At 37.4% G+C, this 72,089-nt stretch overlaps 1 long non-coding RNA gene across 1 annotated transcript; it reads right to left on the bottom strand.

Annotated features, from left to right (window-relative positions):
- Positions 1–23,450: 23,450 nt before the first annotated feature.
- LOC114680264 (uncharacterized) lies at positions 23,451–67,454 on the bottom strand. The gene is made up of 4 exons (XR_013396906.1): positions 67,368–67,454; positions 62,161–62,195; positions 46,260–46,394; positions 23,451–24,097 (listed from the first exon to the last, which is right to left on the bottom strand). It is a non-coding gene; the product is annotated as an uncharacterized LOC114680264 (long non-coding RNA).
- Positions 67,455–72,089: the final 4,635 nt, after the last annotated feature.

Raw genomic sequence — 72,089 nt, 5'->3', positions numbered from 1 at the left:
TGGTTACCAAGGGTAAGGAAAGGATGGGGAAGAAAGAAAACAGATGTGAATAGACAATGGCCAATTGAAGGATCTGATGATGATGAAAATATTCTACACATTAACTATTTCAATAATGATGTCTCGATTGGGATACTGTACTACAGTTTTGCATGATGTTATCACTAGGAGAACCTGGATAAAGAATATATGAACTCTCTCTTTATTCTTTCATATAATTGTATGTGAATTTAAAATTACCTCAATATAAAAGAGCTTAATTAGAAAGAAAATCCGACCTAACCAAATTACGAGAACAGAGGTGCTGCTTGGTCTTCTTAGCTTGCCAATTCCATGCTGGGCTTGCCCCTGCATCATGCAGCAAACACTCATCTAGAGCAGCTGTGGATACCCTGGCAGTGTTCATGGCATGACGCTCACACAACTGCCCACAAGGCCTCTCATCCTGTGCATCCTAGACGTACCTGTTTCTGTCCTTATGATGTCTTCTTCTTTGTAATTCCAACTCATTACTTTATACCTACCACTTTAACCCCTTCTCTGCCTTCATACTTTCACTGATTTCCTGGGCATCAGAATGCCCTTTCTGTTACTACCTAAATCTGTCCACTGTGTCTCTCTTGCCATGAGAAGAAAGGGTCTCCAGTGCTCCAATTCATAAGTGGAGCTGGATGTTCTGAGGGAAATTGCAAATCTTTATTTTTTTCATTTTTCTTCAGTATAATCCATAGGTTCAGAAGAAATTGAAATTCTTTAAAAGAGGAGGCATAGAAATGAAACTAACACGAATTAGGTATAGATCACCAAGGCATAGTAACCAAAAATTAGAAAGTGAGGTATCTCCCTCTGGCTCGCTGTGCATTAATCTACCCATGTTTGTGGTCAGAAGCATTTTTGAACAAGACAATGAACTATGCTCTGCACCATATTCAGGCTCCTGAATGTTTCCTTTTTCTCAAATCATTCATAATTTATGTCTATTTAAAACCAAAGCCAAACAAACAATTGACAAACAGAGAGATAATTTTGGACTCTTTCTAATTTTAACTATTAAATGCTGTATTGTTAAAAAGTGCAAGTTTCTCATTTAAAAAGGGGGGGGAAGAAAGCAAAACCAATATTCTCTGTTTCATTAACCTTGAGTCATGAATTCAGATGTTCCCTAAATTAACATCCTTATCTCCTGCTTGATGTGTATCGCCTACCCTGTGGTGCTGAGACGATGGTAAATATCCTGACTTCATTGGCCTTGTTTAAAACAATAAAAATGCACTGAGCAACAGCATCTGTTCTCTGATATATGGCGATACCAACATCGATTCTCACCGGAGAGAGTCGAATGAATATCATTGCTTTCAAGAAGTTTCCTTGCTGGCCTATGTTCTATCAGAGAGAAGAGCCAAGGAAGACACATCTCTTCCTGCCATGATTTACCTCCAGAGTAGATGAATGGCCCAGCTATAGCCTTGCCTTGTTTCAGGCACAGTTCTAGGCTTATAAATAATTTAAAATGAGAATAAAGAGCATGTGTGTGGAAAAAAAAAACAAAAAACAAAAAAAACCCACTAGATTTATCCAATAATGAAGATGGGCAGACAGTAAGCCGACAGATGTAGCAAATAAGTTCTTTATTTTTATACTATGTGTTGTAAACTCTATCAAAGAATAGGCTGGACATCATCTGTCTGCTCTGGGAAAATGCTCACTCTGCACATCTCGGCTGTGCTGAAACATGTTTCCCTGGAAGGAGAATTGGGTTTTCAAGCCCTTCTTGCATAATAACTGATCACAGAGGCAAAGACTATTCTCTCCACTCAGCCAGGCTAGTGTGCCTCATGCTCTGTGCACCAGCCTCAGGTCTTCTCTGGATGGGGACTCACTTCTCCATCCTGTAGAGGATGCAGGCACTGTTCTGAACCTGCTCTCTGGGTGTGTTAGATTCCATAACATTGCAACAAACATATCACTGAATTTACTCTTTAGAGGCAATGGGACAACCAACTCTTATAATATAAACAAAGCAGGGAAGAAATGGTGGTTCCCCTTTAAACAGCATTTCTTGGGGAAAGAGAAAGAAGAAATGCCCTAATATTCAGAGTCATGACTCCTGATTTCTGCTGAAATCAGAAGCACTTTTTAAAATAAGGCAAACAATCACCCTGGACTTTCTTCCATCCCCTCCCTCCAGTCTTCCCCTTCTTGTCTTTAATTGCATAGAATTTCATTTTCTAGTTTTCAAAATTATATTTGTAAAAATTTCAAACCATATTTGGGAAGGTTTACTTTAATTTTTTTCCCCAGCTACCCTTTTCAAACTAAAGAATCTTCATCTTAAAAGACACTAAAATATTAAATACTTTCCCAAATCCAAAAGGGAATGAAATTACACAACATTTCAAAGACACAGCCAGCCTCTGACCATGTTCCACAACAGGGAAACATGTGAGTAGAGTACCAAACAGAAATATTTTAAGAAGAATGCTTGCTGCTAAAATGTCAGCTAAAGCCGTAATTTCTATGTTTATTGACATTAACTTAGGGTGTTCTTTCAGGAAAAAAAAAATCAAACTATCCCACTCTCCTTTGTTGTTCTACATCTGCATTTGGAGCCAGTCAAACTTTGCAAGATACTTCTGATTTCTCTTTGTTACTGTTCCCTTACAACTGCATTCATTGTCCCCATTTTATTCCTAGCTTTCTCTTCACACCCAAGAGGTGACTCATTTCAGTGGTAAATGAACAAGAATATGCCCAAGGTTTGAAAATTTTCAAATGAGAGTGTTAAGTGAATGCAGAAGATTATACTTAAAATACCTGTCACAACTCAGGTGGCATCTGTTTCAAGAGCACAAATAATCCAATATTTTGTCGTCTCATCATTCACGGCTCTTTCAGAGAAAACAGAAAGCAGAACGAGCTACGAGTGAAATCAAATAAACAAATTTTGGTTAGACAAGGGGGACAAACCAGGCTATTTTAAAACCTGAAAATGTAATCACCTTACTTGCTTATGTAAAATGCACATGTTTTGACAAAGTTCTAAAGCCTGCATTTTCTGAATTAACATGGTTATCCAAATACCAGTTGATTTAAAGTGAGAATGATAGTGGTGAGAGTGAAGATGGCATAGCTACTATGCTATATATAAGCTATATGTAAAAAATTACACTTTTACACACACATATAAACTTTTTAAGTGATTAGACAGGACTTCTTTAATACGTATAATTAAAACAACCATATACATTTTGTTAGGGGTCAATGGATGCCTTTGGAGAATTTAAAATATATTAAAAATATAAATAATACAATTTATCTATTTTCTATTTTTTTCTATTTATATAAGCAAAACAAAATAGACATGTACTTCTTCAAGGCTGCCATGCAAGTTGCTGAGATGCATGATTCTATATAATTCCATCACTCCCATACTTATATCAATATTTAGAAATTTGCTCTAGAGAGAGATTGATTTACCATATGTGGTGATAACAACCATTACAAACTCCCAATATTTCACAAACCATGATATAAATTGACTTTACTTCACACTCCTGGATGCCATTAGGCTCCTCCCCTACCAGGGAAATTGTTTCCATGGTAACTGAAAGAGAAAAAGCACAGGGAGGAAAAAAAAAGGCACAAAAAGCTAACAAAATGAGATATCTATGGAATAAACAAAATATGGGAAAGTGTTGGATATCATAACACTTTTATTGCTTCTAGACCCATATACATCTAAAGGTGCTAAGGCCACACTGTCTGACAGATGAGATGTAAAGGAAATTCTTTGCCTGAGGTTGGACTTGTTAAAATGGCCAACAATCAGCAGGGCTGCCTGCTATTTCCCATCGTAGAGGACGCTTTATAAATCAAGCCTGCTGAATCTTTCCATCCACCAACAACTCTGCAGAACCAGTGTGGACGTGGTCAGAATAATTCAGAGTATAGCAGATAGTTGGGTTGGAAGCAGAGTTGTTCACAGGGGCACCGAATCACCCTTCGTAAGGTAGCTGCAGTCCTTGTTTCCACAACACACAGAATTCTCTGGTGGGTGGGTGTCAAGTATTAAAATCCATTCAGATCTGTTGGGGCATTGAGGAAGCTCTCTTGAACGAAACATTAGGTTGCACCTGCTTGTATCTTTTTCCTCATGTTGCTGAAGTAAAATATGCAGCTAACGTAATTTAATTTTTATTAGATTCTGCATATATGTGGCTTTTAGAATGAACTCAGGGGAACGCACATTACTTATAAACATATACTTTTTAATTAATTTTTCTTTGTAATTCAAAGTAGATGTCTAATGCATTCATGGAACGATATGGGCTCCCTCTGGGGGGCAATTTTAATACCTGCAATTCCCTAGCTTGTTAATCAAAGACTTTTTAGCCTTGTAGATAATTTATATCTGCTTAATGTTCAAAAGGTTGAAATTGCAGCTATATGAAAAAAAAAATCCTTACCTCTGACAAAATCAGAAAAGATAAAAACTTCATGGACATTCTACAGAAATGAGAAATGCTAGAAATATTCTTTCTTTCTGAGCTTCGTTCTGTGAAAATATTTTACAGTTTTATGAAGAAAAAAAAAGTAGTTTTTCCAGAAGACACAATGAAATTGCCTGGCTTAAAATGTAGCAACGTCCAGGATTCCCCATCTCAGAACATGCCTATTTCCAGCAGTTTTGTATTTTGAAAGAATGCCTTTTTTGGTTCTTATAAAAATGTTATTGGCCAAAAAATTTCATAGAAGAAATTTAAATGCGAGTGTTTAGCTTAGGTTTTAGTTCATTTCTGTCAGCTCTGAAGCTCTCCTGTTGTGTTTATGCACCACCCTATCATTAAGCTCATTTTCAACTGAACATAGTCAGACCAGGTGATAACAATGGATCCCACTGCACCCACGGGAGTGACTTTACACACAAAACTCTACAGAAGAGGTGCCGTGAATCACAGAAGTAAAGGGAGTGGAAGGCCATGTTCTCTCCATCTGTGTTCCATCTCCATGGTGTGGCACTGGCTCCAACAGGTATGTGCATGGCTATGTGGGCATTTGCACACATACAAGCACATTCACACTTGGACACATACATGCGCACATACCTACATACATATACACACACTGTTTAAAATAGGTACACAGCTACATTTTAACTAAAAGTGGCAGCTCTACAATGGGGATAAGAAAAAGGAATTATGGACTCCCAGAGATGGAGGGAAGATTTGAGAATTTCCAGTCTAATCTTTCACACAGTGGTGGAATTTCCTATAGCAGCACTGAATGGGGGTAATTCAACCTAGAGTTAGAACTCCGGGCATGGGAATCTCACTAGCATATGAGCCAGCCTAGAGCATTATGGGACAACTGAAATTAGAAAGCTCTCCTTTTAACCAATGTCACATTTGCCTTTAAAAAAATTCTACTGTATTGTGCTCTGAAGCCAAAGAGAATAGATTGATTTTCTTTTCCATGAAGCCTGAAAGTCCTCAAATATGTTTGAACACAGTTGTTCTCTTACTTTTGAGAAAAACATTCTCCTTTGCCTCATTTATTCCTCTCATGATAAGACTTCTAGAACCTTATCATCTTGGTTGCCATAGTTAAATCTGATTTGGCATCCAGACTCAATACTGTACTCCAGATATGGTTATAATTTACACAAACGAGAGTACACTGGACTCTGTTTTCCTTTCTTACCACATGATGCTTTTATTGGTGCAATCTAAGATCAGGTGGTCTTATTTTCACAGCCAGGTCATGCTGTCAGCTCACATTGAACTTGTAGTTACCTTAACCCTCCTACATCTTTTTACTGCTTGACTTCTGGCCTTCCCATTCTGCCCTAAGCCAGCTGACTTTCTGAAGCTAACTGCAGACCATTATGGTTATCACTACTACAATTTATCTCAGAGGTTTTAAGCCTTTCTTTTAGCCTGTTCATATCATTTTCAATCTTAGTTCTATTATTTTAGTATTTGCTGTTAATCTTGGATTTTGAATCAGTCACAAAGCTGGATGGGATGTGATTTATGACTCAATATACCTCCTCAGTAAAATTTTACAGAGGCCCTGATGAAGAAATGATCTCTAGGCTGCTTCCAGAGACTTCTTTTGGAGGAACAGAAATACACACTCTCTGGTGCGATTCCACCTAGCTGTGCTATCAGATCTTATTTCTACACTTCACCCATAAAGGGAAACTGTGAAAGAGTTGTATAAATCCCTCTTGCAACTAAGGAATACTCTGATTCTCATTTATTGTTTGATGTGTATATACAAAGAAAGAAAATGTGATTAGTTTGGTGTGACTGATATAGCTTGTGTTGTTTCCAATATTCTTTCTTTTTGTTTACTCCTTAGATTTAATGGGCATTTCTTCTTACTAGTATTTTTCTATGTTACAATTATCTACCTCTGTAGAAATTATTGTCAGAATCTTATCCGGGCTTTTTTCTCCCTCGTTTGAGACTTCTGATAGTGTAAGAAAATCTCCTGCCAAAAGCATTCTTCCTGATCGTCATTAAACACTGCCAGTTCCTTACTGAGAACCCAGGTTTCAGGTTCACCACCTATAGTCTAAAAAGCTAAATTCTGTCTTTTAATACCATCTCTTTGGCCTGCTTAGAAGTCACTACATTCATAGGAATGAACTGATATTATCTACAACCTCAAGTCTTCAAAAATACTTTACTTTTAAATACCAAATTACCTCTTTGTGTAAATCTACAGAATTTGGAAAAAGGCCAATAGATTTGATGACTCTAGATAAGTCCTCTGTCCTTGAGACTGTGGTTTCTGTGATGAAATTTAGTACTTCCAAGAGCTAGGTCAGGACAATGGGTTCTTGGCTGCCTTTCTATCTGTGGTAAGAACTCTCCTCCAGTTGGTCAGGAGCTCAAATGGGATGAAAATACAAGAGAAGGGATAAAGCAGCATGAGGTAAGAGAACCAGAATGATTCTGGGTCCTACTGAGCTGAGAACTTACCAATTTCCCCACAGCCATGCAAGGCCATGGGTGCTAGGCAAAAGATAGCATGACTCCTCCCTGATGCTCAGATAATCCCTCCAGCTCCACATCGCACCCAGCACCTCCTAATTCAGAGCACTTGTCTCTGCTCTGGTGCTCCAATTTCCAATGTGATTCCATGTGCCTTGTCTTGGACCATCTAATTCACCCTCTCACACTGGGGCTTTCTCTATGCTATCGGGTTTAGTGCTAATTCCACTCTTGAAGTTATTTCTTAGATCTGTTATGTAGTATATTCAGGGGATCTTTTGATGCTATGGACATTTTGTGACTCTATGTGTAAGGAATGAAGTGAGAATTAAGGGATGGAGTAATTATTGCTTGCTAAGTATTTGTTTAGATGACCTTTATTTTCAGGACCACAGTATACCCACTGGACCAAAGAGGCTATGTCAAAATGGTTATTTCAAAACCTTTCTCCTGGCTCTCTGTTCAGCTTCTGACCTCAACTCCATTGAAGTGGGACTACCCTGTATCACCGGACACACCTTGCACCCAGGCCTAGCCCCAGGAACCCAGCTCTGAGTTCTGACTCCTGCTTGCTGAGGAGAGGACGTTGAATAATTGCATGAAGCCATTGAGCTAGTTTTACACTATTTGACCACTCCAGTTTCTTTGTTCTTATTATTGAGGGAAGAAAACCAAATTCTTTTTTATGCTGCTCAGTATTCCTTTGCCAGCCCACATAAGAACAGAATCTGGGACAACCAACACATGTTGGAAAGATTTGAGGGAGCATAAGAGCTCAAAAATGGAGCCTGATGATACAAATGTAATAGTGGCTTGATTTTGGGGCACCACAATGTTCCCTAGATTTAGATAGTTATTTTTGTATAAGAGGGCAGTAGCATTCAGGTGGCTAGAAAAGGCGTGGGACACTGCCAGGCATCAGGGGTGAGCCACTGTAAGGGAAGAGGCTGTTCTTGTTGAGGATTGCGGTGAGACTAAGCAATAGGAAATGGGGCAGTAGGAGGATATTTGATTCTGTTCCTGAAGGAAGTTAGAATTTTCTCATGCCCCAATCTTTTTTTTTTTTTCTTTTAGACAGAGTCTCACTCTGTCACCCAGGCTGGAGTGTCGTGGCTCAATCTTGGCTCCCTGCAACCTCCACCTCCCAGATTCAAGCAATTCTTCTGCCTCAGCCACCTGTGTAGCGCCACCACACCCGGCTAATTTTTGTAATTTTAGTAGAGACAGGGTTTCACCATGTTGGTCAGGCTGGTCTTAAAGTCTTAGTGTTGGGATTCCCTCAAACTGCTCAAGACAGTAAAGTGACTATACCTCCCAGGCATATAGTTCTGTGCTTTCATCTACTGCCCTTTGACTCACAAATGTGGGTGTCCAGCCAAGACTCTCCCCAGAGTGACAAGGTGATCAATCTAACTCCCATGGATAACCTCAAAAGTGTCTAAAATTCAACAGACCCAGACTAGGATACTTGATTTACCTTCTTTTCTGAGCCTGCTCCCTATGTCAGTAAATAGGGATTCCCTATATGAGTGAATAGCATCACCATCCATCTACAAGCAAAGTCAAAAACAGTAGTTCTTCCTTCCTCCCACACCCACACCCAATTCAGCAGCAAGTGTTATTAGCACTTCCTCATAAATATTTCCTGTTGGTCTGTAGGATTTCATCACACATGCCGCCTGAAGTTGTCCTACTTATTAATCTGCTCACTTCTTTACTTAGTTATTATCTGTCTCTTCTACATGTAAGTTCTATGAGAACAGAAGCTTATATGTCTATTTCACCATGATGTGTCTTTTGTTTGAAACAGGGTGCTCAGTAAATACCTGATGAATGCATGTCACACTGTGAAAATCACCTCTTCCTTAATTTCTAAATTCTCCTTATTTGAACAAGTTTAACAGTGCTTTCTGAATATCAACAAAATACAGTTTCTGAATATTAAGAAAATACATAAAATCTTAGCTCACAATGACAGTAAAGAGAATTAGTGATTCAAATAAAAATTATCTAGTTACTGAACCTTGTGCACTGACAATCATTGATTTATAATAGGAAAATGTTTCTAGTTAACATTTTCATGAGAAACCGTTAATTTTTAATCTTCTGTAAGACATTATATGAGAGTTCAACTTGATGCAAAGTAAAGTGAGTGGCAAGAGAAATCGACTTCTCCCTTGATAGTCTTACCTCAATACTTACTTATAGATGTCCTTTGAAGGGACATAAAATGTTATATGAAAAATCAATAGGAAACATTAATAAAGTATGATTTATAATCTGGAAGACATGATTTAACTGGGAATGATCTCGAAATCCGTATCTGAACAGTTGTGTGCACAGCTCAAATAAAAATCTATGCATAAATCTATAAGCATATAAATGAAAAACACTCAGTTTGAATGTATACCAAGTTTGTACATACAAATATCAGTCAACAAAAGCTCATTCAGGTAGAATAAGTAGTAGGTAAAAAGCCAAAAGGCTTGGATGCTAGCAAGTTGCTCATCAACCATTAATTAACTTGCCAGGCCTATAAAAACCAATATAATTAAACATTATAATCACCAGAGTTTATTGAGCAATTACTATACACCAGGCACTCCATTAGAAGCACTTTACAAAGTATTAATTCACTTAATTATCAAAACAATCTTATAAGACAGTGCTATATTAAAAAACCTTTTAACTAAAACCTCAAACCAAAAGATTTAAAGTAACAATCATTTATTATTAATTGCGATTTGGGGCTTGCTTGGCAGTTTATCTCTGGTTTCTCCTAGGATCACTAGTGCAACTGCATTCCTCTGGAGGATTCACTGGGATGGGAGGACTAAGATACCTAACTCATATATCTGACATCTGGCTTCTCTTTCAAAAATCTTGGGCTTCATCACAATATGGTGCTTTTAAAGCAAAAGCAGAATCTGCCAGGTCATTCACATAACGTCATTTACAGTGCATTTTATTTGTCAGAACAAGTCACAGGGTTAGCCTGGATTCAAAGAGATTATCCCCTTGGTCAAGAGGATTAGCAAAGTCACATTACAGAGATGAGTATATAGTGGGATGGCAGACTTTGTGCTCATTAGACAATCAACCACAAATATGTATTATTGTTATTTGTATCTTACAGATGAGAAACCTAACCCAGAGAGAGATATGGTGGCTTGCCCAAGGTCACAGCAAGTAAGTAGTGGTGCTGATATTTGAACTCAGGCTCTCTAGCTGTAGAACCACCATACCTTCAAAACAGTATCGGATGAGGTCATGAGACATGACTCCTTTCCATATATTACTTTGAAAATGTTTTTTAAAAAAAGAAAGAAAAAGGGTTTGAGACATGGGATCATTGCTTAAGGAAGGGTGCACAATGGGGTTATACATCAACACTGTTAGGCTGATGTGTTCTGTGGGAGAGGGGCTCGGCAGAGGGCTCTGGCAGGCTGGAGGAGATCCATGGTATTGTTCAGGAGATAAATGAGGGATAGGGTGACTATCTTGGGACTCCCAAGAATAAGCCACTCTCCTATCCTACCTCTGTGTTTCATATTAACACAATAAAGAGGTTAGAGTTGAAGGCCCTTAGGTATTGTCCAACTTGAAGATGGCGTAGTGTTTCATTGTAATGAAGAAATTTTACACACACACACGCACACACACACACACACACACGCATGCGCATTCGCGTTTTTCTTTTCAGATTGAATCAATTCCTGTGTCTATGCAAGTTTAAATCAATAACCTTTTTTTTTAATTTTTATTTTTTAATTTATTTATTATTATTGTACTTTAAGTTGTAGGGTACATGTGCATAACGTGCAGGTTTGTTACATATGTATACTTGTGCCATGTTGGTGTGCTGCACCCATCAACTCATCATTTACATCAGGTATAACTCCCAATGCAATCCCTCCCCCCTCCCCCCTCCCCATGATAGGCCCCTGTGTGTGATGTTCCCCTTCCTGAGTCCGAGTGATCTCATTGATCAGTTCCCACCTATGAGTGAGAACATGCGGTGTTTGGTTTTCTGTTCTTGTGATAGTTTGCTAAGAATGATGGTTTCCAGCTGCATCCATGTCCCTACAAAGGACGCAAACTCATCCTTTTTGATGGCTGCATAGTATACCATGGTGTATATGTGCCACATTTTCTTAATCCAATCTGTGACTGATGGACATTTGGGTTGATTCCAACTCTTTGCTATTGTGAATAGTGCCGCAATAAACATACGTGTGCATGTGTCTTTATAGCAGCATAATTTATAATGCTTTGGGTATATACCCAGTAATGGGATGGCTGGGTCATATGGTACATCTAGTTCTAGATCCTTGAGGAATCGCCATACTGTTTTCCATAATGGTTGAACTAGTTTACAATCCCACCAACAGTGTAAAAGTGTCCCTATTTCTCCACATCCTCTCCAGCACCTGTTGTTTCCTGACTTTTTAATGATCGCCATTCTAACTGGTGTGAGATGGTATCTCATTGTGGTTTTGATTTGCATTTCTCTGATGGCCAGTGATGATGAGCATTTTTTCATGTGTCTGTTGGCTGTATGAATGTCTTCTTTTGAGAAATGTCTGTTCATATCCTTTGCCCACTTTTTGATGGGGTTGTTTGTTTTTTTCTTGTAAATTTGTTTGAGTTCTTTGTAGGTTCTGGATATTAGCCCTTTGTCAGATGAGTAGATTGCAAAAATTTTCTCCCATTCTGTAGGTTGCCTGTTCACTCTGATGGTAGTTTCTTTTGCTGTGCAGAAGCTCTTTAATTTAATGAGATCCCATTTGTCAATTTTGGCTTTTGCTGCCGTTGCTTTTGGTGTTTTAGACATGAAGTCTTTGCCCATGCCTATGTCCTGAATGGTACTACCTAGGTTTTCCTCTAGGATTTTTATGGTATTAGGTCTAACATTTAAGTCTCTAATCCATCTTGAATTAATTTTCGTATAAGGAGTAAGGAAAGGATCCAGTTTCAGCTTTCTACTTATGGCTAGCCAATTTTCCCAGCACCATTTATTGAATAGGGAATCCTTTCCCCATTTCTTGTTTCTCTCAGGTTTGTCAAAGATCAGATGGCTGTAGATGTGTGGTATTATTTCTGAGGACTCTGTTCTGTTCCATTGGTCTATATCTCTGTTTTGGTACCAGTACCATGCTGTTTTGGTTACTGTAGCCTTGTAGTATAGTTTGAAGTCAGGTAGCGTGATGCCTCCAGCTTTGTTCTTTTGACTTAGGATTGTCTTGGAGATGCGGGCTCTTTTTTGGTTCCATATGAACTTTAAAGCAGTTTTTTCCAATTCTGGGAAGAAACTCATTGGTAGCTTGATGGGGATGGCATTGAATCTATAAATTACCTTGGGCAGTATGGCCATTTTCACGATATTGATTCTTCCTATCCATGAGCATGGTATGTTCTTCCATTTGTTTGTGTCCTCTTTGATTTCACTGAGCAGTGGTTTGTAGTTCTCCTTGAAGAGGTCCTTTACATCCCTTGTAAGTTGGATTCCTAGGTATTTTATTCTCTTTGAAGCAATTGTGAATGGAAGTTCATTCCTGATTTGGCTCTCTGTTTGTCTGTTACTGGTGTATAAGAATGCTTGTGATTTTTGCACATTAATTTTGTATCCTGAGACTTTGCTGAAGTTGCTTATCAGCTTAAGGAGATTTTGGGCTGAGACAATGGGGTTTTCTAAATATACAATCATGTCATCTGCAAACAGGGACAGTTTGACTTCTTCTTTTCCTAACTGAATACCCTTGATTTCTTTCTCTTGCCTAATTGCCCTAGCCAGAACTTCCAACACTATGTTGAATAGGAGTGGTGAGAGAGGGCATCCCTGTCTTGTGCCAGTTTTCAAAGGGAATGTTTCCAGTTTTTGCCCATTCAGTATGATATTGGCTGTGGGTTTGCCATAAATAGCTCTTATTATTTTGAGGTACGTTCCATCAATACCGAATTTATTGAGCGTTTTTAACATGAAGGGCTGTTGAATTTTGTCAAAATCCTTTTCTGCATCTATTGAGATAATCATGTGGTTCTTGTCTTTGGTTCTGTTTATATGCTGGATTATGTTTATTGATTTGCGAATGTTGAACCAGCCTTGCATCCCAGGGATGAAGCCCACTTGATCATGGTGGATAAGCTTTTTGATGTGTTGCTGAATCTGGTTTGCCAGTATTTTATTGAGGATTTTTGCATCGATGTTCATCAGGGATATTGGTCTAAAATTCTCTTTTTTTGTTGTGTCTCTGCCAGGCTTTGGTATCAGGATGATGTTGGCCTCATAAAATGAGTTAGGGAGGATTCCCTCTTTTTCTATTGATTGGAATAGTTTCAGAAGGAATGGTACCAACTCCTCCTTGTACCTCTGGTAGAATTCAGCTGTGAATCCATCTGGTCCTGGACTTTTTTTGGTTGGTAGGCTATTAATTATTGCCTCAATTTCAGAGCCTGCTATTGGTCTATTCAGGGATTCAACTTCTTCCTGGTTTAGTCTTGGAAGAGTGTAAGTGTCCAGGAAATTATCCATTTCTTCTAGATTTTCCAGTTTATTTGCGTAGAGGTGTTTATAGTATTCTCTGATGGTAGTTTGTATTTCTGTGGGGCCGGTGGTGATATCCCCTTTTTCATTTTTAATTGCGTCGATTTGATTCTTCTCTCTTTTCTTCTTTATTAGTCTTGCTAGTGGTCTGTCAATTTTGTTGAACTTTTCAAAAAACCAACTCCTGGATTCATTGATTTTTTGGAGAGTTTTTTGTGTCTCTATCTCCTTCAGTTCTGCTCTGATCTTAGTTATTTCTAGCCTTCTGCTAGCTTTTGAATGTGTTTGCTCTTGCTTCTCCAGTTCTTTTAATTGTGATGTTAGAGTGTCAATTTTAGAACTTTCCAGCTTTCTCTTGTGGGCATTTAGTGCTATAAATTTCCCTCTACACACTGCTTTAAATGTGTCCCAGAGATTCTGGTATGTTGTATCTTTGTTCTCATTGGTTTCAAAGAACATCTTTATTTCTGCCTTCATTTTGTTATGTACCCAGTAGTCATTCAGGAGCAGGTTGTTCAGTTTCCATGTAGTTGAGCGGTTTGGATTGAGTTTCTTAGTCCTGAGTACTAGTTTGATTGAACTGTGGTCTGAGAGACAGTTTGTTATAATTTCTGTTCTTGTACATTTGCTGAGGAGTGCTTTACTTCCAATTACGTGGTCGATTTTGGAGTAAGTACGATGTGGTGCTGAGAAGAATGTATATTCTGTTGATTTGGGGTGGAGAGTTCTATAGATGTCTATTAGGTCTGCTTGCTGCAGAGATGAGTTCAATTCCTGGATATCCTTGTTAACTTTCTGTCTCGTTGATCTGTCTAATGTTGACAGTGGAGTGTTGAAGTCTCCCATTATTATTGTATGGGAGTCTAAGTCTCTTTGTACGTCTCTAAGGACTTGCTTGATGAATCTGGGTGCTCCTGTATTGGGTGCATATATATTTAGGATAGTTAGCTCTTCCTGTTGAATTGATCCCTTTACCATTATTTAATGGCCTTCTTTGTCTCTTTTGATCTTTGATGGTTTAAAGTCTGTTTTATCAGAGACTAGTATTGCAACCCCCGCTTTTTTTTGTTCTCCATTTGCTTGGTAAATCTTCCTCCATCCCTTTATTTTGAGCCTATGTATGTCTCTGCGTGTGAGATGGGTCTCATGAATACAGCAGACTGATGGGTCTTGACTCTTTATCCAGTTTGCCAGTCTGTGTCTTTTAATTGGAGCATTTAGTCCACTTACATTTAAGGTTAAGATTGTTATGTGTGAACTTGATCCTGCCATTATGATATTAACTGGTTATTTTGCTCGTTAGTTGATGCAGTTTCTTCCTAGCCTTGATGGTCTTTACATTTTGGCATGTTTTTGCAATGGCTGGTACCAGTTGTTCCTTTCCATGTTTAGTGCTTCCTTCAGGGTCTCTTGTAAGGCAGGCCTAGTGGTGCCAAATCTCTAAGCATTTGCTTATCTGTAAAGGATTTTATTTCTCCTTCACTTATGAAACTTAGTTTGGCTGGATATGAAATTCTGGGTTGAAAATTCTTTTCTTTAAGAATGTTGAATATTGGCCCCCACTCTCTTCTGGCTTGGAGAGTTTCTGCCGAGAGATCTGCTGCTAGTCTGATGGGCTTCCCTTTGTGGGTAACCCGACCTTTCTCTCTGGCTGCCCTTAAGATTTTTTCCTTCATTTCAACTTTGGTGAATCTGGCAATTATGTGTCTTGGAGTTGCTCTTCTCGAGGAGTATCTTTGTGGCGTTCTCTGTATTTCCTGGATTTGAATGTTGGCCTGCCCTACTAGGTTGGGGAAGTTCTCCTGGATGATATCCTGAAGAGTGTTTTCCAACTTGGTTCCATTTTCCCCCTCACTTTCAGGCACCGCAATCAGACGTAGATTTGGTCTTTTTACATAATCCCATACTTCTTGCAGGCTTTGTTCATTTCTTTTTCTTCTTTGTTCTTTTGGTTTCTCTTCTCGCTTCATTTCATTCATTTGATCCTCAATCGCAGATACTCTTTCTTCCAGTTGATCGAGTCGGTTACTGAAGCTTGTGCATTTGTCACGTATTTCTCGTGTCATGGTTTTCATCTCTTTCATTTCGTTTATGACCTTCTCTGCATTAATTACTCTAGCCATCAATTCTTCCACTTTATTTTCAAGATTTTTAGTTTCTTTGCGCTGGGTACGTAATTCCTCCTTTAGCTCTGAGAAATTTGATGGACTGAAGCCTTCTTCTCTCATCTCGTCAAAGTCATTCTCCGTCCAGCTTTGATCCGTTGCTGGCGATGAGCTGCGCTCCTTTGCCAGGGGAGATGCGCTCTTATTTTTTGAATTTCCAGCTTTTCTGCCCTGCTTTTTCCCCATCTTTGTGGTTTTATCTGCCTCTGGTCTTTGATGATGGTGATGTACTGATGGGGTTTTGGTGTAGGTGTCCTTCCTGTTTGATAGTTTTCCTTCTAACAGTCAGGACCCTCAGCTGTAGGTCTGTTGGAGATTGCTTGAGGTCCACTCCAGACCCTGTTTGCCTGGGTATCAGCAGCAGAGGCAGCAGAAGATAGAATATTTCTGAACAGCGAGTGTACCTGTCTGATTCTTGCTTTGGAAGCTTCCTCTCAGGGGTGTACTCCACCCTGTGAGGTGTGGGGTGTCAGACTGCCCCTAGTTGGGGATGTCTCCCAGTTAGGCTACTCAGGGGTCAGGGACCCACTTGAGCAGGGAGTCTGTCCCTTCTCAGATCTCAACCTCTGTGTTGGGAGATCCACTGCTCTCTTCAAAGCTGTCAGACAGAGTCGTTTGCGTCTGCAGAGGTTTCGGCTGTGTTTGTTATTGCCCTGTCCCCAGAGGTGGAGTCTACAGAGACAGGCAGGTTTCCTTGAGCTGCTGTGAGCTCCACCCAGTTCGAGCTTCCCAGCAGCTTTGTTTACCTACTTAAGCCTCAGCAATGGCGGGCGCCCCTCCCCCAGCCTCACTGCTGCCTTGCCGGTAGATCACAGACTGCTGTGCTAGCAACGAGGGAGGCTCCGTGGGTGTGGGACCCTCCCGGCCAGGTGTGGGATATGATCTCCTGGTGTGCCTGTTTGCTTAAAGCACAGTATTGGGGTGGGAGTTACCCGATTTTCCAGGTGTTGTGTGTCTCAGTTCCCCTGGCTAGGAAAAGGGATTCCTTTCCCCCTTGCGCTTCCCAGGTGAGGCAATGCCTAGCCCTGCTTCAGCTCTCGCTGGTCGGGCTGCAGCAGCTGACCAGCACTGATCGTCCGGCACTCCCCAGTGAGATGAACCCAGTACCTCAGTTGAAAATGCAGAAATCACCGGTCTTCTGTGTCGCTCGCGCTGGGAGCTGGAGACTGGAGCTGTTCCTATTCGGCCATCTTGCTCCGCCCTCCATCAATAACCTTTTTCATATATGCTTGCTTCTGCAGAACGAGGTCTGTGACACCTAATGCAGAGTTTCAGTGTGAGGATACATAATTGGAAATGAAAGTAATCACTTGATTTAAGGCATTTTTACTTGTTACATTTATTTCTCATGTCCCACAATGGTGAAATTCTTTATTAAGAATTATAATCGGCCAGGCGCGGTGGCTCAAGCCTGTAATCCCAGCACTTTGGGAGGCCGAGTCGGGCGGATCACGAGGTCAGGAGATCGAGACCATCCTGGCTAACACGGTGAAAACCCGTCTCTACTAAAAAATACAAAAAACTAGCCGGGCGAGGTGGCGGGCGCCTGTAGTCCCAGCTACTCGGGAGGCTGAGGCAGGAGAATGGTGTAAACCCGGGAGGCGGAGCTTGCAGTGAGCCGAGATCTCGCCACTGCACTCCAGCCTGGGTGACAGAGCCAGACTCCGTCTCAAAAAAAAAAAAAAAGGAATTATAATCCACATAGATTTTTGGTATTATACAAGTAAACAGTAAGACACTACCACAATGTATATACTGAGATAACATTTTTGGGGGTGTCTGTTGTTCATAGAACAAACACTAAACTTAAACGTTGTCGTCTTTACATGTGTTCCCTCAGTGGCTTCTCTTTCTCTCCTTCAGGTCACCCTATCCTTCATTTATCTCCTGAACAATACCATGGATCTCCTCCAGCCGGCCAGAGCCCTCTGCAGAACCCCTCTCCCACAGAACACATCAGCCTTAGAGTGTTGATTTACAACCCCATTGTGCACCCTTCCTTAAGCAATGGTCCCATGCTTCGAACCCTTCTTCTTTCTTTTTTTGAAAAACATTTTAAAAGTCATATATAGAAGTTTTTTAAAATTTTACTTTACATGCAGAATATGCAGGTTTGTTACATAGGTATATGTGTGGATGGTGGTTTGCTGCACCTATTGACCTGTCCTCTAAGTTCCCGTCCCTCACCCCCCACTCTGCAATAGCTCCCGGTGTGTGTTTTTCCCCTCACTGTGTCCATGTATTCTCATTTCAAACCCTTTTCCAATATGACCTTGGCTCAGTTAACCATCATTTTGGGGATATAGCTGATAAAGAAACTTATGGCATATTAATTTTCCCAATTTAGGAAAGCCAAAGATTAGGTAATTGAGGGAGAAGATGATATTAGTAAAAGCAAACAAACAAAAACTTCAGAATCAAGAGTAGAATCTGAGTGATATGTGGAATATCATTCAAATATCTTTTACCTTATGAAAAAAAGAGAAAATTAGACCAGGTCAGTAGCTGGCTTTCAGAAACTGGGAATTTGTAGAACAAACAGAAGGAACAGATTTTGAGAAAGGATAACGTGAGAGGCATAAAAGTCCTTGCAACATCCGAGGTCTTTACTTGGTCTATAAGGCCCCACGCAGGCTGACCTGTATCTTGCCTCAGACTCCTTTCTACCATTCTCATGGTGCATGCCAACTCTCTTGGCTTCCTGCTGTGCCTCCAACCCTCACGTTCCACCTCAGAGCCTTTATACTCTTCCTATCTCTGCCTGTAGTGCTCTCTCCCAGACAGTCTCCTCTATTCTGAGTGCACAGTTGGTACCTTCTTAATGATGCCTCCCTGCTCTTCCTGTTTGGTACTAAAACCTGTACCCCTCTGTCCCCAGCACTGCTGATCTACTAGTTCTATACAACCTTCGAGTTTCTTCCATAGCATTTATTACCTTCTCACATATTGTATAATTTCCTAACTTCATTACATGTAGTATTTATTTCCTTACTCTGAAACTTAGGGTGTAAGAGGGCATGAATTTTCATCTATTGTAATAGGCTCCAAAAAAAAATGTTCTCCATTTTTCAACCTTCTCTGTATTAGTCTGCTACATTAGTTTGCCATAACAAAATACCACAGACTGGGTGGCTTAAACAACAAACATTTATTTTCTCACAGCTCTGGAGGCTAAAAGTCCAAGATCAAGGTGCCTGCAGGTTTATTTTCTCCAGAGGCTTCTCTCTTTGAATTGCAGATGGCCAACTTCCTGCTGTGTCCTCAGATGGTCTATTCCTGCAGAGCAGACTGAGACTGCAGCAATGATCTAGCAAAACATGGCACAGCTCGTGACAGAGAGCCTGGCCTCAGCTATCTCCCATTCCTTTTTCACAGGCACACATAGGAAGGTATTTTTAAATTTGCAAAAGCTTATTTTAAAGGGAATAATAGATTAGACTTGTGAATACTTTTGCTTAGGGCTCCAAATCCCTAGCAATAAATCCTTACCGATGAACTATAATCTCCATTAAAAGAGGTCATGGACATAAGCAAAACTCTAGTGCCTACCATGACATCTGGCAAAAGCAGACTATTAATAAATATTTGCAGAATGAATGATTAAATGAATCAAGGGTTACAAAGAAAGGTTGCAAACACTGAGAGACTCTCAAAAATATGCTGGTAGTATCAGAGAAAGGCAGATTCCTTTCTAAATCTCCATTCTCATTACTAGAAAGCAACCAATAATTTCTTTCATTTTTAAAGCATCCGTACAGATGCCCAACCAATATGCTGAACCATCAATTAAAATAAACTGTACAAAATGCCTACTCTGCAAAGTGTGCCTGCCTCTGGCACATGTTCCATTTCAACACTGGAATCACCAAAATAACTAATGTGGCTGTTCAGTTCTAGGGTCAGCAACTTGTTCTCTCAATTTCTAAATCCCAAGGCAAACAGCTTTCAGATGCTAGAATGAAGAAAGCTGAAAAGAAATTGTCAGTTCTTTTGTTGTCTTATTAAGTCTGGTGTATTCTATTTAATCACATCTTCCTCTTGGAGAAATCAACTATTTGAAGAAAAATACATTCCTAGTATCTGAATGCTGTCTTTCAATAACTAGCAAAGATCAAAGAGGGTGTATTTTCTAATCTTTGAACATTAACAATGTCCCTTGTACTGCAAAATGGAATTACTTAGGGCTGTTACGGAGACCCCTGTAGTTTTGAGCATATAAATGAAATGTCTTAATACAGAATATGAAATTAATTGTAACATATTTAATATCCCTCAAATAAATTGAAAAGAACAAGATATTTGGAACTTGGATATTTATTTTAAACATTTTACCAAGTGCACAGGACCTTGTAATGTGTCTGTAATATTTAACAGAGATAAGATATCCTACCCAAGCTCAGCATTTTCTCCTCATGTTTGTAGTTTTTGTTATAAGAAAATTGGACAGTTTTATCACCAGGTGATATTTATTAAGCAGTGTCTGGGAAAGGGGAAAAGACAGTTTACTGCTGGATCAGCATGTGGCCTGCCAAGAAAATAAAAGGACACTCATAGTCAGTGATTTTAATCTGTTGGTCAGTGCCCTGATCAGGATGTCAGCTTTCTTTTAGGAAAATGCAGAGAAAAGGTTCAGAGTACACAGTACTAAAGGGTATAACTTCTGTTTTATGATTTGCAAAGGGTAGGACACTCATTGACTGGTGAATTTATTCTCTATGTTTGAAAGATAGCACTTTGATTTATTACCCGATGAAGATCTTCTCATTTTTGTAATCACCTTAACATTCCAAGAGGATTCCAGTGCATAGCTCATCTTTCCCTTCTTTCTGATGTCCCTTTACTTGTGCGTTTTAATCATAGGATACTTTGCCCAAGAATGCATTTTCAGAAAATTGAGATACACATTCTGTATGGATGAAGGCAACTGTGTCATCTACATTTTCCACGATTCAGCCATGCCCTTTGTTCTTGGACATGATAGAAAATCTGTTTTCACTCTCAATTGGAAAGCCAGCATGGGTTAGACCAGATGGCTGTTGACCTTCAGGCAATAGAGAATGGGAGAGATTCCCAACTGTTCTCATTACTCTGGGCAATGACCTCCTTTGGAGCAACAGCCTCAAGAAGCTGACACCTAGAAAACTTACTTTCTCCTTGAACACTAGACTCTCTGCTGGTTGTTTGTTGAGAAGCTTTAGGTTGCCTAATTGTCGTCGTGTCAATGCCTTGTGCCATTGTTATATGCATTACCCTTTATCCATTGAAGGCAAGCTGCTGGCATTGTAAAAGTCTTGATAAGTAAGTGAAGACATTTAAGTTTAGATGTCTGAGAATGTGATAATTTTTTTTTCAATTTTTATGGTCCTGTGCATGGATCATAGTAGACACTCAATATGTTTGTGGAGGGGGGAGGTGGGGAAGGGTGTTGAGAGTGTGTTTGGTTGATTGAATGCTTAAAAGATAAATGTTCTAAATGTATTATTTGTAAGATAGTTGCAGAAAATGTATTCATACAGAAACATAACACATTGCAAGCATTGTCTCACTTTCTTTTCCAATGGTGCTAGTGACTTTTGCTAGACCAAGAATTTAGAACTACGTAACTAGTGAGTACAAGAGATAGGACTTGATTAAGTTTCTCTGTCCAATTCTTATGCTCAAATGTTTAACTTACAATGTCCCTACTACTTCCTCTTTTGTTACCATGGGGAAATGACTGACTAGAGTTAAATTTACATCCCCAAATCGTGGAATAATGTCTCTGTAAAATTTCTTCAAAAGCCCAACCCTACTCATTCTTTTTTTTTTTTTTTTTTTTTTTTTTTTGAGACAGAGTCTCACTCTGTCACCCAGGCTGGAGTTGCATACTTTAAAGAAATAAATGGCTACATGTGACTTTCATCAGTATACTGGCTACAAAGAATTGAAAGAACTGATGAATGCTTGACAGAGATTAGAATAAGAATATTTTTCTCTTCTATTTCTATCAGGTTGCCTTTTCGATCTGATCTGATCTGACATCTCCCCCCAGGACGTCTGAGTGTGCAGGGTTATCAGTCCTCTGTCTTGCTCCTATCATCTAGTCCAAGAAAAACTGGCATCTTGCTGGGCTGGGTCTCTAGCTCTCTGGCCTGCATATATTAAATGAATAAAACTGAAAGAATTAGGTCACTGGAGCAAGTGTATCCACTTATTGGGCCACAGATGAAGAGAAATCTCAAATGTGCCCTTCATTATAGAATGTATCTGAATCCAGTGTTATATCATATATTGGTTGAAATGCAGACAGAGCAGCCCTTTTCACCCACACAGTCATACAAATATAGCTTCTTGGAAAACTTACATTCACACACAAGGTGGCAGTAAGTAGAATTTTTTTAATGTTGATCTTAAAACAATCCATTTCCTTATACATTAGTGCCATAATTCTGTCACCTGGATCAGCAAAAGTAATGATTCTTCAGGAGGCAGAGCAAAATGAGATTAACCTTCCTGATGAAGAGAGAAAAAAAAAATCCCACAATCCCAGGTCTCAGTGGACAGAGGGACTGACGGAGTATCTTGTGGCTCACTGGGCACATTTGTGCTGGTCCACTGGAGGGTAAGCTCCAAGTTAGAATGAGTAAAAATATCCATTTAGGTCTTATCCTTATTGTTAGCTCCTCCGTAGCAAAACCTCTGCAGGAAGCAAACACCTTTCTTCCTTGTGCTGTGTCTTATTTCCCTGGCACTGCTCATCCGTCTGGGTATATCAGTTAACAAGTACTGACCAATTTAAAAAGGATTTTTGTTTATATAACTACACACTCAAAAGACAACCACTATATGTTTCAAAGTCCCCAGTTTTTTATCCTTAAAAAAGTGAAATTGGGCACAACGTTATTTACTGGGTACTTTTGAAAAGACCAGATAATAGCTCTTCAATATATCCTGCATTAAGCAGCATCAAAATGATGCATGAAAATAGTATCTGACAATGACTCGGTAAGTGTATGTGTGTGTGTGTGTGTGTGTGTGTGTGTGTGTGTTCATGGTTATAGCATGTTAATGTATCTGCCTATAGTTTAGACTTCATTCACAAAATTGTTCTGATCTGCTTAGGGATATTTTTACTAGAATTTATATTTATTATTTGGCACAAACCTATTCATTTCATAGTCATCACTTTAAAACTAACACAATTGATATGAAACCATGTTGAATTTTGAAGGAAATTAACCAATCAATAATCAGATTTTTTAAAAAAAAACCCATTTTTGAAAAAGTGTGTATCTTGTTGCATTGCTAAGAAAACACCTCACAATACTTTTTTTCCTTTACTGAATAGCAAAGTTGTTTACAATGATGGCTTGCAGGGAAGACAAATACCCTCTTCCCTCTTCTGGCTATAATCCCATCAAAATTTCATTTGGCTAAGGGAAATAATAATAGATTTCAAGAGCCAACTCTTCCCTATTGGTTTTGGCTGGTTAGAATTTTGAGAAGAATTTTGAGGCTCCATCCAGACAAGGAGGAAAAGTGTTGTTATCAATTAGTGATGTTGTCTTTGAGAGCACAAGTAGGGAATTAAGTCACATATGCCATATAGTTGGCATCTGTGCTTTAAGACTTTTCTTAAAGATAATCACTTTTATTGAGTTGAATCATTTGAAAAAAATAGTTGTATATAGTGAGTGATATAAATGGTTTACATTTATTGAATATCATGTTTTAAAGATTTAAATTTTCTATACAGCACAAAATAGAAGACATGGCAGAAATTTCATCAGTTTAATAAGTAACTTTCGTATTGCCTTTTCCAGGTTACAGAGCACACTTTAAGACATAATCTCATATATGCTCCAACAAGCCTATGAATAAAGTATTGTATTTTCCCTATTTATATACACTTGGTCTAAGACAGAAAAAAATGCAATATTTTATCCAAAATTACACCCAGGATAAAAATGCATGCCTCACAAAAGTAGCAGAGTAAAGTTGTTGAAAACTCAAGGAATCTTAAAAGAGTTATATTCTCTAATCATAAAGGATCTAAAACAAGTCTGAGAGGATGCCTTTTGGACATCCCAGTGAACGGTTGTTACATAATTGTTCTACTATATGATCCAACCAAATCAAACAGCTTATAGTTCCACAGTAAAATAAAACAACACAAAACTATAATTTTTGACAATCTGTCCCTTTGCTCTGAAATTTCCCCTCCCCACTTTTACTATCTGGCTAGCTTCTACATATAATTCAAGACAATTCAGGACTTTTGACTGCATTACTTCTTCTTTCCCACAACTGGAATCCATTTCATCTTCTATACATTGATCAACCAGGAATCTTCTACCACAACCTCACACCAGGAAGCTTTGATTTCTGCCCATCTTCTTAGCGTTCTCCTGGGAGGAAAAAATTGAGTTTTATATTTTGTTAGATTACCAGAACATCAATGGGCCATATGGAATCACCATGCTTTAAAATACCCAAAGATATGCTTGATGTAGTTTTCTTTATCTCTCTTGAAAATTCCCATTTTCTCACCTCCATGTGGTAAGTGGTACTTAGAAGGACCACTTCTAAGTTGCTACTGGGGGCCAAACAGGCAAGCTTTCTCATCCACTCCATGGAGGTGGATGGCTTATTAGATACAAAGATTTTGCTTTTCCCCTCACTCTTTCTCTGCTTCCAGAGATTGGCTCTAAAATTCAGAATATGGAGTCAAGAGAATGTCTTTACTTGGAGTCTTCACTTAAATCTTTAGGCACAAGAAACACTCCCTAATCCAAGTTTAGTGGAAACTCTTTATTAATATATTAGCTGAAAAAGTCACCTTGACACTTATTCCACTAGTGTGGCTTGTGGTAGTAATTCATCTAGGAAAGATTATTGACATGGAAGGCGGTGGTCACTCTGGATTCCCTGGCTATAATAGCATCCAATAACTACAAATCCCCAAGATCGTAATACTCCTTAGATAGATTTCTATAATTGTATTTACCAATTAATTGGAATAAAGTAAAACTTGCAACTAAAAACTCACTAACTTACCACATCCTTTTTCTTCAGTTTTTCTTAACTTTTCAAGATGTTACTTGATGTGATTCATTTGGTTATTTGATGTAGTAATCTCCTTCATGTTACCCCATTAACATAATTTAAAGTCATATTGAAGTTTTTGAGCCAATTCACTGAAATGTATAAATATACTTCCCCTGTAATTTTGAGACAATGAGGGGATCATCACATGTTTAGTGGGAAGGTCACTATATGCAACTGTTAGCTCCTCTCATACGTTCTGTTTTACTGCTGTTATTATCATGATATGCAGTAAAACGGTGGTGCTGTGGGAAAGCCAAAGAGCTAAGATATCGATTCAGCTCCATCATTATTTCTTTTCCTTCTATTACATTTCTTCAGAATTCATCTTTCTTTGCAAAACATATAAACTAGACCAGATAGGATTCACCTCACCTTTACCCTGCTTGTTTGTAGATAATTTTTAAATGACTAGAAAAGCAAAGAAAGATATTGTAAAGGAAATATCAAGATTGAAAACATCTAAGTGTCTGTGCTAATATGTGGCAAATATAGTTCACTATAGGTAAATGCAAAATAATGAGCTTTCCAGTAAAGAACATAACATTAGAAACATCTGTCTAATGGAAAGGTGCTGTGGCATTCTGATTAGAAACACATTTGAGAAGTTGCTACAAAATTGTATCCATTTAGCCTTTAGACGATGCAGAATTGCAGAGAAAGAGGGAGTTAAATTACTAAAAACAAAGTATTGTAAATCAAAGGTAGAATTATGCAAACAAAGTATGCACTTGCTCTTAGAAAATACAAAGCGTGGGTCACTTTGTTTTTAAATCAAGATATCAAAATTACTGGAAATGGGCCACTTGATGGGTCCAAACTGACTAGAAATTTCAAAACAAGTTATACGAAATTAGGAGATACACTAATTTATAGAAATAGTAAAGTAAGTCCATTGGAAACAAATGAAAAGTAAAGAGATTCAATGTTACAGTATTGGGAAAAGGGGAAAAAAGTGTAAAACTTCACAAAGTTACATAAATGTGAATGTGTTTTTAAAATTCCTTAAAGCAAGATAATCAGTAAAATAAGAATACAGTTAAATACTATCCAAGCCAGGATTACAGAATCCTGAATGGAACAAATCAGAGTGTAGCACGAAATTCAATGGATCCAAATTAACTATTAGTTTTTCAGCTTTTGAAATGACACTGATATATTTTCAGTTAATCCATAGATAAGGTGAGCTGCTTTGCTAACCCCAAGACTACCAGTTGTATGAATAAGGATTTATTGAGAAAATCCTTAGCCATAGTACAAATGCACTACCCCAAGTATAGGACTGAAATATTGCAAATTTTACTTAATTTGCATCTAAATAATTAAAGTATGAGTTTTGTAAGACTTGTGTCTCAAAGGGAAAATGCTAGATATCCTAATATATGATCAGAAATATTGAGCAATTTTTTTTTATTCACAAAAAAGTGAAAGCTTCCCTAGCTAAAATGTAGGTCATAAGAGTTCCATTGTTGTGTCAGGTCCTATCTTTTCTATTTTCAAAAAAAGTATGAGTAAATTAATGAATTTATTTAAAGGAAAAAACACAAATCTTCATCAAAAAATTAAAATTTCTTATTTCATGAATTATGTTTGTAATTTCCTGAGATCTCATTGGAATTCTTGTTCTATCCATTAGTCTTCACATACAGATAAAGATATTTCATATTTATCATAGCTACAGAACATTTCTAACTACTTAGCAGATGGTTAAAATTCAGCTTTCCCAAAACGCTTTTACAATTTTAATACATATTTTCTTTGCTGTTGTTGCTGATTTTTAGTTAAATGTCCATTATGTTTGCTGCCATTGATTACCACAATACAATAGTATGGACATTAACAAGCAGCCCCCAAACATATACCTACCCATATTGTTTGAAAAACAAGAGCCACAAAGTCTGGATATTTGAATGAAAAGACAGGACTTCCATTCAATTTTATTTAAATTGATTTAGTGGTTATTTTTCCAGTGTCTATTTTGTACAAGGCAGTTTGATTTCTAAAACATGCCCCTAAAAGTACACAAAATGGATAATCCCAACTTAGATCATCAAATGTGGGGCAGCTTTCATGTCCTTTGCTATGGGGGTTATCATGGCTTCCCAGTCTAATAAACATTTCTTCAGAGGTGCATCAGGGGCTTTTTATCTGGCTCACATGTCTGTGGGGTTAGTGCTGTTGGTGCTGAGAAAATGCCAGCGACATGGGTAACCTACAAAAATTGATCTTGATACCATAGTATAGGCCTGAAAAAGCTCCCAGTACTTGCACCCCACTTTTTCCATTTGCCCTTTAGAATCTGCGTGTTCGGAGTGTGGGCTGGAGATGAAGGCTAGGTGAATGAGAGGAGCATTTACAGAGCATCTCCCTCTGCTTTTCAGACTGAATCCTGAAACAGCTGCTCAATGCTCTTTTATGTTTATTATCTCTCTGAACTCCTTAATCCTCCCAACATCTCTATGAGGCAGGCTGTACTATTATCCTCAATGTACAAATGGGTGAAGTTTGAGAAAATGAATCATCTGTCCCTGCAAAGCTGTGCTTATCTCCTCATAGGAGCAGGGCCACCTGGTATGTGGTTCAGTCTCAGGGGTGGGCCAGCCAGTGCCGTGGGGAAGAAGAAGAAATAGGAAAACTTGATCTATGTCTTGCTGAAAGGAAATACTGGCAGACAACTTCACTACAGAGTTATCTTTTTCTCCTACAAAAATATAACCTTGACTAACTCATAGCCCCTCTCTAACTTTGGACATAGAGACAGTATGAGAACTCTCACTGATTTTTCTCCTGACATTTTTCTAAGTCCTCTCTACAAAGGGAATACTGTATTCACTATCTAAATCTCCAAACAACAACCTAGGGGTTGGTAAATTTAATCTAGTCAAGTATTTGTCTTTTCTAAGAAATTATCCCAATTTCTGTGTTTGGCACTGCCCATTTTTGTTTTTTGGTTGTTGGTGCTGTTGTTTTTGTTTTTTTGTTTTTGTTTTTGTTCTTGTTTTTCCATTCATTTGGCAAATGTTTACCCAGCACCTACCGTGCTTCCTACATTATTTCTCACATCAAGGATCTAAAAAAAAGAAAAGCTTCCTGCACTTACGACATTGATTTTCTATGAAATGAAATAAGTAATAAATATGGTGCAATAAGGTAAACTGCATGATCAAGATAAGTACAAGATATCCATGAGAATGTGAAGAAATGAAACTAAAACAGAAAAAGGTCAGAGAAATACTTTCAGGAATTTTGAAGGGTGAGGAAAGAGAATTGGTAAAAGAACAAAGCTGCGGGTAAGTTCCTGGGATGTTATTATGACTAGTGAACATTTATAGAATCCCGAGAGAAGATGAAAGTAGAGAGGAAGACAGGAGCCCTGATATGAAATATGAATTTTATCCTGAGGGCAGTGGAGAGCCATTGAAGGATTTAAAAGGGGAGATACATTTGATATAGATCGTTCTGACAGCAATGTGAAGAATGAGTTGGAAGAAGGAGACCTCATACATTAAGGAGTAACTGACACAACTATGATAGACTTAGAAACGTAAAGTCACTACCATTGAACATGAAAATTATTTGTAAGCTAGAAAAGGTTATTCTTCTGCCCTTTTAAGAACTATGCAACCAATGTTGATAAATGAGTTATATATTTCAGTCATATCTGATCATACTTAATGTCATATGTTTTCTGCAGGTCAAATGTTGCTTCAAAGTTTGAATACACTCTGGTTTCTCAATCTCCTTGTATTTAACTCTTAATGGTATTTATATGTTTACCAAGAAGTATATGTTGTCTTTGAAAAAACACCTGACTTGTAAGTAGAGGCAAAACCCAGCAACTCATATAAAGGGAGAAATCTGATAGGAATGTCATTATATACCTTGCACATATTCAGCCAGATATTGGATCTTATTTGCATATTGTTGTACATATTTTTTAAAAATCTAAGCCAAGCATGATGGCTCACACCTGTAGTCCCAGCTATGTAGGACACTGAAGCAGAAGGATCACTTGAACCCAGTAGTTCAAGGCTGAAGTTAGCTATGATCCTGCCACTGCACTCCAGCCTGAGTGACAAAGCGAGACTCCTTCTCTTAAAAAAGAAAACCTAGTGGTCATAGAATTCGAGCAAAATTTTATATGAAAGAAAATGTGTTCCAGACTGTAACGAAGTCCAGACACTATGTATTTTGTTCTCTAGGTTAAAATTTGTCATTTATAAATGGAAATACAGATTCTATACACGGTCTGATTTTTGAACTCAAGTTAATTAGGGCAATGTCTGACATAATATGTTATCTACATTTTGCAGAAGAAGAGCAATTAAGATTCAGAGAGAGTAAGTAATTTTCCAAGGGTAACACAGCAAGGAAATGATAAACCTGACTCTTGTCTATATACTTGCTTCCACATCAAATGGATTATTTGTAAGTGCTTTGTGTTCTACAAAATGCTTCCATATACATTTTCTTATTTGGTCCATTCTGTAGGTGAGAAAGTTGAATACAGTAGCTATAAAAATATTACATCACTTGGATATAACTACAGGTATAAGGGCAAGAAGTACTGAGCACGGCACTGAAATCCCATTTTCAGAATAGAGATTTTGCCTCCTTCCCCCTACATTCTATTCCTCTGGAATATATTTATAGAAAATAAAGACAAGAAATTACATGAAAGTATACTCAGAGAAAGGGAAAGACAGAGGTCTCAGGTATTGTGACTTTTCTGCCATTGTGATTTATTCTTGAGATGTACAACCCTACATAAAAGCTTCCTTCTACAAACAGTCAATGAAGAGCCCTCTTGTATTAAACTACAGAAAAACGAAGGTAGAACCATTGAATACAGGTAAAAAATTTTAAAAGTGGCTCTCAGTATTTGCGTTTTATATAAAAATTAGAGCTCCATACACCTATGTGAATTCACACACACATACACACACACACACACCATGTGTACCTTCTGGTATTTCTTCTACAACTCTAAAAAGATGTGAAGAATGAAGATTTCTATAAATTCTGTTAAATAATCATACCCTGTAAACATAAGCTATGCAATACTAAGAAATAAAAGTCTTAGGTTTTCTGGGGTTTTTTCCCCTAATGACTGAACAAATTTAGTCAATTATTTGATGACTTTGAATGACTATATTTTCTAGCAAACATTAATGAGAAAATGGATTTTAAGTTGAAATGACAATTGGAAAACAACAACAACAAAAATCCCTGTAACAATATTAAAGGTATCAACTAATCCTTCCACAATAACTTTATCAGTTTATAAGATATCTACAATATTAAAATAAAATGGACACTCATGAATTCTAGTTCTGTTTCTGTCACTCTTAATTTGTTACCTTAGGCTAGTCTTCTCGATATTATTTGTCTATTAAAAAGAAATGATATTTTCTTACAAGTGTATCCCGTGAGTTTTTTTTTTTTTTTTGACAAACAATATGATGTATCTAAAAAAGTCTTGAAATCTATGAAATGCCACCGTATAACATGTTGTTATTATTGCTGTTGTTTACTTATTTAGATTGAACTAATTTTTGCTCAACGTAGTCTTCTTAAGGGTTAAACATTTGACAATGCATAGTATTTTCATTACATTGAGAAAGACCTCATGGGTATAAGTGTATTAATTCAAAAGCAGAGATAAGCAATTGAAAAAATTAGGAGCAACAACTTCTTGTTTCTGACAATTATATATGAAAATATGTTCATTTCCCATACTTTATTTATTTTTTTTTTTTTTGAGACGGAGTCTCACTCTGTCATCCAGGCTGGAGTGCAGTGGCGTGATCTCGGCTCACTGCAAGCTCCGCCTCCCGGGTTCACGCCATTCTCCTGCCTCAGCCTCCCCAGTAGCTGGAACTACAGGCGCCCTCCACCGCACCCGGCTAATTTTTTTTGTATCTTTAGTAAAGATGGGTTTTCACCATGTTAGTCAGGATGGTCTCGATCTCCTGACCTCGTGATCCACCCGCCTCGGCCTCCCAAAGTGCTGGGATTACAGACGTGAGCCACCGTGCCCGGCTGTGTTCTTTGCTTTTATAATTTCTTTTTTTTTTTTTTTTTTTTTTTTTTTTTGAGACGGAGTCTCGCTCTGTCGCCCAGGCTGGAGTGCAGTGGCCGGATCTCAGCTCACTGCAAGCTCCGCCTCCCGGGTTCACGCCATTCTCCTGCCTCAGCCTCCCGAGTAGCTGGGACTACAAGCGCCCGCCACCTCGCCCGGCTAGTTTTTTGTATTTTTTTAGTAGAGACGGGGTTTCACCGTGTTACTTTTATAATTTCTTAGTCATCTTAATTCTAACGACTTTCAACTCTACACAAATTCAGCAACATACGCCCATGGACAGGTCTGAAATATTTTTGAATTGGCCTTTGAGGTCTCAATCTTCCAAAGTTCCCTGTTTTACCATAACCTCCCTTTTTCTAGTCCTCAGTTTCTCTCATCTCTACCCACCTATTCTTCAAGGCCACCAGTTCCTTGACCTTTTCATTGCTGTTTGATCAAGTCTTCTTGCTCCACTATTGAGCAATTAAACCATGGTCTATCTTTAGAATCACTCATCATTACTCTTACTTTTCTTACTCCCTTTTCATTTTACTCTACTGATCCAGCCCATTCCCAGAGTTGAATCCCAACAGGTATGCAGGGCTAGGCCTCAGGCAAACGTCACTATACCCATACATCACTATACCTGGACAGCTGCTGGACAACATTGTCACACAGATTGATGACACAAACAAATTACAGTTTTCAACCTAAGTGGTACACTGAATTAAGCGAGACTGTTTTTAGACTCTGAAGCTGATTGAACCTCATTTTATGTTCACTATGTATTACTCTATTATAACATGTGTCATATTATGATCCACACAGAGAGAGCACTTTTACCTACTCCCTCTTTGCTAATGCCAAAAGCTTCATTTCAAAGGCAGCTACCTCCATGTACCCCAAAGAGCTACCACACATCCCTGTCCTCATACTTCTCTTCCAAAACTTCCCACTGTCCTTGGTTTCTTCAGTCTCTGTCCCTTTGGCTTAATATCACTCTTTCTATTTATTGAACATCTTTTTCTGTCAACAAGACAGTTCCTTGACCCTACATCCAAAAGGCTGATATCCCTCCCCAATTGAGACTTTCAGACAGATCAGAACACCAGGCCTCAGCCTGCCTGGGAATGGTGATTGGACATATTTATTACAATGACCTGTTTATATATCTGTATCTACTGCAAGACATTGAGACACTTGAGATCAACAACTACAGTTGAAGTCTACAACATAGGCATTAAACTCCATAAAATAGGGTTGTATTATTCAGGGTTCCCTAAAGGGACAGAACTAATAGGTTAGTAAGTATATAATATATATATACTTATTAAACTCCTATATAGGAGTTATATATATACTTATTAAACTCCTATATAGGAGTTATATATATATAGGAGTTTAATAAGTATTAATTTACATGATCACAAGGTCCCACGATAGGCTATCTGCAAGTTTGAGGAGCAAGGAGAGTCAGTCCAAGTCTCAAAACTGAAGAACCTGGAGTCCGATGTTTGAGGGCAGGAGGCATCCAGCACAGTAGAAAGATGTAGTCTGGGAGGCTGGGCCAATCTTGCCTTTTCAGGTTTTTCTGCCGGCTTTATATTTGCTGGTTGATTTTGCAGCTGATTACACTGTGCCCATCATATTAAGGGTGAGTCGGCCTTCCCCAGCCCACTGACTCAAATGTTAATCTCCTTTGGCAACACCCTCACAGGCACACCCAGGATCAATACTTTACATCCCTCAATCCAATCAAGTTGACACACAGTATTAACCATCACAAGTGTCTTCTGTGGACAACCTGCTTCAAATTCACCTTGGATTTTTTTAAATGTCCTTTCCTGGACCCTACCCAATATCTATCATATTGCTGTCACGGGGCTGAGACAGAAACATGTAACAAGTTCCCTAGGTGGTTCTTATGCACTGTTTGGGAAGCTCTTCTCTCAAGACACATGTATAACAGTGGTGAGAAAGTAAGTGCTTTAGGAGATCCAGGCAGGTTATAAAAATGTAGAAGTAAGGGTGGCTTCTGGGTTGATGAAAAACCTCCTAGTATTTGGGTCTGGAAGACTGTTGGCTCCTCAATAAGATGGATTCAGGGGCTGGGCGCGGTGGCTCACGCCTGTAATCCCAGCACTTTGGGAGGCCGAGGCGGGCGGATCACAAGGTCAGGAGATCGAGACCACGGTGAAACCCCGTCTCTACTAAAAATACAAAAAATTAGCCAGGCGCGGTTGTGGGCGCCTGTAGTCCCAGCTACTCGGGAGGCTGAGGCAGGAGAATGGCGTGAACCCGGGAGGCGGAGCTTGCAGTGAGCCGAGATTGCGCCACTGCACTCCAGCCTGGGCGACAGAGCGAGACTCCGTCTCAAAAAAAAAAAAAAAAGAGGATGGATTCAGAATTGCTAAACCTTTTAATATCCTGAAGCCAGAAACCTGAATTTCTATGTGAAATCTGATTGTTTCCATTCAATGGCATATTATTCACAATTTTCTTAAAAACTCTTTGAAGTAAACATGTCTTCAGCCAGATTGTAATTCTGATTTTAGAGCACTATAATCGAGTGTAACCAGAAAACAAAAGTATTTGAGGACCAAGCAAGGAAGGAGGGACACTTAATTGAAACAGTCCAGAAGCAAGGAGAAGTATGAGAAAGAGGTCAAGAGAAGAGAGGATTACAAATGAGGGATGGTCAGCAGTGTCAGGTGGCAGGAAGAGGTCAAGTAGGATGAAGACTGAAAATAGACAATTGGCAATTAGGAGGTCATTGGTGACTTTGGGGACAGCACTTTCAGAGTTATAAGGCAGAAGCCAGAGTGTAATGGGCTGAGGATGAGTGAGATTAAAACAGAGAAAGAAATATCAAGTCTAGATTATTCTTTCCAAACATTGGGCAGTGACATTAAGGAGGGAGATAATGCAGGGCATTGGATGAGTGGAGCAGTACAAACAAAGCTGCTTTTGTAACTATTGAATTATAACACAGAAATCTGAGCAAATCCCCAGTGTATACCTCAGTGAATTCTACCAAAGCAGACAACTCTTTAACAAAGGTTAAGACACAGATCAGAATGTCACCAGCATCACAGATTTCCTCCTCACACCCTCTGTCATGATTCTGTTCTTCATCACCACCAGAAATTGCTCTCCTGATCTTTAATGTTACAGATTAGTATTGCCTTTTGTAAACTTTGTGCAAATGAAATCATAGAGTATATAATCCTTTGTGTTCATTTATGTAACTCACAATAATGTTCATAAGATTCATCCACATTATTGCATATATCTAGGGTTCATTTATTTCCATTGCTATATAATATGGATAAATTACAATGTATTTGGCATTTGGGGTTGATTTCTCCTTTTCCCGATTGTGAGTAGTGCTGCTATATACACTTAGTAGGACTTTATGCACATATGCATGCCATTCTCCTGATTATATGCCTATGAGTGGAATTGGTGGGTCATAAGGTAAGCACATGTTCAAATGAATAAACACTTTTCCATTTTTCAAGTAATTATACAATTTATACTTACATCTGCATTCCTATCATCAGCATATAGGAGAGCCTATTGCTCCTTATTCTTGCAGTATTTAGTATTATCTTTCTTAATATTAGTTACTTGGTGTTTTATAATGTTATTTCATTGTGACTTCTTGCATTTTCTTGATGATCAGTTAAGTCAGGCCACTTTGCATATGTTTGCTGGCCACTTGGTTATCTTCTTTTTACTAAAGTGCCTACTCAACTCAAGCCTTTGCCCATATTTTTTTTTCTACTGAGTGATCTGAATTGTTTATTATTGAATTAAAGAGGATTCCTTTATATATTCTTCAAATTACTAAAGGGTACAAGGGTCCCTTTTTAGTTACATGTGCTACAAATATTTTCTCCCACTCTGAACATTTATTTTCGCCCTTATTGGTGCCTTGTGATGAACAAAAGATCTTAATTTAACAGAGTCAAATTTGTCAATCTTTTCTTTACGTTTAGTGACATAAATCCTATAGCTCTTATAGAAAGTCTTTTTGTATTATTATTATTATACTTTAAGTTCTAGGGTACATGTGCACAACATGCAGATTTGTTACATATGTATACATGTGCCCTGTTGGTGTATACATGTGCCATGTTCCCCCCTCCCCACAATAGGACCTCATGTATGATGTTCCCCTTCCTGTGTCCAAGTGATCTCATTGTTCAGTTCCCACCTATGAGTGAGAACATGTGGTGTTTGGTTTTCTGTTCTTGCAATAGTGTGCTGAGAATGATGGTTTCCAGCTGCATCCGTGTCCCTACAAAGGACTCAAACTCATCCTTTTTTATGGCTGCATAGTAATCCATGGTGTATATGTGCCACATTTTCTTCATACAGTCTGTCACTGATGGACATTTGGGTTGATTCCAAGTCTTTGCTATTGTGAATAGGGCCGCAATAAACATATGTGTGCGTGTGTCTGTATAACAGCATGATTTATAATCCTTTGGGCATATACCCAGTAATGGGATGATGGGTCAAATGGTATTTCTAGTTCTAGATCCTTGAGGAATCACCACACTGTTTTCCACAATAGTTGAACTAGTTTACAATCCCACCAACAGTGTAAAAGTGTCCCTATTTCTCCACATCCTCTCCAGAACCTGTTGTTTCCTGATTTTTTAATGATTGCCATTCTAACTGGTGTGAGATGGTACCTTATTGTGGTTTTGATTTGCATTTCTCTGATGGCCAGTGATGATGAGCATTTTTTCACGTGTCTGTTGGATGTATAAATGTCTTCTTTTGAGAACTGTCTCTTCATATCCTTTGCCCACTTTTTGATGGGGTTATTTGTTTTTTTCTTGTAAATTTGTTTGAGTTCTTTGTAGGTTCTGGATATTAGTCCTTTGTCAGATGAGTAGATTGTAAAAATTTTCTCCCATTCTGTAGGTTGCCTATTCACTCTGATGGTAGTTTCTTTTGCTGTGCAGAATCTCTTTAGTTTAATTAGATCCCATTTGTCAATTTTGGCTTTTGTTGCCATTGCTTTTGGTGTTTTAGACATGAAGTCCTCACCCATGCCTATGTCCTCAATGGTATTACCTAGGTTTTCTTCTAGGGTTTTTATGGTTTTAGGTCTAACATTTAAGTCTCGAATCCATCTTGAATTGATTTTCATATAAGGAGTGAGGAAAGGATCCAGTTTCAGCTTTCTACTTATGGCTAGCCAGTTTTCCCAGCACCATTTATTAAATAGGGAATCCTTTCCCCATTTCTTGTTTTTTTCAGGCTTGTCAAAGATCAGATGGCTATAGATGTGTGGTATTATTTCTGAGGGTTCTGTTCTGTTCCATTGGTCTATATCTCTGTTTTGCTACTAGTACCATGTTGTTTTGGTTACTGTAGCCTTGTAGTATTGTTTGAAGTCAGGTGGCATGATGCCTCCAGCTTTGTTCTTTTGGCTTAGGATTGTCTTGGCAATGCGGGCTCTTTTTTGGTTCCATATGAACTTTAAAGCAGTTTTTTCCAATTCTGTGAAGAAAGTCACTGGTAGCTTAATGGGGATGGCACTGAATCTATAAATTACTTTGGGCAGTATGGCCATTTTCACGATATTGATTCTTTCTATCCATAAGCATGGTATGTTCTTCCATTTGTTTGTGTCCTCTTTTATTTCACTGAGCAGTGATTTGTAGTTCTCCTTGAAGAGGTCCTTTACATCCCTTGTAAGTTGGATCCTAGGTGTTTTATTCTCTTTGAAGCTATTGTGAATGGGAGTTCATTCATGATTTGGCTCTCTGTTTGTCTGTTACTGGTGTATAAGAATGCTTGTGATTTTTGCACATTGATTTTGTATCCTGAGACTTTGCTGAAGTTGCATATCAGCTTAAGGAGATTTTGGGCTGAGACAATGGGGTTTTCTAAATATACAATCATGTCATCTGCAAACAGGGACAATTTGACTTCTTCTTTTCCTAGTCGAATACCCTTTATTTCTTTCTCTTGCCTGATTGCCCTAGCCAGAACTTCCAACACTATGTTGAATAGGAGTGTTGAGAGAGGGCATCCCTGTCTTGTGCCAGTTTTCAAAGGGAATGCTTCCAGTTTTTGCCCATTCAGTACCACATTGGCTTTGGGTTTGTCATAAATAGCTCTTATTATTTTGAGATACGTTCCATCAATACCGAATTTATTGAGCGTTTTTAGCATGAAGGGCTGTTGAATTCTGTCAAAGGCCTTTTCTGCATCTATTGAGATAATCATGTGGTTTTTGTCTTTGGTTCTGTTTGTATGCTGGATTACCTTTATTGATTTGCATATGTTGAACCAGCCTTGCATCCCAGGGATGAAGCCCACTTGATCATGATGGATAAGCTTTTTGATGTGCTGCTGGATTTGGTTTGCCAGTATTTTATTGAGGATTTTTTCATCGATGTTTATCAGGGATATTGGTCTAAAATTCTCTTTTTTTGTTGCGTCTTTGCCAGGCTTTGGTATCAGGATGATGTTGGCTTCGTAAAATGAATTAGGGAGGATTCCCTCTTTTTCCATTGATTGGGATAGTTGCAGAGGGAATGCTACCAGCTCCTCTTTCTACCTCTGGTAGAATTTGGCTGTGAATCCTTCTGGTCCTTGAATTTTTTTGGTTGGTAGGCTATTAATTATTGCCTCAATTTCAGAACCTGTTATTGGTCAATTCAGATATTCAGATTCTTCCTGGTTTAGTCTTGGAGGGTGTATGTGTCCAGGAATTTATCAATTTCTTCTAGATTTTCTCATTTATTTGCTTAGAAGTGTTTATAGTATTCTCTGATAGTAGTTTGTATTTCTGTGGGATCGGTGGTGATATCCCCTTTATAATTTTTTGTTGTGTTTATTTGATTCTTCTCTCCTTTCTTCTTTACTAGTCTTGCTAGCAGTCTATCTATTTTGTTGATCTTTTCAAAACACCAGCTCCTGGATTCATTGATTTTTTGAAGGGTTTTTTTGTGTCTCTATCTCCATCCCAGTTCTGCTCTGATCTTAGTTATTTCTTGCCTTCTGCTAGTTTTGAATGTGTTTGCTCTTGCTTCTCTAGTTGTTTTAATTGTGATGTTAGGGTGTCAATTTTAGATCTTTCCTGTTTTCTTTTGTGGGCAATTAGTGCTATAAATTTCCCTCTACACACTGCTTTAAATGTGTCCCAGAGATTCTGGTATGTTGTATCTTTGTTCTCATTGGTTTCAAAGAACATCTTTATCTCTGCCTTCATTTTGTTACATACCTAATAATCATTCAGGAGCAGGTTGTTCAGTTTCCATGTAGTTGAGAGGTTTTGATTGAATTTCTTAGTCCTGAGTTCTAGTTTGATTGCACTGTGGTCTGAGAGACAGTTTGTTGTAATTTCTGTTCTTTTACATTTGCTGAGGAGTGCTTTACTTCCAACTATGTGGTCAATTTTGGAATAAGTGCAGTGTGGTGCTGAGAAGAATGTAGCTGAGGTTCCTGACTGTTAGAAGGAAAACTAACAAACAGAAAGGACACCAACACCAAAACCCCATCAGTATAGTAATTCTTGATGTCTAGTAGAGTATCCTTTTTCTACCCTGCTTTTCTTTTCCAAATATGTCTTTACTATTTTTGTCCGTTGCATTCCAATATAAACTTTATAACTAAACTATCAACTTACACACTGACATACATGAGCATGCGTGTGCACACACACACGCAAATAAAACCATCTGTCATTTTTATGAGAATTTTATAGAATTTATGGATCAATTTGAGAATTCACCTATTTTTAACACTAAGTATTCTAGTCTACAAACATACACCTCCATCTATTTAGGTCTCTATTACTTTCTCTCAATATATTTTGTAGCTATCTATGCAGAGGTTAGATTTATTCTAAAAAATATTGATGTATTTTGATGCTCCTATAAATTGTATAAGTTTTTAAATGTTATTTTCTAGTTGTTAATTGAAACCTTGGTAAAGTTGCCTATTAATCTTAATAATTTATTTGTAAATTTTAATATTTTCTGCATAAACATTCAGGTCACTTAAAAATGATGAGAGTGGCCAGGCGCGGTGGCTCACGCCTGTAATCCCAGCACTTTGGGAGGCCGAGGCGGGTGGATCACGAGGTCAGGAAATTGAGACCATCCTGGCCAACCCAGTGTAACTCCCTCTCTACTAAAAATACAAAAAATAAATAAATAAGTAAATAAGAAGAAGAAGAAAAAATTAGCCAGGCGTTCTTTTGGCTGCCTGTAGTCTCAGCTACTCGGGAGGCTGAGGCAGGAGAATGGCGTGAACCCGGGAGGCGGAGCTTGCAGTGAGCCGAGATCGTGCCACCGCACTCCAGCCTGGGCGACAGAGCAAGACTCCGTCTCAAAACAAAACAAAAAAAAGAATAAAATGATGAGAGTTTTCTTTCTTTGCCTCTAATCTTTACCGTACAATGTCGTTCCTTGCTTTTCAAGCTCTCTGAAACTTCCCTACAATGTTGAAAAGACGGGTGGTAACAGTCATACTTCCTTTGGTCCTGACCTCAGGTGGAAAACCTTAAATGTTTCCCCATTAGTTCTGTTTATATTATGGATTTTTAACCTTTCCTCTTTCTAATTAATAAATTTAAGGTTTTAGCTACTTCTCATTGGTTTTTATATGAAATAATTCAAAATCTGTTTAAAATTTTCATTCTATTTTCTCTTTTAACCAATTATCAATATAGAAGTGTTTAAATTTTCCAAATAGAAATTTTCTAGTTATCTTATTATTTATTTTTAAATTTTACCAGTATCAGAGATCATGTTAAGTATAATTTAAACTGTTAAGATATATGTAAAGATTAACTGTTTAGTGCAAGATATGGTTAATATTTGTAAAAGTTTTATGTACATTTGGAAAAAATATGGGTTCTTCAGTTTTTGAAAGCAATATTCTATCTATGTCATTTAGGTCAACTTTGTTAATTATGTTATTTAAATCTATAGTCATATTAACATTTTTTTCAGATTGTTCTGTCAGTTTGAGAGAGAAATGTATTAAAACTTCTTTCTATAATTACCAATTTGCCTATTTCATTTGTAGTTTTGTTAATGTTTTGTGCATATACTTTGAGGCCACATTACTAATTGAATGTTATTTTAATATTATTGTATATTTCCAGTGAATCAAATTTTTTGTTATTAGAAAAGATGACAAGACATCACGATTATTTATGCCATTGTAATTATTTTTACTGCTCAAATACTTCTGATTTTTGGCTTTTATTTCTTCCTGTACCTCCAAATATTCATCTTAGATTATTTGTCTTGTACCTAAAGAATTCTCTTTTGATTGCATCTTTGTGGCAATTTTGCCCAGGTTGTCTTCATCTGAAAAGGTTTTCATATCACCTTTATTTTTTAAGGACATATGCATTGCATATAGAATTTGATGCTGGCAATTATTATCTCCTTGAACATTAAAGAGAGCATTTCTTTGTATTTTAGTTTCCTTTTGGTATGTTGGCAAATGGACTGTTTTCCTGATAGTGGCTCCTTTCAAACTAATGTGTCTTTCCGTCTCTGCATGTTTTTATCATATTTGCCTTTGCATTTTTTTCAATAGTTTTTCTATGTGTGCCTGCTTGTGATTTTCCTTGCGTTGATCCAGCTTAGATCATTAGGGTTCACAGTGCTTCTTGAATTTGTGTTTTATTTCTTTGCTCAGCTTTAGAAAATCCCCAGTTATTTTGTAACTATTTCCTCTTTTTTGAGACTTCAATTGCATGTATTTTTACTGTATATCCCGTCTTTTGTGTTTTCTTCTCTCTTTTTTTTATCTTTCCATCCTTTTGTATGTCTCTGTTTCCTTGTGACTGTTTTCTTCTGTTCTGTCTTCTAGTTCTCCAATCCTCTTTTCAACTATATCTCTTCTGCTGTTATCCAACTATTGAATTAATTTTCATGAAGGAAATTTTCAGTTTGAGAGTTTTAATTTGTTTCTTACTTATAATTTTCAGTTCTATGTAAAATTGTCAAACTTTTTTCACTTCCATGATCATATTAGGCATAATTAGTTTAAAATCTTTGTCAGGTAATCTCATTATCATGATCTCTTGTGAATCATTTTCTATTATGTTCCTTTTTCTTTTACTTTTTATCAACTTGTTTTGTTTCTTCATTTGCCTGAATACTTTTGATTGGGTGCTGATCATCATCTATGAAAAATAGTAGAAATAATTTAAAGCCTGAAATTATATTCCTACGCACCAGGGCAAATTTATCTTTATTTCCAGCAGGTGGCTAGGGACGTTCGCAATCTTAGATAATCTAAATATAAACCGAGGCTGAGATAACTTAAAGCTGACTTTCGGTCCCTGTAAAAGAAAGTTTGTTTCTGCCTTAATCTTACTCTTGAATACTGACCTTTGGTTTTCAATATAAAGGCTGAACAATATAGCAAGAGATCACGTTTAAAAAAAGATCTTGGACAAGGATGTTGGTAGCAGTAGAACTAGTAGGTAGTGGTTATGTTGAAAATATATTTCACAGATTAAAACAAGAAGATTTGCTGGTGAATTGGATCTTGAAAGAAGTAAAAACAATTTTTCCTCAGTTTCTGACATGAGTAATTGAATACTATATACTGAGATAAATAGGAATAATGGAAGAATGCACTTGGTGAGTATCAAGAATGTTACTGTAAACCTGTTAAGTGTTGAGAGGATTATGATACATGTTATTTACCAGGCAAATACACAGTAGCAATAATATGACTCTAGCATCCTATCTACTAAGAAAATATATATATACTCACAGTGCAATCATGGGTAAACCATCTTTACCTGAAACTTGTAAGAGTTCTTAATCTAACAATTACCATGACTCAGCTTGTAGCACTATTGACATTATCTATCTAATATACATCCCTGCCTGAGAGGACATCTCTCATGTCTTCTCAAAGTAACTTCTGCTGTATTAATTGTTACTCCATGTATGATGTAGAAGGGAGAGAAATACACTCTAAGACTGGGAATAAAGAGGAGAAGAATTGTGATTCAGACTTTAGCTGACAGATACTCAAAACATGCAATTAGACAGTGAGAAAGTGCCAAGCTGAAGATCCTAAGCAGCATCTACCGTGGACTCCTTAAGCCCTGGAAATGTATCTGACCTATAGGTACCATCTCAAGAAGCATCAAAGGATAATGAATGGCTGCAAATTTGAGTTGACAGCACTGTGAAGTCATTTGTGTCTTTTTATTTTTACAAACACAAATCCACAGGATCTTGCATAACATTTTCTCTAACAGTAACCTTCTAAAAGGTTTGTGGAGGGTCATCTGAATGGAGTTTTCCCTGTCTTTAGAGATCAAGAGGAATATTTTGTCTAAGTTACATCAGTAGTACAAGCGTATTACATCTTGAAACACATTTCTTACCCACAATTAGCTCAGACAGCATAGGCATCAAAAGACTGAAAGTTTAATTTTCCAAAGCTATTTCCAGCATTACCATGAAACTATACTGCTGATCCTTCCACTGATTCAACATCTGAGAGTAGAAGTACCTCTTATCACTTTAGTTTATACAGACATATTTAAGAAACTAAAGGATATAAAATACTCCAGAAAAATAGTACTCAATATCTTCATTACTATTATGCTCCTTCTTTCAAAAGTGCAGAATAGATAAGAGGGTAACTGATACCTAGAGGAGATCATGGTAAAACGAAAGACTTAGAAAGTAGTAGAAGAGAGAACTTGAAATGTTCCTGACACATAGAAATGATAAATACTCAAGGTGATGGATATTCCAGATATTCTGACTTGATCGTTACACATTCTATGCATATAACAAAATATGACTTATATCCTATAAATATGTAAAATATTATATATCAATAATTATTGCTTGTTAAATTAGTGTTTTTAATGTGGGATTCCATAGGTACTTATCTGTGTCATAGAACAACCATAACTATTTATTCTTTTCCCAAAAAATAAACACTGAATTTTCCTTCCACTTTTCCAACTTCTGTAATTTAGGAAACAGGCCAAAAAAGGGTGATATACTGATGATAAATCTGTTCATAGTCAATTTCTCTCATTTAAATTTAAAAACTAAACAAAAATCAATAGATGATGTCTCCCTGGAAAACAAATTCACTGAAACTGAAAGTAAATGAACAAGTATTTTTTCTTTTTACAACAATCTATAATGTTAATTTTAGATGCATAACTAATATTTAAAGGGATAGCCACATTAGCTATCAGGTTTGGGAATTCTTTGCTAACATGACCAGTTCAATACTAAAATCCTAGAGGGCAAAAATTTTAATGAATTTGGTTTGTGTTGGGTTTTGTTTATATCTATCACAATCAAACCTATTATTGAAAATGTTGGGTCACCATTTGATATCTCTTGCTAGTTGTGTATTTTACAATTGTCCCTTCATTTTGTCAACAATACAGAAAATCTACATGTTGAATAAAAAGAACAACAATTATTTTCTTTTTAAACAAAGAAATTAGATGAGAATGATTCCTGTCCCAAAGATCATATTACAGGAAGCTTATAAGTAGCTTTCCAACCTTTATTCCATGAGATTCTATATGCTAGCGAGAACATATTAGAACACGAAATAATTTGACATAAGGCAGTTTTGGCAATAGAGTGAAACAATGGCTTTTGCCAAAGACACCTGGAATGAAACGGTAAAGAAGTTATATGAGATGAAATGAATTTTACCCATGCTGTAACATTCCATCTACATCTTCTATGATAAGAAAGAGAAAAAAATATTTGAATACTTTATCATATACTTAACATTATAGGAGATAGTTAAACCAATAGACTAAGTAATAATTACACTTCTGTCATTTGCTATAGATGCTATATAATTTAACTCTTACGTTTTAAATGATCAATTTTCCCCTGTAATATACTTTGAACAATCACTTCCTCATTCTATTGGTTAAAAGCTAGAAGAAAAAATTGCTGTAGTAACTTGGGTTTATTTTCTTAAAAAGAATACATTCAAATTTGGGGGATCAAAAATCAATATTTTACATAGTAAGTATGAGAAGAGGGTAGCAGATTTCATGTCTATGTGCACACAAACACATACATGCAAGTACATGTATACATAAACACACACTCACACATCCTCCATTTTATGTAAATACAGCATGGAGCCTTATCTTTTCACTGTTGGAACATCCAGGGCAGCACAGAACTTATACCTCCCTTACAAAGTTACAAAACACACAATTGTTACTCTATAAAGTGAATTTTGTATCATGTTTTTGTGGTTATTCAGTTAACTAAAATGTACTTTCAGGTTTTTAAACCTAATATCTAGAATATTTAATATAAGTAAAAAAGGAAAAGTCCAATAAAACTGAAAAAGAATACATTATTGTTTCTGCCAATGTCTTACCCCAGCACTTTTCAATAAAAATATAATGTGAACCACATATGTAATTTTAAATTTTCTAGTAACCACATTAAAAAACAAATATGAAAAAGAAAAAAATGAAACATATTAATAATAGATTTTACTTAGCTCAAGATAGACAAAATACATTCATTTCCATGTATAGTCAATATAAAAATTATTGAACCATCTTGTGTGTTCTTTCAGATTAGCTTTCAGAATCCAGCGTGTAAATTACTCTTAAAGCACATCTTACTTTGAACTAGATTTATCTCAAGTGCTCAGGAGCCACATGAGATGTAGTCCTGTGAAGACTAGTGTTGATTTCCAAATCAACACCTTTTCTTAATCTCTCTCCTAATTTCCTTACTCATATTCCCAACTGCTACCATTCATCTCCAACTACACGAATATACTATGGCTGATAGTAATATTTTTGTCCTCCCTCTCCAAATTAATTGCTTCTCCTCTTATATTCCCTGATTTTGGTTAATAGCATTACTAACCACACTCACATAATTGTACAAATTAAAAATCTGAAGGATGTTCTCCACTTTTCCTTCTCCCTCATGTATCTTCAATTTAATGTACATCAAAGACATACTGAATTTGCACCCTCTTGTGTTTTCCCATTGTCTTTAAGTTGCTAAAACCGTAAACATAGATATCTAAATTCTTGAAGACTTCCCAACTCGTCTTGCTATATCATCCATCCATCCTAAATTATTCAGATCACGCTCTACACTGAAGGGAAACTGATCCCTTGAGCAAATGTGCTATTAGCTTTAAAAAATTAAAAAATTAAAATGGAGGCCGGGTGCAGTGGCTCACACCTGTAATCCCAGCACTTTGGGAGGCCAAGGCAGGTGGATCACCTGAGGTCAGAAGTTCAATGCCAGCCTGGCCAACATGGTGAAACCCCGTCTCTACTAAAAATACAAAAATTAGCCTGGTGTGGTGGCGCATGCCTGTGTAATCCCAGCTACTCAGGAGACTGAGGCAGGAGAATCGCTTGAACCTGGGAGGTGGAGGTTGCAGTGAGCCTTGCACCATTGTACTCCAGTCTGGGCGAAAGCAAGACTCCGTTTCAAAAAAAAATTAAAATTTAATTATACTACTCTCTTAAATATGTCCTACAGATTATTTTACCTATATCTTTTATTTAAAAAAACATGTTGTATTTTCTCTATGTATTAATTGTTAGAGATATAGCAGCAAACAGTACAATTTTCTTCCTGTTTTCAAAGAGCTCAAAGTATAGTGTCTACGGCACACCCACTCAAAAAAATTTTTTAAATATGAGCCCAGACTATATTTCCAGTTCCCCTGTTCACGTAGACACTTTACTAGGTTGAGCAACCAAACCCCAAGTCATCATCTTTAGTGATCTAAGACTTTCAACACATATTTTCACCAAAATCACTAGGCACGAAGTGGTTGATTTCAAGGCACATCAAGCTTTTTTCTTAGGTAAGTAATGAATACTGCAGTTTATTATTGTACAAACTAAGATTTTGTACAGAAATATTTAAAGGGAAGAGAAATGGTTCTAATTTTAAATAAGAGTGTTAAATGTTATTTTCTGATTATATTTTATATATCAACCATAATAATATTGGACTGTGGTCTCTTATACATATCACACTCTTAAATTTATCTTTTACCTTGTTTATTTGTTTCAATTCCCTCATTTCTTCCCGGTTCTAATCTACATTTATTGTTTTTATGCTTGTTTTTACTCCTATAGAAATATACAAAATAAGAACCTCTGGATTATGAGAAATAATATATCTTTTGGGGTACATATTCCACTCAATAAAATTCGTGTGACTCGCACTACAAAGTTGGATAACTCTTAAGGCACTTTGTTATAGAGTAAAATGTACCATTACCTTAAGTATGGGCCTATTCAAAGAACATAAATGAGAAGCATTTCAGAAACTCCGAACGTATTGGAATAAGATGAATAAATTACGTATAAAGGCATTTAAATTTATCTTTACCTCAAAAAATATGATTACCAGCCAGGCACGGTGGCTCATGCCTGTAATCCCAGCACCTTGGGAAGCCAAAGAGGGAGGATCACGAGGTCAGGAGATCGACACCATCCCAGCCAACTTGGTGAAACCCCGTCTCTACTAAAAATACAAAAAAAAAAAAAAAAAAAAAAAATTAACTGGGTGTGGTGGCACGTGCCTGTAATCCCAGTTACTTGGGAGGCTGAGGCAGGAGAATCGCTTGAACCCGGGAGGTGGAGATTGTCGTGAGCCGAGATCGCACCACTGCACTCCAGCCTGGCAACAGAGAGAGACTCCGTCTCAGAAACAAACAAACAAATAAAAGGATTCTCTAGTTTTAGATTAAAACTAGTTATAGCTAACAATTAGTTTTGTTTAACAGAATCCTGGTTGAAACAATACTGCGATGCTTTCTTCTTGTTGTTACTGTTATTCCTTTTTCTTTTTTGGTCATTGCCTACATAATCATTATTTAATCAAGCAAACAACCAAAAAAAGTCTCTTTCTGATCCTATTTATGTTATGTTTGGCCTTTTATTATGATTGATGCTGATTGATAAACTAGCTGATAGCAGAAATTTAGAAAGAAGAAACTCTCATAGAGCCCTTCTGAGGGCCAAGTATCACTCTGCCCAGTATTTTCTGAGGTTTTTTTCCAATTTGTCTCCATGAATACTCTTCGTGTACTAGTCAGGATACATTAATATCTGTAAGAAGCAATCCCAAAATCTCACTGGCTTTACTATAATAAATAATTATTTTTCACTGACGTTGTTATTTAACATATATCGAAAGGATGAGAATAAAAGAACTAAAATTCCATTGAAGCATTCAGGAATCCATGTTCTTTCTACCTAATAATTCTGCCATCCCTTGGGGCTTCTTTTTCTTTCAATAGATCTTTTGGATGTGCCTGGAGCACAAAGAAATTAAGAGTGGGAAGAAATGTCCAGGAAGTTTTATGAGCCAGGCTTGGAAATGGTGAACTTCACTTCCAATACTTTGTCGGCCAGCATGCAATTACAGGATCTTGTAAGTTAGTGTTCTTGGATGCCAAGGAGGAAAAAGAAAAGGTTTTTGCATACAACGCTGTATTTGTGGCATGTGAGGAACTCAATATTTTTATTCTCATTTTGTAAAAGAGAATAAGAGATATTAAGTACCTTGCCCAAAATCACATAGCTAATAGAGACAGTGATAGCATTCAAACCTCAGTTGTCTGACCCTAAAGCCATTTCTCTTTCTACAGTTTGTTTCAGGTTGATTATTCCTTTCTTAGACCTTCCAAAATAACGGGGAGACACTGGCTGCTCTATTCTCACTCCATCACTCTTTTTAGTAACTTATTTGATTTATGTCTTTGAAACAAGCACTCAAACATGCTTGACACAGTTCTTCTAACCTGCTTAAAGCAACCAGGTTTCAGAACATTCTTGTTCATCTGCCTGCTATATGGGAAGTGCCTGCCTAGTCAGGAACACCTTACAGCTCTTCCTGAGATTAGGGTTTGGAGTGAAGAGGAAGTTTTAGGTCATGAATCCAAACCACTTCCCCCAGTAAAAATTTTCAGTAATATAATTTATATCTTAATCTTTTCATCTAGATTTTCTCTCCCTAATGGTTCCAACCTTCTGCGGGGGCAGAATAGAGTATTATTAGCCTTATAGTCATCTACTCTTGTATTTATTTTTCTCTAGAGTAACAATTTATTAAAGTGCAAAATGAAAGTGAATGTATGTCTAAGGTGACTAACTCTTTCCCATAAGGAAATGTAGTTATTGGTAAGTCCAAGATAATTAAAACAATAGAGAATTTTTATTTATTACACCATACTTAATGGTTTTATTTTTAATTGTGCTATTTGACCTTGAATATAACCAGTAATAAAGCAGTACCTTGAAATGGGTGGTAGGTAGCAGAAATAAAACCAAGAAGAGCTTTGTCTTAGTTTGGAATGCATACAAGCATGCACTCAGCATGAATAGGTGATTAATGCAGATCCCTGACATGAGAGGGGAAGAAACTGAATCTTGGAGAGAACAGACTAGGCAAAAAGTTTGTGGCAAAAGAGGAATGAGGACAAGAACCCCCTGAGACTTAGTACAGTTTTCATTATTTAATTGTTGAAAGCAAATTTATTCTTTATTAGTAGTACTTAAATCACTTGTATCGAAAGAACATATCCAACATATACTCAATGGCAGAAGATTAATATTTCACTTCAATCAACCCATGAATTCAATTAATTAGGGCTGGACATCAGATCATATTTTTAATAAGATTATTATTTTTAAATGAATATCTCTGTTTTTACAGTGGAAAACAAAGAAGTTTAAGTAACACTCTCTAGGCCATATTATAAGTGCAAAGCTGAGCTAGGAAATAAGCTAAAAGCCCCTGTCTATCCCTTATAAGTACAACATAATAAAATTCATTATAATAGCAGTCTAGTTTCATCATAAAACCATAACAAACCATACTTATGTTAAAAACAAAGTAATATTTTGCCTAGTAAAACTATAGTAAATTGGTTCTAGTAATAGCAACACCATAATAATCATACTGAAAAATAGCTGCATGTTACAATACATATATTTACTACACTATTATAATAATTATAGTTCCACCATAGATTTATTTTAACAAAAGCTAAATTTACTCCAGTAATTGCATTTTCTTTTTCTGCTGCATAATTATAAATATAAAAGTGTAACTTTTGATGTGATGTATGAAAGCTTCAAATTTATTTCTTACCATTATTAAATTATTTAGAATTAAGAATCATTATTTGGAAAAAAAAAAAAATTTCCCAGAACAAATATATCTACCTGCATAAGAACAGAAAATTTTTCGTAGGATGCCAAAATTAAAAAAAAAAAAAAAGAGTTAATGATGAAATTTAAGCATGAAAACCAGTTTCATATAAAGGGGAACAGCACACACTGGGTCCTATGAGAGGGTGGAGGGTGGGAGGAGGAAGAGAATCAGGAAAAATCACTAAGGGGTACTAAGCTTAATTCCTGGGTGATGAAATAATCTACATAACATGCCCTCATGACACACATCTACCTATGTAACAAACCTGCACATGTACCTCTGAACTTAATATAAAAGTTAAAAAAAGGTTAAAAAATGGGGCGTGCCCAAGATGGCCAAATAGGAACAGCTCCAGCCTCCAGCTCCCAGTGTGAGCGACACAGAAGATGAGTGATTTCTGCATTTTCAACTGAGGTACTGGGTTCATCTCACTGGGGCATGTCGGACAGTTAGCAGTTCGTGCTGGTCCATGAGTGCAACCTGACCAGCGAGAGCTGAAGCAGGGGGAGGCATTGCCTCACCAGGGAAGTGCAAGGGGGAAGGGAATTTCTTTTCCTAGCCAAAGGAAATTGAGACACACGACACCTGGAAAATCGAGTAACTCCCACTCTAATTCTGAGCTTTACCAAGGGTCTTAGCAAACGGGCACACCAGGAGATTATATCCCACACCTGGCCCAGAGGATCCCATGCCCACGGAGCCTCCCTCATTGCTAGCACAGCAGTCTGAGATCTAACTGCAAGGCAGCAGCGAGGCTGGGGGAGGGACACCTGCCATTGCTGAGGCTTAAGTAGGTAAATAAAGCTGCTGGGAAGCTCGAATTGGGTGGAGCCCACCACAGCTCAAGGAGGCCTGCCTGCCTCTATAGACTCCACCTCTGGGGACAGGGCATAGCTAAACAAAAAGCAGCAGAAACCTCTGCAGAAATAAATGTCCCTGTCTGACAGCTTTGAAGAGAGCAGTGGAACTTCTAGCATGGAGGTTGAGATCTAAGAATGGACAGACTGCCTGCTCAAGTGGGTCCCTGACCCCTGAGTAGCCTAATTGGGAGACATCCCCTACTAGGTGCAGACTGACACCTCACACCTCACACGGTGGAGTACACCCCTGAGACGAAGCTTCCAGAGCAAGAGTCAGACAGCAACACTCATTGTTCTGCAATATTCTATATTTTGCAGCCTCCACTGCTGATACCCAGGCAAACAGGGTCTGGAGTGGACCTCAAGCAAACTCCAACAGACCTGCAGCTGAGGGTCCTGACTGTTAGAAAGAAAACTAACAAACAGAAAGGACACCCACACCAAAACCCCATCAGTACATCACCATCATCAAAGACCAAAGACAGATAAAACCACAAAGATGGGGAAAAATCAGTGCAGAAAAGCTGGAAATTCAAAAAATCAGAGCCCATCTCACCCTCCAAAGGAACACAGCTCATCGCCAGCAATGGAACAAAGCTGGATGGAGAATGACTTTGATGAGTTGAAAGAAGAAGGCTTCAGTTGATCAAACTTCTTAGAGCTAAAGGAGGAACTCTGTAACTAGCGCAAAGAAACTAAAAACCTTGAAAAACGATTTGGCGAATGGCTAACTAGAATAACCAATGTAGAGAAGTCCTTAAAAGAACTCACAGAGATGAAAACCGTAACACCTGAGAAGTATGTGACAAATGCACAAGCTTTAGTAACTGACTCAATCAACTGGAAGAAAGAGTATCAGCAATTGAAGATCAAATGAATGACATGAAGTAAGAAGAGAAGTGTAGAGAAAAAAGAGTAAAAAGAAATGAACAAAGCCTCCAAGAAATATGGGATTATGTGAAAAGAACCAATCTACATCTGATTGGTGTGTCTGAAAGTGACGGGAAAATGGAACCAAGTTGGAAACGCTCTGCAGGATAGCATCCAGGAGAACTTCACCAACCTACTAAGGCAAGTCAACATTCAAATTCCAGAAATACAGAGAGCACCACAAAGATACTCCTCGAGAAGAACAACTCCAAGACACATAATTGTCAGATTCATGAAAGTTGAAATGAAGGAATAAAATGTTAAGGGCAGACAGAGAGAAAGGTCGGGTTACACACAAAGGGAAGCCTGTCAGACTAACAGCAGATCTCGCGGCAGAAACTCTCCAAGCCAGAAGAGAGTGGGGGCCAATATTCAACATTCTTAAAGAAAAGAATTTTAAACCCAGAATTTCATATCCAGCCAAACTAAGTTTCATAAGTGAAGGAGAAATAAAATCCTTTACAGACAAGCAAATGCTTAGAGATTTTTGTCACCACCAGGCCTGCCTTACAAGATCCTGAAGGAAGCACTAAACATGGAAAGGAACAACCGATACCAGTCATTGCAAGAACATGCCAAAATGTAAAGTCCATTGATGCTAGGAAGAAACTGCATCAACTTACGAGCAAAATAACCAGCTAATATCATAATGACAAGATCAAGTTCACACATAACAATATTAACCTTAAATGTAAATAGACGAAATGGTCCAATTAAAAGACACAGACTGGCAAATTGGATAAAGAGTAAAGACCCATCAGTTTGCTGTATTCAGGAGACCCATCTCACATGCAGAGACACACATAGGCTCAAAATAAAGGCATGGAGGAAGATCTACCAAGCAAATGGAGAACAAAAAAAAGCAGGGGTTGCAATCCTAGTCTCTGATAAAACAGACTTTAAACCATCAAAGATCAAAAGGGACAAAGAAGGCCATTACATAATGGTAAGGGATCAATTCATCAGGAAGAGCTAACTATCCAAAATATATATGCATCCAATACAGGAGCACCCAGATACACAAAGCATGTCCTTAGAGACTTACAAAGAGACTTACACTTCCATACAATAATAATGGGAGACTTTACCACCCTACTGTCAACATTAGACAGATCAACAAGATAGAAAGTTATCAAGGATATCCAGTAATAGAACTCAACTCTGCACCAAGTGGACCTAATAGACATCTATAGAACTCTCCACCCCAAAGCAACAGAATATACATTCTTCTCAGCATCACATCACACTTATTCCAAAATTGGCCACATAGTTGGAAATAAAGCACTCCTCAGCAAATGTAAAAGAACAAAAATTACAACAAACTGTCTCTCAGACCACAGTGCAATCAAACTAGAACTCAGGACTAAGAAACTCAATCAAAACTGCTCAACTACATGGAAACTGAACAACCTGCTCCTGAATGACTACTGGGTACATAATGAAATGAAGGCAGAAATACAGATGTTCTTTGAAACCAATGAGAACAAAGATACAACATACCAGAATCTCTGGGACACATTTAAAGCAATGTGCAGAGGGAAATTTATAGCACTATTTGCCCACAAGAGAAAACAGGTAAGATCAAAAATTGACACCCTAACATCACAATTAAAAGAACTAGAGAAGCAAGAGCAAACACATACAAAAGCTAGCAGAAGGCAAGAAATAACTAAGATCAGAGCAGAACTGAAGGAGATAGAGACACAGAAAACCCTCCAAAAAATCAATGAATCCAGGAGCTGGTTTTTTGAAAAGATCAACAAAATTGATAGACTACTAGTAAGACTAATAAAGAAGAAAAGAGAGAAGAATCAAATAGACGCAATAAAAAGTGATAAAGGGGTTATCACCACCAAGCACAGAGAAATACAAACTACCATCAGAGAATACTATAAAAACCTCTATGTAAATAAACTAGAAAACCTAGAAGAAATGGATAATTTCCTGGACACTTGCACTCTCCCAAGACTAAACCAGGAAGAAGTTAAATCCCTGAATAGATCAATAGCAGATTCTGAAATTGAGGCAATAATTAATAGCCTACCAACCAAAAAAAGTCCAGGACCAGATGGATTCACAGCCTAATTCTACCAAAGGTACAAGGAGGAGTTGGTACGATTCCTCTTGAAACTATTCCCATCAATAGAAAAAGAGGGAATCCTCCCTAACTCATTTTATGAGGCCAACATCATTCTGAAGCCAAAGCCCAGCAGAGACACACACAAAAAAGAGAATTTTAGAGCAATATCCCTGATGAACATCAATGCAAAATTTCTCAATAAAATACAGACAAACAGAATCCAGTAGCACATCAAAAAGCTTTTCCAACGTGATCAAGTGAGCTTCATCCCTGGGATGCAAGGCTGGTTTAACATATGCAAATCAATAAACATAATCCAGCATATAAACAGAACCAAAGACAAAAACCACGATTATCTCAACAGATGCAGAAAAGGCCTTTGACAAAATTTAACAGCCCTTCATGCTAAAGACCCTCAATAAATTAGGTATTGATGCAATGTATCTCAAAACAATAAGAGTTATTTATGACAAACTCAAAGCGAATGTGATACTGAATGGGCAAAAACTGGAAGTGTTCCCTTTGAAAACTGGCACAAGACAGGGATGCCCTCTCTCAACACTCCTATTCAACATAGTGTTGGAAGTTCTGGCTAGGGCAATCAGGCAAGAGAAAGAAATCAAGGATATTCAGTTAGGAAAAGAAGAAGTCAAATTGTCCCTGTCTGCAGATGACATGATTGTATATTTAGAAAACCCCATTGTCTCAGCCCAAAATCTCCTTAAGCTGATAAGCAACTTCAGCAAAGTCTCAGGATACAAAATCAATGTGCAAAAATCACAAGCATTCTTATACACCAGTTACAGACAGAGAGTCCAATCATGAATGAACTCCCATTCACAATAGCTTCAAAGAGAATAAAATACCTAGGAATCCAACTTACAAGGGATGTAAAAGATGTCTTCAAGGAGAACTACAAACCACTGCTCAGTGAAATAAGAGAGAACACAAACAAAAGGAAGAACATACCATGCTCATGGATAGGAAGAATCAATATTGTGAAAATTGTCATACTGCCCAAGGTAATTTAGAGATTCAATGCCATCCCCATCAAGCTACCAATGACTTTCTTCACAGAATTGGAAAAAACTGCTTTAAAGTTCATATGGAACCAAAAAAGAGCCCGCATTGCCAAGAAAATCTTAAGCCAAAAGAACGAAGCTGGAGGCATCATGCTACCTGACTTCAAACTATACTATAAGGCTACAGGAACCAAAACAGCATGATACTGGCAGCAAAACAGAGATATAGACCAATGGAACAGAACAGAGCCCTCAGAAATAATACCACACATCTACAGCCATCTGATCTTCAACAAATCTGACAAGAACAAGAAATGGGGAAAGCATTCCCTATTTAATAAATGGTGCTGGGAAAATTGGCTAGCCATAAGTAGAAAGCTGAAACTGGATCCTTTCCTCACTCCTTATGTGAAAATCAATTCAAGATGGATTAGAGACTTAAATGTTAGACCTAAAACCATAAAAACCCTAGAAGAAAACCTAGGTAATACCATTGAGGACATAGGCATGGGCAAGGACTTCATGTCTAAAACACCAGAAGCAATGGCAACAAAAGCCAAAATTGACAAATGGGATCTCATTAAACTAAAGAGATTCTGCACAGCAAAATAAAGTACCATCAGAGTGAACAGGCAACCACAGAATGGGAGAAAATTTTTGCAATCTACTCATCTGACAAAAGGCTAATATCCAGAACCCACAAAGAACTCAAACAAATTTACAAGATAAAAACAAACAACCCCATCAAAAAGTGGGCAAAGGATATGAACAGGCACTTCTCAAAAGATGACATTCATACAGCCAACAGACACATTAAAAAATGCTCATCATCACTCGCTATCAGAGAAATGCAAATCAAAACCACAATGAGATACCATCTCACACCAGTTAGAATGGCAATCACTAAAAAGTCAGGAAACAACAGGTGCTAGAGAGGATGTAGAGAAATAGAAACATTTTTACACTGTTGATGGGACTGTCAACTAGTTCAACCATTGTGGAAATCAGTGTGGTGATTCCTCAAGGATCTAGAACTAGAAATACCATTGGAACCATCCGTCCCATTACTGGGGATATACCCAAAAGATTGTAAGTTATGTGGCTATAAAGATACATGCACACGTATGTTTACTGCAGCACTATTCACAATAGCAAATACTTGGAATCAACCCAAATGTCCATCAGTGACAGACTGGATTAAGAAAATGTGGCACATATACACCATGGAATACTATGCAGCCATAAAAACGGATGAGTTTGTATCCTTTGTAGGGACATGGATGCAGCTGGAAACCATCATTCTCAGCAAACTATTGCAAGAACAGAAAACCAAATACCACATGTTCTCACTCATAGGTGGCAATTGAACAATGAGATCACTTGGACACAGGAAGGGGAACATCACACACTGGTTCCTATTTTGGAGAGGGGACGGGGGGAGGGATAGCATTAGGAGATATATGTAATGTAAATGATGAGTTGATGGGTGCAGCACACCAACATGGCACATGTATACATATGTAACAAACCTGCACGTTGTGCACATGTACCCTAGAACTTAAAGTATAATTAAAAAAAAAAAAGTTAAAATAATAGTCAGTTATATATAGAATACAGAATAACCTGAAGTAACTGCACTTAACAGAAAATAAGTTATTTAATCCAGTTCATGTCATCTCCATGAGAAGACCAGCTTTTCCTCAAGTGTTGATATGGACCCATGAACCTGGACTCTGCCTGCTTCTCCAGCCCTCAGAGAAGAATGAGGACTTCCCAGGAATTTGTAAGAATAAAAGTTGACCTAAAGGAGCTCATCAACATGCTCTGGGGAATGTAATACACTGCCAAACAGCAATGAGCCTGGGAAGAAACCCAAACAGCTTCTTGGCCATGGCTAAGCTTAGCTCATTAAGTATAGACATCTATTATGAGAATTCAGGTCTGAAAAGTTTTAACAAAAGAAACTTCCACTTCTACAGAAAGCAAAGTTCCTCTTCCTCTGTCCTTCAACTGGAGTGTTCATACTGTGCCACAGACTAGCCTGATGCTCATCAAATCTGTTTCCATTTCCTGAACATAAACTCTACTGTCCAGCCTGTAGATGATTAGGAGGGGTTCACAGGACCAGACCAAGGGAACATGGGTGGAGCTGGGTTTTGCCACTTCCAGGATCATGCACTTGTGATCCTCACTGTGCTGTTTTCCTTTTATAGTAAGTAAACATGTAGCACTAAGAGATAAAAAGTGCCCAAGTCTCCAAGTCTCCTGCTCACAGGAGTGCTTCCCAACCCACATGGGCCATTACTTGGGCATGCAATTAATCCTCACGGCATTACGCCACTGAGAATCTGGCGATGTTTGTTATAGCAGTTAACCTTTTTTGATATAAGAAGCCAAATGCCAGTGCCCTCACTACATTCTGCTTTAACGCTATTGGTAGAAGCAGTCACAGAAAACAGTTTACTGTATTATTTTTTCTCTCTTTCCTTCCTCCCTTCCTTTTTTAATCTCTCTCTCTCCCTCCATCTTTCCCCCCTTTCCTTTCTTTCTTGCTTCTTCCCATTTTTTTTTCCTCCTTGTGAATGGAGTTGGGTAGGTAGAGAGCTGCAATTCTCCCTCATCCCTTATCTCCATGTTTTTCCTTTCTTTCACTTCTCAGTACTATCTCATTACTTGTGTTTTGAATTGTATTTAGAATAATACTATAAACTACAACATATAATGTTTTGATTGTAACCTACAAAGAACCTCTGTCAAATATCTATACAAATCTAGCACAGAGATTTAAGCAATAAAAGGTTTACGTATAAACTGTCTAAATAGCTTAAGGATGTATTGCAACGGAGAATTTCCCATTATTTAACACTACTTAAAGTAAGGTAGAAAAACATCAGCGATTTTAATTTCGAGCTCTATAATTCCTAAGGCAGAAAAAAAGAATTATGTTTCATTCTGTTTACAGGTTTTTTTTTTCCCTGTGATTTCCTGCCTATTGCTTGTTTTCAGAACTTGCATTGCATTGTCTCCTTCAATTCAGCTTCTTGTGCACACCTCTGGCTCTGCAGTTCAAGATGATCTCTTTTCTTTTTGCAAGAGAATTCACATATCCAGCTGCCTATCCCCACATAGCTGCTGTATTTCATATGAGTTGTTTCAGAATATTCCCACAATTGAAATAGGTTATCTCACTGTCTTCCCATTGCTTTTGTTTTCTTAAATAGAATTCATCTTACCATACCTCTTACAGCCTGTTACAAAGTATTATCCAGAACATACAAATATATATCAGGGACATTCTGTCTTTAGTAAATTTCCTCTCAGGAAAAACCTTGATAGAAGGAAAAGCAGTAAAGCCTCAAGTGCAATATAGGTGTATGTATCAGGCTAGGTTACTATTTTTCAAAATTATCTAGAAGTACATTTTTTACAGAAACTGTTAAAAGCTAGCTTTGCTCTAAATGAAGTTTAATTTTTTTTATACATTGCTAACCTAAAACATAACAATTAACATCTGGTTAATTGGTTTGTAAGTCAGAAGCACGGGAAGCCCAGCCCACTGCTTCATGTCTCTGCTCCCCAACCTGAAGAAAGCACTCTAGGTTATCCTTTAAGTGGTCCCTGAGAGCGACACTTTATAATCCTTACTGCAGTATTAAATGCAGTTGTGATCAACTAATCAGAATTAAACCTCAAGTTAAAACCTACTTGCTATATCTTTATTACAGAATTACTGAATATGAGCTTTAAGATCAGAAAAGCCTATGTTCAAATCTCTGCCACTAACTTTTTGCTAAACAAGAGGACATTTGGAGCATTACTGCTAACTGGTGGCAGTTTAACAACTGGCCTCTAGAAGTGAGCCTAGAACATGGTGTGAGGCACCCATCTTTCTCTTTGTTGCTCAGCCCCCTTTGGGGCAAGAAGGTAGCCTCAGAGGGTAAAGTCAAATCTAGCCCAGGCGCCTGCCATCTTGTGGGTCCAGAGCCCTGACAATTTTCCTTTACTCCAGATTTGCGGGCATCTTTTTAAAACCCCTAATGCAAAAAGTCTTATTTTCATCCACCCTTAGATGGAGGAATTGCCAGCACATCTACTGAAGTGTGGCTACACTTCTGTCCAGGGAGTTTATATATGTCCTTCTTATGATATCATCCAAAATGTGACCTACTTGGGGGACTTCTTGTGCTATAGCAAAATACTCACACATGTGCGCATGTGTACTCACACATGAAACTTCAACCCCTGCTACATATGTCAATTACCTAAAGCAAAGTCCTGCAAGTGATCAAGTGTAACATATATGTTATTTCACTTGTCTTTATGAGGGTATCTATTGTGTATTGCTCTTCAGACTACTTCATACTATATCACAGGGGCTTGAGGCACGATGTCTCAACCAAACAATTCTACTCCACTTTAGATAATTGAGATTCTAGGTGCTTGGATTTAGAAATGGTGATCTCTGATCACTAGAAATAGGCTTATGAGGGAGTTTCCTTTAAATTTTATTAATTATGTAAATGCAAGGGCCAAATAACTACCTCTAGTATTGAGAGAACAATGGAATAAGAAGGTTCATAAATTTGTTTTTTCTAGAATGCCATGAACAATGTACATAAGATACTCAGGGGCTTTCAGACATCCATTAAGGGGGATATAGATGTTCCACTGAAGGCCCAATGTCAAGGAAGAGCAATAATGCTCCTAAAATAAAACTACCTTAGAAACAAAAGAATCTAGATTAATGTCCTGCTCTCTCTACAAGTCTAAATTAAGTGTTTTTTGAAGAGAGTTTTTGTATGTTTTTTGCTACTGTAAATGCCAGGTTCTGGAAGCTTCTACTGACCCAGCCACTCTGTACAATTGTGGGAGCTTAGAAAACAATGAGCAAGCTTGGGAGTGTGTATTAATCTGCTCTCATGCTGCTAATAAATACATACTTGAGACTGTGTAATTTATAAAGGAAAGAGGTTTAATGGACCCACAGTTCCACATGGTGGGGGAGGCCTCACAATCTTGTGGAAGACAAAGGAAGAGCACAGGAACTTCTTACATGGTAGCAGACAAGAGAGCATGTGCAAGGGAACTCTTATTTATAAAACAATCAGATCTCGTGAGACTTATTCACTCTCACAAGAACAGAATGGGAGGGACCCGTTCCCATGATTCAATTATCTCCAACCAGTCCCTCCCACAACACGTGGGAATTCAAGATGAGATTTGGGTGAAGACACAGCCAAACCATAACATTCTGCCCTTGGCCCCTCCCAAATCCCATGTCCTCACATTCCAAAACCAATCATGCCTTCTCAACAGTCCCCCAAAGTTTTAACTCATTTCAGCATTAACTCAAAAGTTAATGAAGAATGGAAAGGAGAAAACAATTGTTCAAATTGGTACAAGTAATTGAAAGTACAAACATGTTAATTTGGGACAATTAATTTAGAGAAAAAAATGTTTCAAGCAGTTTTATACACTTATTCAACATGCAAAACAAATTTTTAAATAAATGCATAAAGAAAGACCTTTGTAAAACAGAAGTCTACGTTTCATTATGTCTCTATTGGATACCCCTCCTCAGGGTAATAATGCCTTTCTGGGTTAAAATATGAGATATCCACCAAATAACATACTCTCCACACCTCTGCAGCCACAGAGTAGGAGGACACAGAAAGTTAGCTTACAGCCATGAGTTGTTAATTATTGAACAAGATAATAGTAATAATTACCATACTTCAAAGAAAGTAAGTATAGTATAGCTTGCTATCTTGATTGTGTTAAGTGAGCATCGGCTCTGGTCTGACTGTAAGAACTATAGTCACAAAAATAAGTTGAAAAGCTGAGAGAAGTGCTGGTTATTCTATAGCTTTTGGTATTAACTTCCTCTTTGGATTCATTTTCTTCTATACAATGACTTTAGTCAGAAGTTACAGTGAAAAAAGAGGAATGCAAAAATACTAGTTTTTGTGTCCTGCAAGGGGTAAACAGGGAAGAAAGGGAAGTCTTTCTTAGGAAGATAGACATGCATATAGATTTTAGAAGAAAGTGTTTTTGTGTGTGTTTAAACTAATATTCTACAAGAGTGCTCATTTACTTGTTTTCTGTAACTAGTACCAAATTTGGCAGTTCTTTTCTCTCAAGTGCTCTATTCTTTTTGTTGTTGTTGTTTGTTTGTTTTTATCAGTGCTTGAGAAAAGGGGTCCAAATATCAAAACAATTGCTGGTTCAAAAACTAATTCATTACCTGATTAAAAAAAATTATTTTGAGACCACATTAAAAACACTACATGAAGAGTACGTCCCAACTCAGAAGAAACCAAAAAATGACTAATGATCTTACCGCATTCAGAATACAAGGATTAGTCAATGAATCATTATTCTTTGGCTTGCTCTGACTCTTTAAAATGAGGCCCATTTTTCTGTCTCCATTTTTCCATTGGCACTGTCTGCTAATTTTAAATTTTTACTTTTTTGTGTTGAGGGGGAGTGATTTTCATATAACCTTTCAATGACGCAGAAGAAAAACTAGAGTTTTCAGTTTGCATGAGGTAGTGCTTCACATTAGTAACTGTATCTCATATCAACACCTATGCTTAGAAACAAACTCCTGCCAAGTGACCAATGGCAATAACAAAGGGGAAAGAAAAATAACAGCACATGCAAAAAAAAAAAAAGAGCCTCCCGCAACAGGGAGAAAGACAGTACTGACAGTGTTAGAGAAAATGAAGTTACTATGTCATCGTTTTTTTAAAGAGAAATAATACGTATTCATACAAACACAACTGCTAAAAGGATGAGGACACTGTATATAGTTGTCTTATTGTAATGCGTGGTTTACTGCATGAATATCATAGGCTATTCTATTAGGATAGTTTAGGCTAGTCATCATATCCTGATCTTATTGGTACAAATTGTTTACACTGACTATTAGAATATATAGTATTTTCTTTCTACTTTTGTAAGCATATTTTTTTCTAATTACAAAAGTTATATTTTCATATTGGAGAAAATTAAGAGTTTACAGGAAAGGATGAAGAAAGAAGAAATCAATCATAATCTCACAGTCTAGAGATAATTTTGTTAGCATTTCACCTTTTTTTCTTACACATGTATGTATATGTATGTGCACACAATATAAAAATGTATACTTTGATTATTTTTAAAACTCAATTTTATTACAGAAATAGTAGGTAGTTATTGTAGGAAAACCAGAAAATGTGAGAAAAGCTTTTAAAAAGAAAAATTACTAATAATTCTACTATCTGTATATTTGGGTATTAAAACTCTACATCTTGTTTTAACCTATTTATTTATTTATTTATTTATTTATTTTGAGACGGAGTCTCACTCTGTTGCCAGGCTGGAGTGCTGTGGCGCAATCTTGACTGACTGCAACCTCTGCCTCCCGGTTCAAACGAATTTCCTGCCTCAGCCTCCCGAGTAGCTGGGATTAGAGGCACGAGCAACCATGCCTGGCTAATTTTCATATTTTTAGTAGAGACGGGGTTTCACCATGTTGGCCAGAATTGTCTCTATTTCCTGATCTCATGGTCCACTCAGTCTCCCAAAGTGCTGGGATTACAGGCATGAGCCACCGTGCCCAGCTTTAACCTACTCTTAGTTTAACAATATGTAATGTATATTTGACCAAGTCATCAATTATTTTCCTATAACATGTCTGTTAATGGCTAAATAACATTCTACTGAAGAGCTATACAATCATTTAGCCAATATACTATAGGATATTTGAGTTATGTAAATGATCATTTTCTAACACTTTTTTAATTATAGGTTGTTGTACATTGAGGGTTGTGTGCATGTGATTGGGAGCAGTACATGATAAGAGTATCTAGTCTTCAATTAGAGAACCAAGAGATTCAATTGGTGCTTGGATCTAACTCAATGCCAACAGTGCTACACCTGCCTGGCTGCCATTGACTGAGATTTTAACAGTAGGACTTGCTAAACAACAACTTAAAAAAACAGCAACTTTTGTGCAGAGCAGCCACCCTTGGCCCAAATAGAAAGGTCTGTATTAGCCCCTTTCTCCTGTACAACAGCACTCACTAAGTTCACAATGAGAATAGGAGGGGTACTTGGCATTTCATAATCAAACATCCTTTCATAAATGCCCATATGCAAACTCACACTGATCACTGAAATTAATTACTACTCACAGCAACTGTCTGAAGTCACTTTCTCTTTCCAAGTTCTGTAAATGGAAAACATAAATAGACATAAGACAAGGGGGCTTTCATAAAATAATAGAGGAAATCACAAGTAAAACGCCCCTACTGTTTCTTTTGCTGCCCCATTTAGAAAGGAAGTAAAACTAAAATGAGAAACTTCAATGAGAAAGCATGTTAAGAATGTTTTTCTGAGAGGAAAACATAGAGAGAGGCTTACTCTTATAGAGAGGTTTCCTCTTTTCAAAAGCATCTGGGCAATCAGGACACAAAGCTAAATAATTTATTTAATCAAATCTATCAAAATATTAGTTAATTTTAACTGTATCATCAAACTGGTTATTAGTGCTCATTATATAAAACCCCCAAGGAAGGGAATGTGCTTGTGTTCCTGTAAATGTGTAGTATACAATTTTTACATTTTATTGCACTTTTTGATTAAGCCAATCAATAATTTTTAATCAAGTAAACAAAAAAAATACTGGTTAAATCAAGCAATATGATCAAATGGTCATCAGTGTTTATTTAAGTCCCCAGTGATAAGGACTACTGTGTAAATATAGCTATGTGCAGAATGTGTACATATAATTGCTTTTTCCATTTTAAATTCACATATATCTTCCCATTTGAAAGAAAAATGCTGCTCTATCTATAATGCTGCATAAGACTATCACCTCTTCTTTCCAGAAACCTGAGGAACAGACAGTGTGGGGTCTTCCCTGTAGAAATCCTACTGGACAATATTTCTAATACTGACCATTCAACTAAAGCAAACTCCTTTTCTTCCATCAAAAGCATTTAAAAATTGAATCAAAATAATTGAACTAGAATCTTCAAAGGACAACATTCTAAAGTCTTTGTAGGTTTTATAGAACAGAAACAATTTTATTTTAAAGGCAAAAGATTCAGTGAAAGAGAAAGTGTAGAAGAATCCTCACAGCAACAGTACTCAACTAAAAATAAGCAGCAGAGATTCAGCCATGTGGAAGAGTTTCTACTTTACAAATCCTTAAGGGTTTGAATAAGAAAGCTTAGAATAATAGCTGTGTGTGGCGCAGTGGAGGAAGTAACACAGCGTATGGTTGGGTTAGGATGTGTCCAGTCAAGTTGTTGTTCGTTTCCTCTGTCAGAGAAACAGGATTCTTGAGCTCCACAAGGAAAAAAAAAAAAAAAAAAAAAAACCAAGCCGGTTATATTTCTGTGCAGTACTGACGATGCTTATTATTCTTTGTTCCTAATATATAGAGGCACAGTGCTGCTAAGACCCCTGGGCTTCAGAACTAGGATAGCTGGGTTTAAGTCCCATACCAGCTGTGTGGTCTTACTTGGGCTTATAGCTCTGAATTTCAGCTTCTTTCCTTGTAAAATAAAAATGGTAATGCCTGTCCACCTTTCAGGGCAGATATAAGTAGTAAATGATACACTATGAGTGGGGAAAAGCATAGCACAACACCAGGTATCTGCTAGATATTCAACAAATGTTAGCTTTTTTCCTTTCCTTTTTTAAAAAACACTTTAAGATTTGGGCATTTCTCAATTTTCTGCATTATCAAGTTCAAAGAATTCCCTTTGTTTATCCATGTTTTTCCCATACTTCACCCTGTTTATCATCACTTGAGATATATTTGCTTGTTTGTTCTCTACTTTCTGCCATTAGAACACTAGCTACAAGAGGGCAGGAACTTTGTTCTTCACCACTGAAAAATATGCCTATCTCATAGTGAGCGCCCAGGAGGTATTTGTTGAAATAAAGAATAAATGGCTTATAAATTTGTTTCATTTAAAGCTGTTTCAAGCATTTCTTACTAAAATAGTCGACAAAAATACACCCAACTATTTGTAAATAATATGTACATGAATAGTTATCCTGATATATGCTTTTACAGCTCCATACAAAATTAATAGTGCCCTGAACATAATCAACATTTAATCAATATTTGTGAAACGTATTAATAATAAGCTTCTTATTCAACCAATATGTATGCATGAGCATGTCTTGAGATGGCAGAAAAGCATCATTCCTCATTTCTGTCCAGAGAAATTAGTGTTCTTTGTGGAGATAAAATACTACAACCATATATTGCCTGATTACATATATTCATAATTTACCATAACAAGTACTACGGGAGTCTTGTGAAATACAATAACCTGAAATTGAGTTGTCATGCATGCATGTACATACTCACAAATATAATGCCGTAAATGTATAGGTGTGTTATGTGTGAATATGTGTATGTGCTTGTTAAATGGATCCTTGCCGTCTATTTGTTGAATAATTCATTAACATAGTCACATATGTGTATATAAAACAAGCTATAAAAATGTTTAGACATTGCGGAATAATATCATAAATGCTGGGGTAAATGCTATATGCCAAATGTCACTGGAATGAATTATGAGGGAAAAAGAACGCTGAAGTTTGATCAAAATATTAGATAAACCACGTGAAATAAGCTTAAAAGAAGAAAGGTTGTCTATCATGTTTTTATTTACCATCCTATTAATGTAATTTTTTGCCATAGGTAAGAGAAAGAGAGAGTCAGAAGCAGAGAAACAGGGAGGAATGAAAAAGATTTCCTGAAAAAAATTCTTAATAGATTTGTATTGTCATTCAAAATGAAAACCTATGAGCATGCTCCCCTTAGCTATGGGTCTTTGGAAAATGGGAGACTAGAAACAGAAAGTGAGAAGTTCTGCTTACAGAGAGAACATGGCCAACCTCCCTCCCCGACACCCCCAGCACTTCAACTCCTGCCAGGCAGGAACTAGAATCTTTTGTAGAACACCATTATAGTATTAGAAAGTAACATAATCATGAAGGAGAGAAGAAAGGCTTGATGTACATCGCCTTGTGACTCTAAAAGGCCCCCTGTGCCGAATATTCGAATATCGCGGCAGCGCGGAGTCGAAGGAAAGGCCTGCCCAGCTCAACTGTCAGGCCTAAGAGCAGCTCCGAAGCTGGTGAGGAAAAACATTCCTCCCCCAAAAGGCTTTTATTTATTATACTTTTTAAAGGTAGTACAAGAGATAATGCAGCACATTTGTGTAATTTCATCCTGAAGCTTGACACTCTCAATCGCTAAGGGCTCTCAGATCTCACACGTGCATGTCTCAGTTCTCATCCCACCCGCTTCAGGAGAGACTCACGCTTCTCTTGTGAAATGTGCTTGAGAGGTTATCATGGGCATTGGCAGACGAGGGTAATATTGATAGATAATTCAGACCTATAAGTTTGCTTGGGCGCGCACACATACACAAACAAACACACTCTCTATACACAAGCTTAGAAGCTTCTCATCTCCTTGCTCTGTTATCTCATGTAACTCCAATCCCACATCACCTTATCCTGGTCCCCTCATCTTCCTCTCGCCCCAACCCCCGCCCTGGAGAACAGATTTACATCTTCCAACTTGGTCTGTTACCTCCTTAGTAAGGAAACAGGAAAAATCCAATAAAATAATATTTAACATCCTGTTATGCACTGCCTCCCCCACAATATCTCCTTCCCCCACATACACACATAAACATGCACACACCCGAATTTTTGCCCCACCTTACAATGAAATTCTGGCTGTTTCCTAGGCCTTTGCAGATGCTAAGGCCCAGTACATCTGAAATCTACAAGCTGAGAGTAAAATAAATACTAGGTGTGCAAAGGAGCCAGAAGGAACCATTGCCTTTTCCCAGATCAGAGTCAGGGAGAACAAGCATGTAATTTCTTCCCCATAACAGGGCTGTGAAAATTATTCCTAAAATGGGGAGATAGAAGAGGGGCAAGAAAAGGTTAAAGAAAAATGGACAACCATAAAAAGATTTATAATTTACTTTTGAAATAAATCAGCAAAGGGAGGCCCAATCTGCCATTTACTCGGAGGGCTCTGGGATTCCACATTGAATAATGTGCCATGGCCCATTTTGATCTGCACTGAAATTAACAATCAGTCCACCACTTTATGAAATATTATCTTTGTTAGCTTTACCACTAACAAAAATACCCTTCCAATTTTTCACATCCACACACTACATCTATTAAAGCAATCTGGGAAATTAGTTTGAGATAAACTGTACAGCAATTTTATTCATAGCTTCCCTGTATCTCACACTGTTAATCTGCATCACAGCTCACTAAATAGTGCCTAATGTTTATTGCATTTAACTGAATGTATACGATTCTGAGGGTACGCCAGGGACCGATTATCATAATTATACATGTTTCTATGGAAACCCACAAGTCTATCAGTTTTGATTCATTATATTGTTATACCTTCTAGCACTTTCTAATTATTAGGTGCCCATAAAAAGTCTCAGTCTTGCTGTTACTATAGAAATGAGCTATAGACAGGCCTCAATTGTTAACCCTTAAAGAACCAAAATATATAGACTCAGACAGCTAGTAAGCTATTCATGAAACTGAAATAGCTAATAATTTTACCTATTACTTAAATTTATAATTGATTTGCTGTTATTAATTTCTGAAACTCTTTCACTTAGACAACTCATGAATAATCACCTCAGATTTTATAAAATTGCCCTGACTTTGAGGTCCCCTGTCCTTGATATACACCCTCAGGTATGATAAAAGATACACAAAAACTCATGCAACACTGAATTAGTGAGCACAAAGTGCAAAATGAAAAGTCTTTCAGGACCAATTCTTTATTTCATAGATAAAGACACATTTGCTGGTGTAAACATAGAATTATATGTTAACTGATAAAACAGATAAATCAGAATATAATAGTGAGAACTCAAATGCACTGAGAGTCTTTAAATCAAGCATCTAAAATTGCTTCAGAGCAATATGGCTATTTAAGTATAATTTAATATTGCTGCTTAAATTGCAATTTGTAATTTAATATTTTCATTTTACTTTTTCTTCTACATTCACTAACAGAATCCTGTGAAAATTGAAAGGGACCAAGCAGTTTCATTGTCTCTCTAACCCTCCTGCTATTATAGTTTTCAATTAGAAGTGCCTTTTAATTTAGATCAGGAAAGCTCTCCTAAAGTGACAGCTCGCCCTTCACACTGCATATCTATTTATTTCGGAAGTCAACACACCATTCAATAACCTGAGAACAGCCCTGATTGCTATGCTAATAGTATTCAGAAATATGTCGACACCGATCGAAACAAGTAAACTAAGGCTAATTCATAAAGTGAATAATAAAAGGCAGAGGAAAGCCTTTCATACTTACTACTTCAGCTGGAATCTTAAGCTTACAAATTTAATTTTTTCTCCTCCCTTAGGGAAATGAACGCTATGTGATAACCAAACTGAAATTAGATTTTACCTAATATTACAGCCTAGCCTATTTGACGCAGCTTGTTTTATTATATAAAGCTGCAGTGGGAAGCAGCAGAGACAATGACCGTATATGTTAATGCCTGTGTGAGCTGAGAGATGCTTGCTCCAGCCGCAGCTTTCTTCAGCTCAAAGCTAAATGCATTTTGCTTTTCGAGGTTGGGGGAGGAGAGGGAAAGCCACAGAATTTTAAATGTATGCCCACATTAAAAAACAACAGCACATGTTAGGTAACCATTTTTTTCATATTACAAGCCCAAACCACCAACATCCATAGCAACTCCCCGCCAATTAGGAATAAATCAAATTGTATAAGCAACAAAAGATACAGACATTTGCATGTTTAAGTTCAAACTCTTTAAAAAAAAAAAACAAAAAACAGAGAACGGATCAAAGCCTTTTGTTCACAGCTCTTGTGTAGCTGTTAGCATTAGAGAAAGGTAGATTTACTACTAAATAGGAAATTTAAAGTAGATTAGGAGTAAATTGAGTTAGATACTTTTAAAAACCCATTCATCGGTACATGCATATATTATTGCATATATGTGTACAGTCTGGAAATTAATTATGTTTATTTCACATTAAAATTAGTATCTTCCCCATATTCAGACATTGGTTATTCAAAATAATTCAACTATATCTACATTTTTTTACTTAACTGTAAAAATTAAACTAAACTTCAACAATAAACATTTTTTTTTCACCTTGTTTATGCTTTCACTCCCATAATAATCAATTAGTTTTTCAACCCAATTCACCAACCTTTTTAAAAAATCTCTAGAGCCTATTCATATATTTATAACTAGGCAAATATATACATAGATTGATAAACTCTAACAAAATACTTAAGTATGCAGAAACTACACTAACATTTCTAGATGAGTAAAAGAACTGTATGAGGAGAATAATGCTACTAGCGCCAAAATTTCATACACTTGATAAATAAGCCTTAAAAGTGACAATAAAAGATTCTGAAAGCAAGCGGAACCTGGCGTGTGCTTTTAGAGAATACCTAAAGATCACTGTTAGGTTAGTGAATCCTCGGGGATTTGTATGGGGGTCATATGTTAGGGTCATGAGGGTGATTAGGCAAAGAAAGCAGAGAAAGTACTGCGTTCAAGCAGCAGGCATACTACCACCTGGGATTTCATTTATTTCCTAGAGATAGAGTCAAGTTAGGTCCCTGCATGGCAAAACTATGAATTAATTATATTCTGCCCCCACCCAGTGAGCATTAAGTGCTCAAATTCTCTTTTTGGGTGGTGGGGGAAAAATGACTTATCATTCACGGTTGGATGTTAAAATCCCAGAGGAGAGAACCAATAAAAGCAGCTCGTAGTGACAAAAATCCAGTAGCTGTACCATGACTATCCATCAAACTGAAATGTTTTAGGATTCATATTTATTTGCACCACTTTGCCACTGAGGAAAATGTCTAGTCAACTAGAGAACGTCTAAATTCTTGCTTTTTGATTCTTATAGGAAAGGTGAAAAGACATCAGTGAGTTGCGATTTCCATCAGCAGCGAAAGAGTTCCGTTGAGAAGGCTGGTCAGTGGCACAGGCGGCTCACAAACCCACACGGCAGGCCTTGGGCATGGTTGCTAACCCCACGGGTCATTTCTCCAGACCACTGCTGGCCAGGCCCTGGACAGAGGGGCCAGTCCAGGCTACCCCTCCTTGAGTGTCAAGGGTGAAGTGAGAAGATAACGTTGTCTCTGAGGTTTGTTATTCAGGGACCCTTGGGCAATGAGTCCTTTTCCAGTTTAATTACTGGAAATCGGGAAAGGAGATAGACGGCTTTCTTCCCCGTTAGGAAATAGCCTAATGGTCACAGAGTAGAGTCAGATAAAAGAAAATGGATTCTGCACCAACTGAAGGAGGGCATTCTGAGGAGAAAAGTACAGGAAGAGAAAAAAGAGAAGACTCAGCTTAGCAGCAGCCACAAACAACAACAACAACAAAAAACTCAACCTACTTGATTCCTTCTAATCCCCTTCTTTGCTGATTTTCTTCCTTGTACATTTAACATAGGCAAATGTGTGCCTTTTAACTGTCAATTCCCATGTCTATATAAGCACTATGATTCGGGGCAGAACTGGGCTGCAAAAATTAAGACGATAAAAGAGCTTCTCCCGTAGTAGATAAAATATGATTACTATACAAGAAGAGATCAAAGCACTTTAATGTGTTTATTTTTCACAGCCCCTGTGTGTCATTTCATTAAGGTACTGTAATGCTTAAGCTTGAGTAACACAAAAATTCAGGCACCTTAGTTTTTCCTATTTACACACATAAAGAAAGAATATAGTTCTCTCTCTCTCTCTCTCTCTCTCTCTCTCTCTCTCACTGTATCAGTGCATGAGCAAAGCATTCATTATTATTCACTCTGAAAAATAGTCATTTAAGGAGGCTAATTAGCAATACTTACAATTTATTTTAGTTTTTATGCTACTTGGAGTTTAAAAACAAAAAATAGCCATTATACACAAATGTTTGTTTATGTCTTGCTGATAGGAAGAATTCCTTGGATAGTCCACTTACAGCATATATGGCACACATGTGTTCCCTGCTGGCAAGGAACTTACCTTCTGTTCCAGGGATAGTGCATGGGTACCCAACCGTTAAAGAGACAAGGTGTATTGATCGATAGATTAAGGAGTTTGAATATTATTCCATTATTCTATTGTTAATAGGAAGTCATTAACAATATTTTTATTGGGAGATGTAGATTACACTTTGAGGAAAAATAACTTGGAAGTCATGTGCCAGGGCCTAAAATGAGGGAAGTCTTTGGCTAAGAAACTGGTTAGAGACTATTACACTACTACAGGCAGGAGGTTTATATCACATTGTTCACAGTGAAAGGAAAAAAGAAATGAGCATAATGAGAGATAAATAAATTGAACACAGTTTGTGAGGAGAGATGATGGGTCTAACTAAACAAGGCAAAGTCATAAATGGAATGATGAGGCATTCTGGAAATGTGTTTTGGGGGTAAGAGAACTAGGTTGACTTTCAACACATGGTTTGAGATGATAGTAAAAGCCCGCAGGTAGTAAGACTGAAGATCCAAAAACTATCTTGAGAGAAATCACTAATTTTTATTCTCATGGTCATACATGTAGTTATTGTTTTGTTTTTCAGATGAGCAAATAAGTGAATGGATATGAATGAATGAAAAGGACTGAACTGTAGACATGCTATGATATTTGACACCACAAGAATGAATAAATTCTATAAGAAAATGTGAAAAGAGAAAAATGTGTAAATAAGAATTGAATCTTAAGATTTTCATCCATCTATGGCAAGGGAAGGAATAAAATAAGGAAAAAAAAGGAAATGGGAGTAGTCACAAAAATCAAAGGAGAACAAAGACAATGGGATGTCAAAGAAAGATAGAAATTGAATATAGCCTAAGATGGGTATCAAAGCTGAAAGAAGTTCTGGTGGCATTAAGAGAGAGAGAGAGAGACAGAGAGAGAGAGAGAGAGAGAGATAGAGAGAGAGAGAGTGTCTGCGTGTCTATGTGTAAAATAAAACAAAAATGATGCACATTTAAAAGAATAAGGGACAACACTGGCAAAAGACAGATGAAATGTTCTACTGTGAGAAGCATTAGTTGATGCAGCAAACACCAGAGGAGAGGGATAAGGATGGGAAGGACTTTAGACCTGGAAATGGGGAACTTCTTCTTCTGAAAAGGAAAGAAGAGAAAATAGATGATGATCCAGATATATTTTGAGGTTTGAAGAGGGTATATACCCAAATATATAAGTAGGGAAGAAGAAGAAATGCATGCCAGATGGTTTCAAACTAGGGGGAAAAAATGGGTGGATAAAGCAGACTTTAAAGAACCAACTAAACGAGGCCAAAAGGGGAAATTAGGATTGAAAAGTGAGGTGGCAGGGACCTAATATTGCTCATGTGAACAATAGTCGCCAGGATTTTTACTCCTTAGTTAAGCTTTCGTCTACGAACCATGGAAGACTGTCAAATAGAAACAGTGAAGCAAACAGAACTGTCAGCCAAAAAAAAAAAAAAAAAAGGAACATCTTAAAACTCAATTCAAAATATATTTCTTGAGTGTTGATTGCATGCCAGGCACTATATGAGCTATTAGCAAGGAAATTTTAATGGACTTCTAGAACCTGGAAGGGTGCAAAAAAAATGAAATTTTAAAACATTTGTGCTAATTTCTTAAAACTATAAAAATGAACACACTCTAAAAAGGATGACTCAAGATGGCATGCGCCTGACCTCAGATGATCCCTTTATTTTTTCTGTATTAGCTTTTTGATAGAATTCTACATTTCCAGCAAAGAAAAAAGGAGAAAAAGAAAATTTTATAGTGGAGGATCAGATAAATTAAGATTCTACTACTAATAATGCTATTGTGTCACCAAAAGCCAGACAGATATTGTGTGGGCCTATTACCGGCCTATTTCCTTCTTTCACTAACCCCAGTGGCTGTAGGTTTCCTTATGGCCTGCAACAAAGCATCAACAGGGAACACACTGAAATGCTATTCTACAATAGTTAACACATATAAAATGCCCACTGCATTATGAACAGTTTCAGGTCATCTCATTTAATCTATTATATCAGTAATTCCC

This window comes from Macaca mulatta, chromosome 8, assembly GCF_049350105.2.
Source record: "Macaca mulatta isolate MMU2019108-1 chromosome 8, T2T-MMU8v2.0, whole genome shotgun sequence".
NCBI classification, from domain to species: Eukaryota; Metazoa; Chordata; class Mammalia; order Primates; family Cercopithecidae; genus Macaca; species Macaca mulatta.
The sequence above is the reverse complement of the archived record's forward strand: the minus strand, read 5'-3'. Positions and strand labels throughout refer to the sequence as shown.